Raw genomic sequence first — 72,089 nt, forward strand, 5'->3', positions numbered from 1 at the left:
CCAAATAATATGGTGTAACAAAGTCAGTCGTATAATTTAGTTTGGTTATGAGCAGCGAATATGTAATTTAGTTCTTAAATTGACCCATATATGAATGAAATGTTACTGATTTGATCACTATCTTATTCATAACTTGTATCCATTCATGTAGCACATTTTTAATTTGATCTCTTGGTAAAGACCAAATTAAAGATTGAGTTAATGTAAAAGGAGATAACGGTTGCAGAGATAACACGTTACAGAGAAACCAGTTTAATAAATTTCGTATAAATATTAAATTGAAATTATGTTTAACGGTAAAACAATTTCTAAGATCAATGATTAAACTGCAGTAACGACAATTAATTTAATATATTTTAAATAAGTCCATCCAGCAAAACTGCTCTCATCTTAAGGTGCCATTGTACAAAAAGATACTGAAGTCAGAAGTGCGATTGTATCTTACAAGTGTCTATTTACAAAGCATCACCCTGAGAATAAAACTAAGGCATTTGCTAAATGTATCACCATATTCCTAAAAGTTTAATGCAGAGAGCAAGCAGAACATTTCTTTCAAATGGTGCGTATATTTAGAGATTTCTTTCATGTGGTTCAAGCCACGGAAAGTCCAGGAAATGAAATACCTCTTTTTCAGTATTAAATTTCAAACTTGCACTACCTTTTGCACCCTGAAGTGGTACAAAAGTATATATGAGAATTCAAGCAAATCATGACGCAAATGTAAACGATTCTTTTATGTCATACCCGTTTGCTGCCAGAACCATGTGTGGCTGGAAACAACCCAGTATCGTCAAGCCGGAATCCTTTAGATTCTGCTAGCAACCTCAACCTGCCCTCAAACACCCACAATAAGAAAAATTATCATAAACTTGTTAACTACGCATGACCAAGAAATGACGACCCAAGATAAACAAGACACCGAACAAGGCCCATCAAATATATAATAAGCTAAGGTTATGAAAACATTGTGCGCAAGAAAACAATAAAAAGCTAGATAGCAATAAAATAATAGGTCATGTTTCAATGAGTTATTTTGCTATAACTATGAATTTTTATTAGCACAACTGACGTTTTTTTCTTATTTAAAAATTCTTAAGAGAAGTAAATATCTTTAAAAAAATAAATAAAGTCATCCGCCACCACCATATCCATCCAACCTCGTCACTGCCATCTGCTGCCATTGCCATTGCCATAGTCGGAGTTTTAGTTTCAACAAGTGACCACACAATTTTGCTCATCACGATCAAACGATCATTGTGCCAAAGTCCAAACACATTCTCACGCACCAGTCAAAGATTTGTCCAATAGATTTTTCAATGTTGTTGGTCCTCAACGTTAAAGCTCAATGGTTGATTATTTGAGTAAGTTTCATATTTCTTTTCATGAATTTAATGAGGTACTACCTCCTACCTCCTACCTCCACTCCTGTCTAAGAAATAGAGAAACACTCAAAGTTCTTCATGGTGCTAGAATTACATGGACTTGATGAATATTCCCATATCTGTTATTAGATTTTGGATTCCACTTGTACCCAATTTTACTCCTACTTGTTCCACCCTTTTGTATGTGCCAAGTAAACCCATCAATGACACACCTCCTTCTACCGACAATTCATCTGATTTGGCATCTCAATGTGATGATCATAATTGCTCTAACAAGCTAGGAAAAGGGCGTCACAAGTGTGACCTCACAAGCTAGGCCACAGGATTTCCAGGTGTTATGCATTACACAATTGTCCTCCTCGATCTGCCAATCTGTTGTTCTTGTTCAGACGGATCCTCCCTCACAATCATCACTTAATTGGGGGACTAGATTGGAAGAGGGAGCACCGAGGCAAGTTCAACTTCGAAGAGAACGATTGAACTAATGGCTGGACATATTGGCACAGGTGGTTGCCAGCGATGAAGGAAGAAAGAAGCACACTTGGTTCAAGACATGCATGAGTGTCTGTGGCTGCTCCACTCTAGAAATAGAAAGTTTAGTGCATAGAGAATGAACTGTACCTCCTATTGAGCACATCGTTTCCTGTCCATGCTATTAGTCCAAATGCATATATGTGTCTTGGGTACACCTACAAGCACATTAAAACCAATCATTTTAAAAGGTGGCTATGCAACAATATACAACCGTAAAGAAGATGGAATTACTTCTAAACTTTTATTGCAATATCCTATGGTTGGTTATGTGATAACTTGGTAAATAATTAATAGTCACAACCAAAGTTATCAGACAATAGTCTATGTAGACTTGACCCATAAACTCAACTTATAAACTCGTAAGAGTTTACTATATATGCAAAAAAATGTATATAGTACCATACCAATTCAAAATTTCATCACCACATTTAGTGAAAATAGTAAACAATAGTTCAATAATTCTAAAATAACTTAGTTCAACACACATGACTATTATATAAGTTCAAATTACACCAAATACATAAGATCATATAATCACAAAACATAAACATCTTCAACTTTCTAGAAAAAAACAAGACTAAAATAGAAACCTTGGTCACAAGACTATCAAATAGAAAAAAAACACAACAATAAAACTAAAATACACCATGCTAAATTTCAAAGGAAAGATAAAAGGAAAACCCAATATTTTGAAGTTATGATTGTCACCTTCAAATCAATACGACGACGCAACTCCTGCCTAGGATAGGTACAAAATCCAAAGTAAGTGTCTACACCAGAATCAGAACCCTGTCTAAAGAAATAAAAATTAACAAAGAAATTACCAATGAATTAAGAAATATTGCAAAAACATCTACCAGGTAGATTAGTACAACAAAATATTGAGTGGAGATTGACTCATCAAAAGGTATATCTAGATATATTGTATTCAAATTATAGAATGATAAAGATATATGAAGTAGCGATGGGATTGAGAACTGCTATTAAAGTTTGAGAGAAAACACACAAAGTGTTAGAAACCAGGAAATCCCAACACAGTATCACCTTCTCAATTACAAAACAATGTGACTGAAAGGAATAGTATTTCTTTACAACACAAAATATTTGTTTCAGTGATGAATGAATAGTAGACTTAGGTACAATGCATAATTGAACATCAATTTTTAACCAATGACAAAGCTCATTTTTAGCAATGGTGGCCACATTCTGACTAAGATGATCAACATAGCTTTGACTTTTATGCTAAAGCTTAATGCTTGATGCCCAAGTATCATAATTACATCCATCTACTTAAGATTGAAACTCTAAAATAATTCTAGAGGGCTTAATTGATCCCTCTCACAATCTTCTATTTATAAGAATAAATTGATACACAAGTACATGATAAATAGGATAACCCTAGACACAATATAATCATGATAAATAAGGTAATCCTAGACACAATATAATCATGATAAATAGGGTAACCCTTGACACACTATAATGATGATAAAATAGGATAAATATCCTAACACATCTAATTTGTCAATGGAGAGTTTCACATTGACATAATTGATATAGATGGATGGATCACAAGTAGTAGCAACAAAAGAGTCCATAATGTAGAGAGAGAGAAAATACATGAAAAAATAATCCCCCTCAAGTTAGTGTGAACAACCCTACTCAATTATCAAAACCATGCCCTAAGAGACTGTTCCAGGTCATATGTGTGCGACTGTGAATGTGTGTGAGGGTGCATTGATGCTCTCTCTAATCAATGCAATTGTTGCGGTGTGGTGGTCGCCTGAGAAAGACGATTCTATTGGTGGGGACACCAACTTGAATGGTGGTGGCAACAGCTCTAGTGGTAGCTCTGTTAATTATTACAGTTGTGACGGCGACAAAAAACTTGTATATGGATTACCTGGAAACCCTAGATCTAGATACCATGTTGAATATAGTGCAAATTATATATAAGAGTAGTTCCCCTTATGTAGAAAATACACATAAGGTAATATAAAGAAAATATGAATTGTAACTAACATAATATATTATAACTACCAATATCTTAAAAGCATCTAACAGCTACTAACATTTCCTTATACCTTTCTATTATCTCATCTACCCTGTATTTAACAATGAATACCCACCTACATCCAACAATATTTTTTCCTTTAGGTATACCCACCAACTCTGAAGTTTTGTTCTCTTCTAAAAAATCCCATTTCAACATTCAGAGCATTTTTCTAGTTATTACTATTCAATACCTCTCCCGTAGTTTTTGGAATACTGATAGTATTTAGATGACCAAGAAAGTTTTTGTGATTACTGGATAGTTTGTCATGAGACACAAATTGTGACAATGGGTAAAAGCTCTAACACCTTTCCTTTTGAGTACATGCTCTAACACATTTAATTACTACAGTTGGAAGATCCAGATCGTCAACGGCTAGCTTATTTTGCTCTTCATTAATGTCAAATATTTAAGGTATAGGTTCATATTGATGGACTTGTGGTGATTGAATAACAGACCTTCTCTTCATGAGTATACTTGTTATTTAAGGTATAGGTTCATATTATTCTCATCTTCAATACATCAGTTTTTCCCCTAAAGATAAGGTTGAAAATAATGTGATTTTTTCATCAGAGGTGACATCAACAGACACAAAGAATCATTTTGTTGGAGGCTGGTAACATTTGTATCCCTTGTGAATGGGTAACCAATAGCTAGAATCAATCTAAGTTCCAAAGAATAATAAATCATACAAATTAAAAACTTGTTGGCACCTTCCTTATTATCCTAATAGCTGATCATTTCAAAATTTGTGTAGTACTACAAGGTAGCTTATTCAATCCTTCTAATTATTAAAATGTAAAATTTCAACCTATGAACTGTATAGCACATATGTGCAAACAAAGGCAAAATGTCACGTGTTGAGCTTAAATGCAATTTACAAGTTACATCTCAACAAACTATTACCGCTTTTCATATTTATATGCAAGCAAGCAATCGAACCCTTATCTTTGATGAGATATCAACATACAAATGGAATAATGATCTCTGGAAATATTTTATCAATGTTTTCCAGGAAAGCTTAATCAATCAACCAAATAAACACATAATTTATAGGTAACAAGAAAATGCTAAAATTACCTCTTCACTGTGAATACTGAAAATTAAATCCTCTCTTAGGAAATTCATATCCTTTAAATGTTTTACAAACTTTGGCAAAAATCCTTTGTGACTGCAAGCAATGAACAGATCTGCTTAACCTCTAACATGAAAAAAGAAGTTTCCACAAAGCAAACAATGATAAATATGTGCAGAATGTTAGTCAACTGTGTTCTCTCCTTTTAACAAAAAGAGTAAATGTAATGTCTTAGCTGTTGAATGTTACATATTTTTCCAATAATGGAGATGAAAATAAGCACGGAAGAAATTAAGGAATCCACAAAGTTTAACATAAATTGCTTTAAGAATTTAGAACACGCTTAATCATTCAATCAATCCAAGTAAAAACAGTATTAGAAGTTAATCCATGCTTCTAAAAGACTTTTTTAAGAATTTTGTTTTACCAAGAGAATATTTTGATACATTACCATTCACTATTCTATTAAAATTTAATAAGTTAGGCATATGTGAGACCCTAGAAATTAGAGGTGATAGGATATTCTAAATAATGAGACTCGTTTATTTTAATATTAAAAGTTAAAGATATAAATAGAGTTTCGATTAATGAGTTTCATTACTTAAAACATATACCATCTCTCTAATAAAACACATTCTTTGAGAATCCTCTGCCATCTCTCTTAGTTTTCTAACCCTTGGGTTATCTGTTTGAATATCAGAGAGTGTCTAAGTGATCACTGTGGCAAGGGCTTCAATTATGTCAGATCAAATCTTGCATAAGACTAAGTTAAATGTTGCTCTCCTCTCTGGTTTTGTACCTTCCTCATGCATGTGGACGGTTAGTCAATGCATGTGTTCTCCGAGTTCTTTATTGTATTCTTTGCTAATTAGTGATTTTAATGGGCTGCTCAGATCATAATTCTATGATTGTAGGTGTAAATAGAGTTTTGTGTTTGGTGAGAACGGTCTAGGTTCTATAGGACTGTTTGAGCTTTTAAAAAGGTAAGGAAAACTAACTACCTTCTGTTTTAAGTTATAATTTAAATCTCTTTTGTTTGTGTTTATTTTGATGACTGACAAATTGATTTGGATGGTGTGTTTGAACTGGTGTAATCAATTTAAAATAAATCTGTTTTAGAGTTTTTGTTAGATATATTGCGTTTTATTTTAATTAGGGAAACATAGATGTTAGATATATTACGTTTTATGTTAATTAGAAAAACTTAGATTTTTGGCATTGGTAGATATTCTTGATATTGTTTTTAACAATATCTTCTATTTACCATATTTATGTTTAGTTGCCATATATACTTGTATAATTCTTCATTATAAATATATTACCCTATATGTGTTTTAGACATAAGAGAGAACAATCTTATACCTAGTTTTACTATATTCAACATGATATCTAAGCCTAAAGTTGTTTATAGTCAATATTTGAATTTTGAATTCATTGAGAGGATTCCATTGGTTCTTGTCATAGAACACTAGTTCTAATCAAAGATTGAGATTTTTGTGACGAATTTTCATTGACTCATCAATAGGCTAGATTGTGACATCTTCATCTCTACCTTATTTCCGTGTTCTTGTCTGATTTTCTTTGTTTATTATGCTTCTTGAGGAAAACAATGCATTAGCAAATTGTAGTTAAAACTGGGATTTTGGAACCTCTATCATGGTAAGAGCACCATGGTTAGCCAATGGCAGCAGTAATAACAGCTAATGAAAATCACTCCATTATTTGAATCTTTCTGCAGCCGAAGGCTTTTCCACTCTGCTATAGCATGCTTTTACTATGATTAAGAAAAAACTCAATATATTTAAACGCAATTTTTCTTCACAAATAAAGGTTATAAGAAATCAAGCCATACCTTTGTCCATCGGGATGTGTTATTATGATATCAATGTCTCCACAGGTAGCTTTCCCACGTCTATATGATCCCCCACAGATGATAACAACCTAAATGACATAACAGCACCATGAGCAAGTTTTCAACATGATTCTTCAATGCAAACTGTAGCAGAAACAAATTGAGAGTTCTGTTCTGATTATGTGAGTTGTTAAACTTTAGGAAAGATAAAAACATTGAGTTGAAACCGTTATTGAGACAACACAGATGTATTATTTCTATCGAGAAAAAGGGATTAAAATTAATACAATAAGTAGAGGAAATTTGATATCCTTTAATAACAAAGATATTCTATATGCTCAGACTACACACTTGCATGCAGCCAAAAACTTAGTTTTTCAGGAAACCTAAGGACGAACAACTAAAGGAAAACTTACCCGCTTCAGTTCCTAAAACTGTTCGGTTCAATTTGAAGCTCACGGTGCAGGGATCGTTCCTACGGTTCCGAATGTTGAACGGAGGAGAAATGGGTGAGTAACAGTAGAGAGAAGATGGAGGTTTTCTAGAGAGAAGGTGGAGAAAAATGAAAAGTCTGATTCTGAGGAAGAAGAAGAGTGCGTGCAGGGTAGTGGAAGGGTTTTTCAGAAATCAGTTTTTGTTCAACCCACGTCCAACGGACGAGCGTATCCCCTGCCGACACCTGCACCCCCACTATTGACTTCAGAAGCTTCTAGTGTGACAAGTGGCGCTCATGCATGGATTGCAGAGTGGGTTTTAATGGTTCTGTGCAAGTGATGTGGGGTGCATTAATTGTGATTTGACAGCTGATTTGCGGTGTTAATTTTCCAGGGTCTCACATTCCTCCTAACTACAAAAATTTTCGTCCTCGAAAATCAAGGCATACAAAAATAAATAAAACCATTCTTAATAATGCATATATAATCTAGATATTCTTGATTATATATAAGATAAGTTCCTTAGTTCTATAATTATAACACTCTCAATTGAATTGAAGAATATAAGTCAGGTGGGTCTAGCTTGCTACACTAGAATCTAAAAATCAAGTGGTCATGTCTCCAAACTCTAGTTGTTTTCTTATGAAATGATCATCTACTTCAATATGCTTGATCTTCTCATGAAAGAGAGCATTAGAGGCAATGCATAATGATATCTGGTTGTCACATACACGGTGCATTGGAGAATTTTCAAGGCTGATTTCTTCTAGTGGCTTTAGCCATATGAGCTCACAAGGGACAAATGTCACTACTGCAATTGATCTTGTCTACATTTTGTTTCTTACTTTTCCATGATATTAAATTACTTCCAACAAAAACACAATACCCTGAAGTTGAGCTGACCCTAGCCAGTCTGTTAGGTTTCTTTATTCAAGGAACTGAACAGCAGCTTCTATTCTCACTCACACTCAACAGTAGAAAAGAAACTATATGTATGTTTATTTTTATTTCCTCTGTAATGTGTAGAAAGAAAAATACAAGTATACATCTCCCCCAAGGAAGCCTCCCTTCCTCCACTGGCCAAGAGGTCCAGTCTAAACCCAAAATAATATCTGATACCCTCCTCAACAACTCACCTTTTATTTTATACTCTCTCTCTCCCCCTAACAAACTAACAACCTTTCCCGCCATTTACTTCTCTCCCCTTTTATTCTTTCTTACATAAACTTGCAACTTCCTAACATTACCCGCTTCCTCAACATCAACCTTGTCCTCAAGGTTGAATTCTGGAAACTGTTGTTTGATATACTGCACTTCTTCCCAAGTAGCACTCTCCAATCCACCTTCCTACCATTGTATTAACACTTGGGTAGCTCCTTTCCTTGGTGTTGTATGGTTCGTTTTTGGAGGACTTTCATTGGTCGATACACCTGTGGATCAGCCTGCAGTTCTACTGGTAGTGTGCCTTCAACCTAATGTGCACCAATAGCAATTTTCAACTGTGAAACATGGAATAGTGGGTGTATTCTCGCTGTTTCAGGTAGCTGCAGCTTAAAAGCCACTGGTCCTACTCGTTTTTCCACCAAAAATGGTCCATAATAACGTGCTGACAATTTGGGATGTAATTTTGTAGGCATAGTAACTTGCCTATGGGGTCTGATTTTAAGGAAGACCCAACCTCTGTCCTTTATCATGGCTGCCTTTCTTTTCTTATTAGCATAATAGGTCATCTGATCCTGGGCCCTTGCGAGATGATACCACAACTGTTTCAGTGCTTCGTCACGGTTTTGCAGATCCTGAGCAACTGCTTCCACTACTGTCTTGCTTGGTATGTATCTTGTGATGGTTGGTGCTGGTCTCCCATAAACGGACTCAAAAGGTGTGCATTTAGAGGCTCCTTGGTAACTAGTGTTGTACCAATATTTTGCCCATGGCAGGACACTACTGCAAATCTTGGGCTGTTTAGAGCTGAAACAGCGTAAATATGTCTCCAACACCCTGTTTAAGACCTTGGTTTGCCCATCCGTTTATGGATGGTAAGCGATGCTCATACGAAGTTGTGTTCCCTGCAACTTGAAGAGTTCTTTCCAGAATAGGCTCATGAAAGTAGGGTCTCTATCACTCACAATAGATAGCGGAATCCCGTGAAGTCTGATCACCTCCTTCACGAAAATTTCTACTATAGATTTGGCCGTGTAGGGGTGTTTGATGGGAATAAAATGGCCATATTTACTCAGCCTATCCACTACTACCAATATCGCGTCATATCCTTGGGATTTTGGGAGTTTCACCACAAAATCCATGCTAAATTCCTCCCCTATCGCCTTAGGAATAAGAAGTGGCTAAAGAAGTCCTTGTGGAGAAGATGCTAAATACTTATGTTGTTGACAAACTAAGCAAGCAGCCACATATTCTGTTACAATGTTCTTCATGCCCACCCAATGGAGCGACTGTGTCATCCTCCTGTACATTCTATAAACTCCCGAGTGCCCTTCCGTCAACATGTTGTGAAATTCTGCTAACAGTTTAGGTATCCACTTCGATTGGGCAGAGAGGACTAGCTTCCTTTTATAATGTAATCTCTCATTCTCCATTGTGTAAGCCGAATGAGAATTTGGATCAGCTTTTAATTCCTCCATAATTTTTTTCAAACTAGCATCCCTCTCCACCTCCTCCATTAAATCTTGAAACTCTAGCCAAATCGGTCTAGATATCATTTGCAACACTTTTTCTCCCTCCTCCAATTCCTCCCCTTTCCTCGAGAGCCCATCCACCACCTTATTGGATGCCCCCGTCCTATATACAATATCAAATTCATATCCCAGCAATTTAGCCAGCCAATTCTGCCTGTTTTGGGGACCTAGTCGTGTTAAGTCCACTTTAGGATTTCAGTATTTTGTTACCTTTATTGATGACTATTCCAGATGTACTTGGTTGTTTCTCATGAAGAATCATTCTGAGTTGTTTTCTATTTTCCAATCATTTTTCAATGAAATAAAAACTCAGTTTGGGGTTTCTATTCGCACTTTACGCAGTGATAATGGCCGTGAATACCTTTCTCAACCGTTTAAACATTTTATGGCTTCTCATGGCATTCTTCACCAAACCTCATGTGCTTATACCCCTCAACAAAATGGGGTGGCTGAGCGCAAGAATAGACACCTTATTGAAACAACTCGTACACTTCTAATTCATGGTCAAGTACCCTCACGTTTTTGGGCTGATGCAGTTCTCACGACATCTTATCTTATCAACCGCAAGCCATCTTCCGTCCTAGATAACAAAATCCCTCATTCTATCTTATTTCCTCAAGACCCTCTACATCCATTACCTCTTAGAGTTTTTGGGTCTACATGTTTTGTTCATGATTTTAGTCCTGGTCTTGATAAGTTATCTCCTAGGTCTCACAAATGTATCTTCTTAGGATTTCCACGGTCACAAAAGGGCTATAAGTGTTTTTCCCCTTCCCTCAATCGTCATTTTATCTCTGCTGATGTCACTTTTGATGAATCTTCTTTTTACTTTTCACATCTATCTTCTAGTTCTGTACCTCTACCTGCTACTGTTGATATTCCTATTATATGTGATCCTCCTGGTGATGCTCCACCCATTTTGACTCCTCCTTCTTTAGACTCTCATTCACCACAGGATCGTCCTTCACTACAACCCCTTCAAGTTTATAGTCGCCACAATTGTCTCCCTCATGACTCACTTCTAGTGCCGCCTCCTGTGTCTCCTCCGGCTCCAGCAAATGATTCTGACCTGCCTATTGCCCTCCGTAAAGGTATACGCTCTACCCGTAACCCTTCCCCCCATTATACTGTTCTTAGTTACCACAGATTATCTCCATCTTTTTACACTTGTCTCTCATCCATTTCTTCTGTGTCAATTCCCAAGTCTGTGAGTGATGCTTAACTCATCCTGGTTGGCGTCAAGCTATGCTGGATGAATTAAGTGCTTTACAGAAAAGTGGAACTTAGGAGCTTGTCCAATTACCATCTGAAAAGTCTGTTGTTGGTCGCAGGTGGGTGTATGCTATCAAGGTTGGCCCTGATGGCACAATTGATCGTCTGAATGCTCGACTGGTTGCCAAAGGCTACACACAGATTTTTGGTTTGGATTATGGTGATACTTTTTCTCCAGTGGCAAAAATGACCTCTGTTCGCCTATTCATTGCCATGGCCGCTCTTCGACAATGGCCTCTTTACCAACTTGATGTCAAAAATGTTTTCCTGAATGGTGATTTGCATGAAGAAATTTATATGGAGCAACCGCCTGGCTTTGTTGCTCAGGGGGAGTCATCTGGATTGGTATGTCGTCTTCGCAAATCCTTATATGGCCTAAAACAGTCTCCTCTGGCCTGGTTTGGTAAATTCAGCTGTGTTGTTCAACAATTTGGTATGTCTCGCAGTGAAGCGGATCATTCAGTGTTCTATCGCCACTCAAGTGCTGGATGTATCTACTTAATAGTGTATGTCGATGATATTGTCTCACAGGAAGCGACTATCTTGGCATCTCTCAGATGAAACAACACCTTTGTCATCATTTTCAAACCAAAGATCTTGGCAAACTCCGGTACTTTTTGGGTATTGAAGTAGCACAATCCAATGCTGGTATTGTCATATCTCAGAGGAAGTATGCATTAGACATCTTGGAGGAAACAGGGTAAATGAACTGTAAATCTGTTGAGACACCTATGGACCCTAACATCAAACTCCTACCAAATCAGGGGGAGCCTTTCTAAGATCCTGAACGGTACAAAAGATTAGTTGGTAAATTAAACTATCTTACTGTTACGCGTCCTGACATTTCCTTCGCAGTTAGTGTGGTGAGTCAATTTCTAAACTCCCCATGTGAAGACCATTGGGATGCAGTTGTTCGCATACTGAAGTATATTAAAGGATCACCTGGAAAAGGTTTGCTATATGGTCCTAACAACGATACAAAAATCGTTTGCTATTCAGATGCTGATTGGGCTGGTTCCCCTTCTGATAGGAGGTCTACTTCTGGATATTGTGTCTCTATTGGTGGCAACCTGATATCTTGGAAAAGTAAGAAGCAAAGTGTTGTGGCAAGGTCCAGCGCAGAAGCAGAATATAGAGCTATGGCATCTGCTACTTGCGAGCTTGTGTGGCTTAAACAATTACTTAGTGAATTGAAATTTGGAGATGTCACTCACATGACACTTATATGTGATAATCAAGCTGCTCTTCATATTAGCTCTAACCCTGTCTTTCCATGAGAGAACCAAGCACATTGAAGTTGATTGTCATTTTATTAGAGAAAAAATCATATCCGGAGATATCAAGACTGAGTTCGTTAACTCAAGCAACCAGTTGGCAGACATATTCACCAAGTCCTTACGAAGACCTAGAATTGACTATCTTTGTAACAAGCTTGGAACATATGATTTATATACTCCAACTTGAGGGGGAGTGTTAGATGTTAAGTTGTGTGTTTATGTTAATTGGGCTCAGCCCATTCTGTATTTAGGGTTTAACCCTTATCTTACATTATAAATAAACTACCCTATGTGTATGCTAAACACATAAGGGAGATTTCTCCTAATCTTCTCTACTATTTCATAAGAACAAATGTTGGGGGAAGGTCGTTTGAAAAAGGTACTCATGGGGACTATTGTTCATACTGTAAAAGATCTGGACATACCAAGGAAACATGATTCAAACTCCAAGGAAGAAAGAATGTTCTCGAGCGCATGAGAAACAATAAAGGGTCTACTCAAAGATGGGTAAATCATATTACGTCAAAACAGGAAGCCACCAATCAATCTAGTCCTTCACAATCTAGTCCTTCACCACCACTAGATCTTGATATGAAAGCTTATAAGGATGAACTTAAGCGTTTGAAAGTAATGGTTGAATCAATGAGTAAGCCCTTTGGATCATGTACTCTGTCCATAAAATGTAAGATTTGTCTCAATACTGTTGGTCATGTGTGTCAAGGTATTTGGATCCTTGATTCGGGAGCAACGGATCATATGACATCTTTTAGTGTGTGCTTCGACTCATGGTAAAAGAAATAAAGAACAACTTATTATAGTTGTGAACGGTCAGGGTATACCTATATGCGGCTCTGGGAATATAATTTTGGACTCATATGCTGTATTGAAGGATGTTTTATATGTTCCTCAATTAGCTAATAGTCTTATCTCTGTGAAAAAACTCAGGATTTAAATTGTTCAGTAACATTTTTTTCAACTTATTGTGTTCTTCAGGATCTTGCCACGGGGAAGACGATTTTAACTGCTAAGGAGCAGAGTGAGTTGTATCTTTTAGACTTTGATGACCAAAGCAACACAAAAATATGAGTCAACAAGCTACATCTGAGACGTGGGCAAATTCCCAAATATGGTTACATCATCAAAGGCTCATGTCTCCCTTCTACCCATATGTTTCTTTTCTCTCTACTCTTCATAGTTAGGTGTTTCAATGTGCTTGTTAAATTTATTGGCTATGCATCTAATAAAAAGGGATATTATTGTAACCATCCTCTGAGTTGAAAGTGTTTTACCTCTATAGATGTCACTTTTAATGAAACTAAAACTTTTTACATGTGTTCTCAGCATTAGGAGGAGAGTTCTTTCAAGGCTGAGTCTTTTGAATCTCTTGAGTCTTATGTCCCTATCATACAACAACCATCGCATACTTATACTACTTTTGGTACTCTTAGATACTTCTCTTGGAACATCTGGTATTGATATCTCTGAAGCCTATCCTAACTGGACATCTCTCAGTAATTATTACTGTAGGATTAGTGTTCCCTGTATATAGAGGATGATGTATTTTTTCAAATGAATAAATTAAATAAGAATCTTCTTTCTTTCAGAATAAACCTTTCAAGTTTTGGTATCAAAGAAATGAGGCAAGTATGTTCTTATTTGCAGTTTGTGCATAAAGAATATACTGAAGCCGACTTTCGTCTATAGGACAGCAAGTGCATTATTGTATTTTATGCGGTTTCTGTGTTCAGTATTTTATTTTCTTTGTTTATCATTTGGTGTGTTCCATCTACATCCCATTTTTATTTGAAAGAACATGGCAACAGGGAAAAAATCTATTTTAATTGAAAAAAATCAGATAATGAGAGAGAAATTTCAAGTGAAAGATTCTAATGAAACATCTGACAAGATAGAAACTCATTAATCTCATTCCAACAAATATTTGTACTGCTCACTCACCCCAGGTAAAACGTCCTCCCCAGCTTTTTGTAAAATGTGTTCCATCTCCTGAACCTATCAAATTAAAATGGTTATAAAGGTTTTAACAAAATAAATTTTGGGTGGGGGAAGGAGGGGTGAGGAGGAATGTTATCACTTTAATAATAATGTTGCAAACCTCATGGCGTGGAATCCGTTGTCTGATATCATCAAAGTATTTCAGCCCTAACTTTTGTGCATTTGTAAGTGAGCCATCATTCCTAAGATCATCTAATGAACGATGTCCCTTCTCATACAATTTCAATGCTGTGGATGGTCCTATGCCCCATACTTCACCAAATAATGATATTGTCCGTACCTATAGTTAAACAAGGGGGAAAGAGAAGGAAGTAAGATTGCAATATGTCAAAAAATGCTTTTAATATTATTCATAGAATATAAAGACTTCATAACTCAAAATTATAATTTATGATGGATATAATCTATCCCTACAATTTAGGATCAATGATCCTATACAATAAATATAAATATATTATTAACAACCTATTAATCGTTCTAACATAAATCTCCTAATCATGTAATAAAAAATTGAACAAGAAAATATTAAATGCAACATAAATTAATGAATTCTAACACTCCCCCCTTGAATTGGTGAGTGGATGTCATTCAATTCCAACTTGCCAACAATAGATTAAAATGTGGCACCACTTAGCCCTTTTGTCAATACATTTGCAATTTGATTTCCAAAGGATACAAATGGTACATGTCCCATTATCCAATGTCTCCTTTATTGAAGTGTTTATCTACTTCAACAGGCTTAGTTCTATCAAGTTACACTAAAATATGCACAATATTTAGTGATGACTTGTTATCACAATACAGTCTCATAGGCTTCTCCTAATAAATCTTTAGGTCTTCTAAAACTATCTTTAACAATAGTATTTCACAAATGGTCATGATTCTTAATTTTGCTTCTGCACTTGATCTTGCCACAATAGTAAAATTGTCAAACCATGCTCTAGGAGACTGCTTCAATCCATAAAGTTCCTTTATTAGTCTACACACCTTTCTCTCCTCGACTTTAAACCCAAGTGGACCTCCATGTAAATATCATCCTCAAGATTGCAATGCAGAAAGGCATTTGTGACATCAAATGGACATTCTACCATTTCTGTAATAAGGACATACTAGAGAGTGCACATTATATGAGCTAAAATACTTGTGACTGAAAGCTAGAACATTATAACACAGATGTTTCATTTTATACCAGTGTTAGCCATGGGGAAACCACTGAAAAATTGAGATAACTCATGAAACCCTTGTCCATGAGAAACCAGCTTGTGACTGCCCACGGCTTTGAACATAGGTTTGACCCATTCGTTCCCAAACCATCTGTTGTTGCAGAGGCTGCAGTTGCAGTAATTTTGGAACCTTCTATTGTTGTGTAGTTGTAGAATTTTTTGTTGAAGTAGAGGTAGCTGCTATGTTGCTGGTTGCTGGATTTGTGGAAGCTATTGTTGCAACTGAGAAAGCTGCTGCTGTTAGACCTGAGGAAGCTGTTGGTGCTGTTCTAGCAGAGGAAATTGCTGCTGCTGTTGTTGCAGCCACGGAAGTTGTTGCTGCTGCATATGAGGAAGTTGCAGTTGTTGTTGCAACTGTGGAAGATGCTGTTGTTGTGATTGCAAGTGCTGGTGTTGTTTCTGCATTTGTTGCTGCTGCTGATTGGACAATTGAGACTTAAATACAACCAGATCCCCAAGTTGAATCATCCAATCAAGTGGAAGGCTGTCAGAAACAGATAGTTGCAATGTCTATGGTGGTAATTGCATAACTGCACACACTGCAGCTGACCAAGAAAGCCATGTGGGTTTGTTGTCAGAAAAACTAAGAAATCTGCCTTTCCTACATGTTTGTTATTCATGTGGTCCTCAGATATATGCCGAACTATTTCCATTACTGACAGCCAGTTTGCTGCAAGTGTTTCAGAGGCATAAGAATCCCTGTAACCTTCTAGTTTGGAGATAAAGACTGACAGTCCTTGTCTTTCCCCAAACAAACTTTCCTGCCAGACCTTTACATTTGGATTGAGCAGATTGCAAACCACCTGATGTCTGCTGTGACCATAGCGCATATTAGCTGCACCACTGTTTACAAGGGGCTGCATGCCTGATTGTGCTAGTTGAGACATCCCTGGAGTGGGAATCATTGTGCTATTTCCAAAAGAGACTTTTGATGGACCAAGACCACTCATTGCATTTTGGTTCATGGGAACCCCCACCTTGCACCATTTAGGGCCCTGAAAGGTTTCCTTGGCTAATACTAGACCCCTGTGGTCCCATACAAACAGCCCCTTGAAGATTACCCAATGGTAGTGAAATCCCAATGTTTGATCTTTAAGATAAATTAGAAGTGTTGGAAGATAATGAACCGAGCTCGGGATTCTGTCCAACCTGTGTAGGAACAGAAAAGAGACCCAGGGTTAGTGATGTTATTCCTGACTGTCTAGATGAAAATACACTGAACCGTGGGTTCAGAAAATAGCATCCCACTAGATATTATGTTTAACATGTGCATGGCAAAAAGAGTCTGACCCATTGACAGAAGTCCCATAGAGGTTCCACCATTTAAGCCAGCAGAGTTCATCACCTGCCAGGCTTGAGAGAGATTGCTCAAAATGTTTAAATTTGCTTGAGAGGGATTCACTGGACGAAAGGTTGCAGCATTAACAATCTAGGACCATCCACAAATATATTTGAGACATCTAGTCCTTGGTGTGAGGGAACATGTTTGAGATCCTCTGCGACTAGAGATATAGTCGAACTACAATATATAGATGGGTACAAACCTAATTTAGCAAACTTATAGGATTGAATTAGTCTTAAATCCACTTTCTAAGAGCTATCAAGCACTACGATAAATGATTACTAGACATATAATTTAACATTATGGAAAAGAAATAAAAAATTGTAGTTGTACAAGGATCATGGGTAAAGATATAATATGAACCATTAAAGCTATAAAAATGCATTATTAATACAATTTATTTTAGATCTCTGACTACCGAGGTTTATGGTTATAGTACCTTCTCATCTGCTTCAAAGTGTTCTAATTTGGATAACTTCCCACTAGTTATGATCTCCTGAATCTGCATATAGTAAACTGTTAGGAAGAAAAATAACGAGAGTGGAATGTGTGTTATATAAGGAAATTTAAAAAAAAAAAAGTAATTATGATGTTAGTAGTTTCAGGGGAGAGACTTTGTGAAAATAGTTCACTTTGGGGTTGTTAGGGGTCTTTTGTACAAAGAGTCTTTGGTTGGGTATACTAGATATATTATCTTTATCTTTTATCTTTATTAGTTAGTCTGTTATTATTTCTTATTTGTATTTTGGGCTTAACCCATATTTGTTCTATTATAAATAAAGGACCTTATGTGTATATTGAACACAAGGGAGTTTTCACTATATTCAACTGAGTTGTTAGAAAACTAAGACATTTTATTCATACATAAAAGAGAGACTTGAAACAAGGTTATGGTATTCTATATATATATATATATACATATAGAATACCATGACAGAATACAATGAAACAATACAACCCACTTCTTAAGTTGGGTACACACTCATAAAACAACAACATAAACTTAATACATTTCAACACTCCCCCTCAAGCTGGAGCATATAAATCATATGCACCAAGCTTGGAACATATAAATTGAATCCTAGGCCCTCTTAAAGACTTAGTAAAAATATCTGCAAATTGTTCATTAGAATTGACAAATTCTGTAATGAGATCCTTGGACAACAACTTCTCTCTTATGAAATGGCAATCAATTTCTATATGTTTTGTTCTCTCATGGAACACTGGATTGGAGGCAATGTGAAGAGCTGCTTGGTTATCACAATACAACTTCGTAGGCTTATTTTCACATAATTTTAGTTCTTGAAGGAGTTGTTTGATCCATATAAGTTCACATGTAGCTATGGCCATAGATCGGTATTCAGCTTCTGCACTAGATCGAGCAACAACACTTTGTTTCTTGCTTTTCCATGATACAAGGTTCCCTCCAAGGAGTACACAATATCCTGTGGTAGATCTTCGATCATTCGGACAACCAGCCCAATCTGCATCACAATATCCTTCTAACTCAGTACTTCCCTTGTTTTCATACAACAGTCCATGACCTGGATTCCCTTTTACATATCTAAGGATGCGTACCACGACATTCCAATGATCAATATGAGGATTTTGCACAAATTGGCTCACAACTCCCACTGGATAAGAAAGATCAGGTCTTGTTATGGTGAGATAGATTAGTTTTCCAACCAACCTTTTGTATCTTTCTGGATCTGAGAAAGGTTCACCATGGTCTCTCATTAACTTTTTATTTGAGTCCATAGGACTATCAATGGGCTTGCAATCTGTCAGACCTGTTTCCTCCAAAATATCTAGGGCATATTTTCTTTGTGAAATGATGACTCCTTCTTTTGATTGTGCCACTTCAATACCAAGGAAGTATTTCAAACGACCTAAGTCTTTGGTTTGAAAGTGGTTGAACAAATGATCCTTTAATTGAGCAATTCTCGCAACATCATTTCCTGTAATCACAATATCATCAACATAAACCATAAGATAAACACATTTATCAGGAGTAGAATGCCCATAAAACACTGAATGATCTGCTTCACATCGTTTTAATCCAAATTGTTGCACAACTTTTACCAAACCAAGCTCGAGGTGATTGTTTCAAGCCGTAGAGTGAACGACGTAATTTACAAACTAACTTAGACTCCCCCTGAGCAACACAACTAAATCCAGGAGGTTGCTCCATGTATATCTCCTCTTCCAGATCACCATGAAGAAAGGCATTTTTAATGTCCAATTGGTGAAGTGGCCACTGTCTAATGGCAGCCATGGCAAGAAATAGACGAACACTACTGATTTTGGCCACAGGAGAAAAAGTATCACAATAGTCGAGACCATAAACCTGAGTATATCCCTTTGCGACTAGGCGAGCTTTAAGACGATCAATGGCACCAGTAGGACCAACTTTAATAGCATATACCCATCTGCATCCCACGGGTTTCTTATCAGGAGGAAGAGGTACAAGTTCCCAAGTGCCACTATTGTCGAGTGCCTGCATTTCATCAATCATGGCTTGTCGCCATCCAGGGTGATCAAGTGCCTCACGAACATTATTAGGAACTTTGATGTTAGAAAGGGAGGAAACAAAGGAGAAATATGTAGGAGACAGACGATGGAGGATGAAGGATTTCGAGTAGATCGAATACCTTTTCAAAGAGCAATAGGCCAAGCCTGATTTGAATCAAGAGAGGACGAGGAGGATGAAGGATCCATGGTTTGGGAATCTGATGGAGAAGGAGCTGAGTCTCGAGGATCTTCAGGCAAGGAGGAAGGTGGTTCAACAATATCTTGTGCATTCTGAGTTTGAGCTGAAGATGGAGAAGCGGGAATGACCAAGGGATCACATGATGGTATAGGAAGCATCTCTTCAACAGATGAACGATCCTCCTTGGAAGACAAGAAGAAGGGTGTATCCTCAAAAAAAGTGACATCAGAAGACATATAATACCTTCTTGTGGAGGGAGAATAACATCTATATCCTTTTTGAATGCGAGAATATCCCAAAAAGACACATTTAATAGACTTGGGAGAAAGTTTATCAAGACCTGGAGAAACATTATGGACAAAACATGTACACCCAAATACACGTGGGGGGATAGGATATAGGGCGTCTGTTAGACCATTAAAAGTGTATATGAGGAGGAATAAAAGAAGAGAGAGTTAGTGGCGGGTAGAGGGGAAATCAGTTAGAGGAGAGAAGGTGATGTTTGTTAGAAGAGAGAGAGTATAAATAACAAATAGTTTGAGAGAGGTAGGGGATTAGAAATTTGGAATTAAGACTGGACCTCTTGGCCAGTGGAGGAAGGGAGGCTTCCTTGGGGGAGATTGAGATACCGATATTCATCTTTTCTTGTCATTACAGAGGAAATATCAATACATATACATACATATTTCTTATACTGTTGAGTGTGTGAGTATTATTTGCTGCTGTTCGGTTCCTTGCATAAAGGAACCTAACAGATTTGGTCCGACCTGCCGGATCATTTCAGAGGGAAGAAGAGTGCGCGTGATCGGAGAAGAATGGAGGGGCGAATGGTGGCTGTGGAGTCGACGATGGAGGAGTTGAAGGCAGAAATGCGAGCTATGACTCTCGAGTTTCGACGAGCCCTCGGAAGACGTTCTGGAACCCACGATAGGAGTTCTGAGGGGAGTCGAAATTCCGTCCATGGTGATCGAGAACATAGGTCGACAGAGAGCTCTGATGAAGAATCGGAGGAGGACCGGAACGACGTACAATGCAGTTGGATGAAGCGAGTTGAGCTTCCAACTTTTGAAGGTACTGATCCAACGGGATGGATAGCGTAGGCTGAGAAATTTTTTGACATCCAAGGAGTGACGGAGAAAGAGAAGATGAAGTTAGTGTATATCTGCATGGACGGAAGCGCTAACTACTGGTTCCGCTTCTGGCGGAAGAAAACCCGACATCCAACATGGAAGGCGTTCACGGAGGCGTTGACGAGGAGGTTCGGCAGATTAATTAGGGGAACTGTCTTTGAGAAGTTGGCCGCGGTGCGACAGAGAGGGGGCGTCGATGAGTATATCCAGGAGTTCGAGGTACTCGTGGCGCAGGCGACCGGAGTAACCGAAGACCAATTGCTGGGATATTTTTTCGCGGGTTTGCAGGAGGCATTACGAAACGCTGTGAGATCGCATGACCCACGCGATTTGTTGACGGCGATGGAGAGAGCTAGGGACATCGATCAAGTTGGATGGACGTCGCGAGGAAGTAGTGGAGTGGGAGGAAGAGGCGGAACGACGTGGGGAAGATATTCTGCGAGTTCAAGAACGGTGGCGAGGACAAAAACTTTTCGCGGACCGTCAGAGGGATCGGTGAATGGCGGCGGAGGGCAAGGAATGAAGAAGGACGTTAGTGCGAATACTATGGCTTCGAAGGCTGGTAACAGTGGAGGAGGAACCACGGGACGAGGCATTCGGACCCTGCCTTATCAAGAATACATGAAGCGGCGAGAAGAAGGACGTTGTTTCCACTGCGGCGGACCTTACAGTCCAGGTCATCGTTGCGCTGAACGGAGCATGCGGGTGATGATATTGGCGGAGGAGGATGAAGATGAAGAAGCGGAGGCAAGTGTCGATGTAGAACAGCAGGCTATGGAGTTGTCGGGATTATCCGCGGGTGGCCTCTCGCAATCGAACACGATGAAGCTGAAAGGTTGGGTGCAGGGGAAGAGAGTTCTGGTGCTACCCATAGTTTTATATCCACCCGATTGGTGGAAGAGCTGGGTCTGGAGTGCACCGACACACGCCCTTATAAAGTGTGTTTAGGGGATGGACAAAGGAAAGAAACCAGCGGGTATTGCACAGGAGTCTCGGTGTTATTAGAAAACTTAGAAGTTAAAGATAAGTTATATCTCTTTGAATTAGGCGGTGTGGACATAATATTGGGAATGACCTGGTTATCCTCCCTAGGAGAGATCAAAGTAGATTGGGGACAGCTCATCATGAAGGTGGCGCATGGAGGAAGAGAAGTGGAGGTAAAGGGGGATCCATCATTGACACGTAGGGTAGTGACTCCTGAAGCTCTTATAAAAGAAAAAGGGATTGAAATGTTGTCTTTAGTATGGAGCTTAAGCCAAACAGAATTGGTGGATGAGAAGACGGAAGAGAGTGGCTTAATGCAAGAGGAGGAGGTAGAGCTGGAACAAATTCTGAGTGCTTTTGAAGGGGTATTCCGAGACCCCCAAGGCCTCCCACCCGAGAGGAGAGTGGATCACAGAATCCCTTTAAAAGAGGGTAGTGAGGCCGTCAATGTGAGGCCATACAGGTACCCTTATGGAATGAAAGCTGAGATAGAGCGTCAGGTGGAAGAGATGTTGAATTTGGGCATTATCAGGCCCAGTAACAGTCCCTACTCTAGTCCTGTAATATTGGTGAAAAAGAAGGATGGAAGTTGGAGGTTTTGTGTGGATTATAGGGCATTGAACAGAGTAACAGTGGCTGATAAATATCCCATTCCAGTCATTGAGGAGCTGCTGGATGAACTTCAAGGTGCATCATATTTTTCTAAAATTGATTTAAAGGCTGGGTATCATCAGATAAGAATGAAGAGGGAAGACATTCCAAAAACTGCTTTTCGGACACATCAAGGGCATTATGAATTCCTTATGATGCCCTTCGGATTAACAAACGCACCAGTCACATTCCAGGACATGATGAATTCAATTTTAAGGCCGCTATTGAGGAGGTTCGTGTTAGTATTTTTTGACGATATACTTATCTATAGCAAGACTTGGGAGGAGCATTCTCAACACCTCACTCAAGTCTTAAAAGTCTTGGCTGAACATGAACTTTTTGCAAACAAAAAAAAGTGTGAATTTGGGAGAAGACAAGTGAGATATTTGGGGCACAAGATATCGGCAGCAGGGGTGGAGATGGACAGGGAGAAGGTGGCAGCTGTCTTGGAATGGCCAGAACCCAGAAACATCAAGGAGTTAAGAGGGTTCCTTGGGTTAACTGGGTATTATCGCAGGTTCATTAGAGATTATGGGAAAATGGCTAAACCCCTCACTGATTTGTTGAAAAAAGGAATGTTTAAATGGTCTAAAGAGGGGGCCATGGCACTGCAGAAGCTTAAAGAGGCAGTGACTACAGCTCCAGTGTTGATTCTCCCTGATTTTGAGCAACCCTTTGTTGTAGAATGTGATGCTTCGGGTACAGGCGTTGAGGCTGTTTTGTCCCAGAAAAACAGACCCATAGCCTTCTTTAGTAAGGCGTTATCTGAGTCTTCCTTAACCAAGTCCATTTATGAGAAGGAATTAATGGCACTAGTGCTTGCTATACAACATTGGAGGCCGTATCTAGTGGGTCAGAAGTTTGTTGTCTTTACTGACTAGAAGAGTTTGCGTTATTTACTAGAACAACGCATTACAACTCAAAGTCAACAAAATTGGCTAGCTAAACTTTTGGGGTACGAATTTGAAATCAAATATAGGACAGGTGCTTCCAATCATGTGGCGGATGGGTTATCCAAAAAAGGCATGGAGGAGGAGGAAACAGATAAGATGCTACGGATGATATAACGACCATATTGGCTTGAATTTCAAGAGATCATGGAGGAGGTGGAAAAAGATGAGAGTTTGCAGAAAGTGTTGGAGGAATTAAGGGTAGACCCTAACTCTCATCCAGCTTATACGTTGGAGCATGGAAGATTACATTACAAGGGGAGACTTGTTTTATCAGCAGAATCTGTTTGGATCCCTCGCTTGTTGGCTGAATTCCATAGTAGTGTCACGGGAGGGCATTCTGGGGTTTAGAGAACCTATAGACGGGTGGCCCAATCTTTGCATTGGATAGGAATGAAGAAAACTGTTACAGATTTTGTGGCTGCATGTCTAGTATGCCAACAACATAAATACTTGACAGCTTCTCCCCAAGGATTGTTGCAGCCTTTGCCAATACCCAAAGCCATTTGGGAGGAGATTAGTATGGATTTTATTGTAAAATTACCCAAATCTCATGGGTTTGATACTATATTGGTGGTGGTGGACAGACTTAGTAAATATGGCCATTTCATCCCAGTCAAACACCCTTATACAACCAGATCCATCGCTGCATTGTTGGTGAAGGAAGTGATTCGGCTTCACGGGATACCCATGACCATTGTAAGTAATCGCGACTCAACATTCATGAGTGTTTTTTGGCAGGAGATTTTCCGCCTGCAGGGAACTCAATTGAACATGAGTACTGCTTATCATCCAGAGTCAGATGGCCAAACGGAGGTGCTGAATAGGGTGCTGGGAACGTATTTGCGTTGTTTTAGTTCTGAACAACCAAAAAATTGGAGTACAGTCTTGCCTTGGGCGGAATATTGGTACAATACTAGTTACCAAGGAGCTTCAAAATGCACACCTTTTGAAACTGTGTATGGAAGACCTCCTCCAACTCTCACACGTTTCATTCCTGGAGAAACAGTGGTGGAAGCCGTTGCACAAGACTTACAAACAAGAGATGAGGCTTTGGCACAACTTAAATATCATCTGGCCAGAGCTCAAGATGAGATGACCCACTATGCCAACAGGAAGAGAATGGACACCAAGATCAAGGAGGGAGATTGGGTATTCTTGAAAATCCGGCCTCATAGACAAACTTCTATGCCCACACGCTTACACCCAAAACTTTCTGCACGGTATTATGGACCATTTTTGGTGGAGAAACAATTAGGACCAGTTGTTTTTCGCTTGCAGTTACCTACAACATCAAGAATCCACCCTGTTTTTCATGTTTCCCAATTGAAGCTAGCTATAGGGGATCATTCGGTGGAAGGGCATCTTCCCACTAAACTGCAGGTTGACAACCCTATGTACACACCTCTAAAGGTATTAGAGCGCAGGAACCAGCTGCAACAAGGAGAGGAAATTCCCCAAGTTCTAATACAATGGCAAGACAGTGGGTTGGATGGAGCTACTTGGGAGGAGGAACAATACATTCGACAGCAGTTCCCTGATTTCAACCTTGAGGACAAGGTTGATCTTGGGGAGGAGGGTAATGTTAGACCATTAAAAGTGTATATGAGGAGGAATAAAAGAAGAGAGAGTTAGTGGCGGGTAGAGGGGAAATCAGTTAGAGGAGAGAGGGTGATGTTTGTTAGAAGAGAGAGAGAGTATAAATAACAAATAGTTTGAGAGAGGTAGGGGATTAGAAATTTGGAATTAAGACTGGACCTCTTGGCCAGTGGAGGAAGGGAGTCTTCCTTGGGGGAGATTGAGATACCGATATTCATCTTTTCTTGTCATTACAGAGGAAATATCAATACATATACATACATATTTCTTATACTGTTGAGTGTGTGAGTATTATTTGTTGCTGTTCGGTTCCTTGCATAAAGGAACCTAACAGCATCATTTGGAAAAATGACAGAATAAGGAACTTTATTCTCAAGAGAGGAAGACGGCATCCTATTGATTTGAAAACAGGCAATGAGGATTGCATCCCCCAATGATGAACAGGAACATTAGTATTTAACATCAGGGAACGTGCTCTTTCAATGAGATGTCTATTCTTTCTCTCAGCTATGCCATTTTGTTGTGGAGTGTGAGGACATGTTGACTGATGTAAAATTCCTTTGGAAGATAAAAATGAAGAAAATGCAGCAAAAAAATATTCCTTAGCATTATCACTTCTGAGAATTTTAATTGTCTTTCCAAATTGATTCTGAATTTCATTAACAAAGGACATAAAAATGACTAAAAGTTCATATCTCTCTTTCATAAGATAAACCCACGTACATCGAGAAAATTCATCAATGAAGGTTACAAAATAGTTAAAACCAAAGGAAGTAACTCGACTCAGTCCCCAAATATCAGAGTGAATGGTAGAAAAAATAGACTTACGTCGTGTCTCAGATTTCTTTGGATAAGAAAATCTAACATGTTTTCCTAACTGACAAGACTCACAATCTAAGACAGGAATGTGTTTAAGACTTGGAACCATCAACTTCAGCTTAGACAAATTTGGGTGACCCAAACGATCATGTAAAATTTTAGGAGATGAAGTTGAAATGCAAGAAACAAAAGAAGTAGGTTTTAGGAAATACAATCCTCCTGACTCATATCCTTCTCCAATTCGACGACCCGTACCATGTTCCTGTATGACAAAGGAAGTAGCAGTAAAGGTTATAGAACAATTTAATGAACGTGTCAATTGACTCAAGGACATTAAATTATAAGGACAATGAGGAATATACAAAACAGAATTTAAGTTTAGTGAAGGAGATAAAGACACTTTGCCAATTCCTTGAGATGTCAATTTGGATCCATTGGCAATAGTAACTAACTAATGAACTTTTTGAGAGGTAATGGAGGAAAACAAACGAGTGTTACCAGACAAATGATTTGAGGCACCTGAATCAAGAATCCATGAACCTTGACATTCCACAGATTGTGAGATACGTGCACTTGACACACTTGGCACTGAAGGAAACTGACAATGGCCAGTGGATTTGTCAGACTTATATCTCAAAAATTCTTGATACTCTTCATTTGAGCATTGCACATACTCACTTCGACTACCACGGCATCCTCCATTAGCTCCTCTCCTTGAAGTGGCAGATAAGGAGAAATTAGTTTTAGTAAAGGATGTCATTCTAAATTTGTGAGTAGGATCCAAAACAGAGACAAGGTCTTATGATTATGGGAAATTAGAATCCCTGTCCAACCATACTAAGAAATGAAGCTCATCAACAGTAGAGTGTGAAATTTAAGGGAGAAAACCCTAGGTGCAAACAACAGCTACCAAAACAGCGAAGCAAGGGCCAAAACACGCTCAGGAAGCTACGGCGAAACTGTATACAGTGGCGTGGTGTCGATCTAACACAGAGAAGGCTGCGCGTGAGGAACACGCACCGGAGACTTGCTGGAGACAGGCGGCGCGTGTTCCTCATGCGCCGAAAAGTTGCTGGAGACAGGTGGCGCGTGGAGGCGCGTGAAGAGGAGTCTGCTCTTGACTCCGACGAGGTTGGCCGTCACTCGAGAAGACGGTCCAGATCCACTGGTCACCGGTCGAAACCGTGACGGTGGCCGGACGGTGGCCAGCGTAGATCGGAGAGAAGCGGCGCGTGGAGGAGCGTGTGGAGGTTTCTGAGGAAGCGGCCACCAGGGTTGGGTCGCACTTCTCGGGGCGAACCGAACCCTCAACTTTGCCTGACAAACGGCGGCGGCGGACGGCGGCGATGGCGACGGTGATAGCATCGACGACGACGGAAAGTGGCGGCGACAGCAGTGGCACACTGGGTCTGGCTCTTGATACCATGTTAGAAAACTAAGACATTTTATTCATACATAAAAGAGAGACTTGAAACAAGGTTATGGTATTCTATATATATATATATAGAATACAATGACAGAATACAATGACACAATACAACCCACTTCTTAAGTTGGGTACACACTCATAAAACAACATAAAACAACAACATAAACTTAATACATTTCAACATGAGTAAACTGGGAATACCCTATGTAATAGGATATAATGTGTATAATAGGAGGAAACAGATTAAAAAATTAGTTGTTAGTTGGATTGTTAGGATAGTGGGGAGCCTTTGTAGGCAGGGGGATGTTTTTGGATGTTTTAGAGAATTGTTGACAGGATCATTATCATCCTGTGTGAAGGGAACTTTGTCCCCTGGAGGCATTCTGGCTATTCTGGGTGCCTAGAATCAATAATACCAGATCTTTTCAGTGAGCTTTCGTGTTTTACAGTAGCTTTCTTGGGTTCCTCTACCTAGGAACCTAACACTATGTGAAAGGAAGTGTCTTCCTTTGTATGTGGATGTTGGAGTATAATACTGCTGAAAGAGTACTACACAAAGATATTTTGTCTATGTATCTAGTTTTGGGTTCTTTCTTTCCTAACTAAGCACATAACAAGATTGGTTTGATCTGTCAAATCTGAAAACAAAGGGTAAGAGTGGATAATCAACTAAGCACGTAGGAAAGATGGGCTAATGAATAAGTAAAGGTGGTTGCGTAGCTGAAAGCTTATATGGCTATTATGAAAGGATGTTTGCTAGAAATGAAAGAAATCAAAGAACTGTTACATAGAAATCAAGAAAAGTGAGAAATTGCATAAAGGAGAGTATTTTGTTAATGTTCAAGAGAAGAAGGAAGAAAGATTTGTACATGGTAGCAAATCAAATGAGGATAAGAAGTCTAGTGTTCAAGAAATTCTGGAAAACCACTTTCAGATTGTTAGGATATTTATCAAGTTTTGTTCATGACATGTCTCCAGGTCTAGACAAACTCTTCGCTCGGGCTCTCAAATGTGTCTTCTTAGGCTATTCTCGACTTCAAAAAGGATATCGGTGTTACTCTCCTAAAACTAAGAAGTATTACATGTCTGCCAATGTCACATTCTTTGAACAGACTCCTTATTTCTCTCCATCTGTTCAGGATGTTTCTATCCTCCAACAGGTCCTTCCTATTCCAATGGTTGAGTGAAATAGCTTCACTGTCTCTGTCATTCTAAGTCTTGATCACAATCCTCCTACACCCATTTCTCTACATACTGAGATCATCCCACACAGGGCCCCGATGGATAGTCCACCTCTCCAAGACAATGGTGAATCTCCTACTTCAGATTCTTCTCCCTTGTCACCTCCTCCCACGCCTCCTGGTGAAAATGATTCAGCATGGCCTATTGCCCTCAGAAAAGGTACTCATTCTACTCGAAACCCTCATCCCATTTATAATTTTCCTAGCTATCATTGATTGTCGCCCTCCTATTTTTCTCTTTTATCCTCAGTTCCTCTGTTGTTATACCCAAGAATGTGAAAGAAGCACTTGATCATCCTGGATGGCGCCAAGCTATGATTACAGAAATGCAGGCTCTTGACCACAGTAATACTTGGGAGCCAGTGCCCCTTCCCCTGGGCAAAAAGGCGATTGGTTGCTAATGGGGTGTATCCAGTTAAAGTCGGCCCTCATGGTGAAATTGATCGGCTCAAAGCTTGGCTTGTTGCAAAAGGTTACACTCAGGTTTATGGTCTTGATTATTGTGACACTTTCTCTCCTATAGCTAGGATGACTACTATTCGCCTCTTCTTTGCCATGGCAGCCATTTGTCACTGGCCACTTCATCAATTGGATATCAAGAATGCCTTCCTACATGGTGATCTTGAGGAAGAAGTTTATATGGTATGCAAACTACATCGATCTCTATATGGCCTTAAGCAAACCCCACGTGCTTGGTTTGGAAAGTTTAGCTCCATTGTTCAAAAATTTGGACTAAAACGCAATGAAGCAGACCATTCGCTTTTTTACTGTCATTCTTCTCTTGGGAAATGTGTTTACTTAATAGTATATGTTGATGATATTGTCATTACAGGAAATGATGTTGTTGGAATATCTCAACTAAAAGAGTACTTGTGTGGACATTTTCAAACCAAGGATCTTGGAAGTCTCAAATACTTCTTAGGCATTGAAGTAGCGCAATCAAAAGATGGAGTTGTAATCTCCCAAAGGAAGTATGCTCTTGATATATTACAAGAAACAGACATGATTGATTGCAGACCGGTAGATAGTCCCATGGACCCAAACCAGAAATTAAGGACAGAAGAAGGTGAATTATTCTCCGATCCAGAGAGGTATAGGAGGCTGGTTGGAAAACTGATTTATCTCACTATTACAAGGCCAAATCTATCCTTTGCAGTTGGAGCGGTTAGTCAGTTCATGCAGGCTCCATGTGTTGACCATTGGAATGCTCTCATTCGCATTCTAAGGTATGTAAAGAAAACTCTCAGGCAAGGATTGTTATATGAAGATAAAGGAAGCATTCAGGTCTCTAGGTATTGTGATGAAGATTGGGCAGGTTCACCTATTGATAAACGGTCTACTATAGGATATTGTGTTTTTCTGGGAGGAAACATTATTTCACGGAAATGTAAGAAACAAAATGTAGTAGCTCGATCAACAACTGAAGCCGAGTATAGGGCAATGACGTCACTAACATGTGAACTTATATGGGTGAAACAATTCCTTCAAGAGCTTAAATTTTGTGACATCCATACTATGAAGATGTATTGCGACAATCAAGTTGCTCCCTACATTGCATCAAATCCAATGTTTCACGAGAGGACTAAACATATAGAAATTGATTGTCATTTTGTTTGTGAAAAGTTGTTGACTAAAGAAATATGTACTGAGTTTATTGGGTCAAACGATCAACTCGCAGATGTATTGACCAAGTCATTAAGGGGTCCTTGGATTGAGTTTATTTGTTCCAAACTTGGTACATACAATTTGTATGCTCCAGCTTGAGGGAGAGTGTTAGGATATTTATCCTATTTATCATCATTATATTGTGTCAAGGGTCACCCTATTTATCATGATTATATTGTGTCTAGGGTTACCCTATTTATCATGATTATATTGTGTCTAGGGTTACTCTAATTATCATGATTATATTGTGTCTAAGATTACCCTAATTATCATGTACTCTTGTATCAATTTATTTTTATAAATAGAAGATTATGAGAGGGATCAATAAAGCCCTCTAAAATTATTTTACAGTTTAATTCTCAAGTCAGATTAAACTATACATAAAAAATATTATGAACAGATATTGTTGAGATATTTTAGGAAGTTTAGATTTCATTCCTATTGGTTTTAATTCTATATATTTGTTGTATCATGGTTTTATTACTAGCATATCAATCCCCCAATCTCAAGGATTTGTTTCCTAGGATAGGTAGTTCCATTACCATGAGGAGTGGTAGAGAGCTGACCAGGGAAACTGCACCAGCATAGCAGCATCAGACTTCAGCACCTGCACAACAGCAGCAGCAGATTCCAGTTCCTACTGCAGACCACCAGCAGCAGTATCCACCACCACCTTCTTTTGATGCCCGTGCACCACAGACTTCACTTCCTTTCCCTTCCAGGACCATTTAGTCGAAGAAATTAGAATTGGATAGTGAGCTACTGGAGACTTTTAATAAAGTGGAGATAAACATTCCTCTCCTTGATGCAATTAAGCAGATTCCAAATTATGCTAAGTTCCTTAAGAAATGTGTACTTAGAAGAGGAGTTTGAAAGGAAAACAAATTCAGAATGAGGGGAGAAATGTGTCTGCACTAATACAGAGTAGAGATGTTGTGATGATCCTAGCACTTTCTGATAGGCAAAAAAATAAGGAGAGGAAATGGAATGTATATTATAGAAGCAAATTTACTGAGAAAAGGTAGTTAGGCAGGTAGTTGTGTTGGTCGAGGAGACTTTCCAAGAAAGTCTTTATATAGTTACATTGGGGGTTGTGACGGAGATGTTTTTGGTAGAGCTAACAGGGAATTACCCTGTGACAAAGGAAACACCACCCTTCGTATGTGAAGACCTTTAGTTTCCTTTATACTTTCTTTGGAAATAATATCATGACAAATATTCAATGTACATAGTGTTTGGTTTTGTTATTCCTTTATAACAAAGAACATAACATTTTGATCTGACCTGCCGGATCAGAAGAGGAGGGAAATTATTGGAAATGGTGAGTTCTTTGGGAAAATGAGCCAGTGAACATGGAAAGTGATTGCGGAGATGTTGATGGATTAGGCTATTGTGAAAGATAGTTTGCAAGATATGAAGGAGATCAAAAAAATGTTGCGAGATCTCAAGAAAAACAAGAAATTATCTGAAGGAGATGAAAACCCGATTAACGACGAAGGAAAGAAAGAAGAAAGATTTGTTCAAGATAGCAAATCTGGTGAGGAAGGAGACAACATGCAGAGGCCTTGGATAAAAAGGGTGGAATTACACATTTGGGGAATGATCCACAAGGGTGGATATTAAGAATTGGGAAAATTTGGGGTTCAAAATGTCACTCCAAGGGAAAAGTTATGTTTGGCTTTCATCAACATGGAATGCAAGTCATTAATTCAATTTTGGAGACAAAGTCCAAGAATCCATCTTGGGAAGAATTGACAACCGCATTGAGTGGTAGATTTGGTGCCAGGGACAAAAAGTACAATGTTTGAAAGCTTAGCAGTGCTAATGATAAGTGGAAGATTATATCCAAGAACTTGAATTGTTGGTATAACAAATTCTGCAAATTTTTTAAAAGCAGTTGCTAGGATATTTCTTTGTTGGGTTATAGAATAAAATACAGAATCAAATTAGGCCACATGATCCTAAAGATTTGATTAGGGCCATGGAAATTGCATGCTGTATGGAGGATTCTATGAAAGATGCTAGATCAGGCAAAGGAATTTCGTACCAAAAAACAATTCCAATTACAATCTACATTTATTGTTTTTGAATCGCCCAATCTTATTTTTAAGAGGAAAATATTAAAGATGGAATACAATTTAATGTGTCCTCGAGGAACCAACTTAGGTTGTGCTCTGTATTACAAAATTCAGAAAACCCTAGTATCTTGTTTATTTCACTAACCATGGTTATCGATAGTCCATTCTCTGGCTGCTGTTAGGGGTGTTTGGTACGGAGAGTCTTTGGTTGTGTAAACAGGAAATTCCCTGTATGAAAGGAAGTGCCTTCCTTTGTATGTGAATGTTGGTGTACGTACTAAACAAATGTAAAAGTAAGCTCTAAATCATTACTAAAGAAGAATTATAAATGTCTTTCTGAGGACCAAATTAATATCACTCAGCTATTATTGTAGACTCACTACAAATGAATAAAACGAAATTTCATAAGACAAAGGAGAAGGCAGCTGCAAAACTAAATACTTGAACCAAACAAATGTTATAATAAAAATAACCATAATTCAATGACCAAATAATAACAAACTTTCTTAAAGAATCATATCTCATAGATGTTAACATGCTGAATGGATTTCCAGTACAACTAGATAACGCCATGCACATTTATTCCTAGTAATAAAAAATAAGTAAGAATACCATAGAAGACAACAGAAATTTCAGAAGAGAAAATAGGGTAAAAGAGCAATACATCTATTAGGAACTATGATTCAGAAATTAAAGATATATATTGTCTTTCAAAGTGACAAACTACAAGACAGAGTGTCCAGTGACATAGTTCACTTACATGATCTTTCAATGATTTTCCAATAGATGGCAGGTTGTTTATCTGGTCAGCACTTTCAATTTTAAATGGCAACTTCTCAATAACAGCAATAGCCTTGTAATAGCTAAAGGACCTTCGATCATCTCCCAATGCTTTCAAACAGCGAGACCACGATAAATAAGAGCACTGGAGTAGCAAACAATATAAAAAGATTGCAATATGTAGGAGACTAGGTGTTACAGAAGCCTTACCTCTATATATGGTTACAAGTTTCCCAAATATCTCTGTTATGTTTTTGTTTTGATCAGGTGGACAGTACGATGAAGATGACTGCAAAGCGCACCCATGTTAGTGGAGCTTTGAGTATGTGCGCATGGTACAAATTGATAGGCTTCTTTTATCAAGAAGCCGATCAGCAGTCCTCAACTCGCACACACACACAAAAAAGAACAGAATAGAATGTGTATTATTGATGTAAGTATGAACAAATGAACAATATCACCCTCCTAGGGAGCACTCTCCCTCCACTAGAACAGATATCCAGTCTATACCAAAAGAATACAAAATGAATAGCCAATCCTGTACAGAACACACACACCCTATTTATAAAGTCTCCCTTCCCCTTCCCACTAACTAACTAACTGTCAAACAACTCTTCCCTCCTAACCGCCCTCTCATTTCCTCTTCCTTCTATCCTAAACCCATTATATCCTATCACCTTATATCCTATCATTACACCCTGTTGTAGAATAACCTTGTCCTCAAGGTTGGAACCGTGAAGCTTGATCTCATGGCTCCTCTTCATCATCGTGTTATCATATGAAGGGAACCCATTGGCTACTGCCCTCCAATTCAGGTCTGGAGGCTTAGGTGGTGGCAAATCCTCCTTCAATGACTTCCACTCTTCCTGGATTCTTTTAGCCCACTTTTGTGAAATCCTCAAAATCTCATCTCTGACTTCATCGACTCTTGTAGCAACAACACTTTCGGCAGCTGCTCCATCTACTTGCAAACTCTCATGTAAAATTTCCACACTCCCCATCTGTGTTGCTGCTGCCCGACTCTCACATAGCATGCTTCTCTTGTTCCCTTCAACAATCTTTAGTAGAGTTGTTGCCAGATTTTTCCAAGAAAGGTTCTTGGATTTTTTATGCCAGGTCTTGAACCCCTGGACTACATTTTCTTCGCTGTTTGGGTGTACTTTTGTTGATCCTTTGGTGTTCTAAACTTCAAAAACATTTGTTGCCCCTATTGTTTGACCTTGGATGTCAGTCCCTTCATAAGTGGTCAACTCTTCTCTTTTCACCCACGAAAAAACTGGTTTTTCCTCACCCTTCCTAGCTCCATTATTGTCAATGGTATCCTCTTCTCCTTTTTGCTCCCAATTGATTGAATTTTCTCCTCCACTTGAGTGTTTCTTTGCTTTCGTGATGTCTTGCAGAAGTTCCTCTCTTCTTTCCTCTCTTGCTCTATAAACAGACTCAACTGGGTTGCTCTCTGACACCACTATTTTAACCCTAGGCCTCAACAATTCTTTCCCTTTTTCACTGTTTTGACATACACACCACAACCTACCACTCTATCTCCACTAAAAACAGCATTTTTTGCAACTTTACTTGGAGAAGCAAGAGTCACAACCTTCCCATCACGGTCTTCACCTGATGTATTTTCCCTACCAACATTTGTCACGTTATCCACCCTTACAGCAGCAACTTCTGCAACTTTCTCAGCAGTTGCCACACCCATGTCTCCATCACAGTTTTCGTCATTGCCTTCCTCTTCACATATATTTTCTTCTCTCCTATCTTGCCCTCTAATTCCTACAAAACCATCAACACTCAAAACAGCAGCTTCTGACACTCTACTCCTTGATGTAATGGTAACAACATTCCCCTCTTCACTGATATTCGTTTCTCTTTTCTTCTCCCCATTGGTTGAATTTTCTCCTCCATATGTGGGTTTATTGGCTGTCTTGATGTCTAGCAAACTACCTTTCACAACATCCCTCCCCATTTTTCCCTCTTTCTTTCCTTTCATGACAGATTTCTCACTTCTTCATACGCCCTTTATCTAAATCTTGATATTCTGCAGCATTTCTTTTATTTCTTGGATAGTTCTTCTCCATTTTGCACTACTCTGTGGATATCTTTCTTCTGTCTTCTCTTCATCATTAGCCAAGTACTCTCCTTCTTCAGAGAATTTCTTAGCTTTCTTGATTTTTTGCAGATTGTCTTTCACAGCATCCCTACCCTTCTTTACTTCTTTCTTTCCTTTCTTGTTGTCTTGAAGAAATTCCTCTTTCGCTCCCTTCTTGCTCTGTCAAGAGATTTCTCCCTTCCTTTTGAGTCCCTTTCTTGATTTTGGTCTTCCAATATCATTTCTTTCAATTCTTGGCAATTTCTTCTAAATTCTGCCATCCTCATTTCCCTTTTGTTGGCTCACTTCTCCCAGGTATTGTCTCTTCCTCTCATGCTTCCACCTCTTCCTCTATCCGACAGCGCTCCCTTGATGATTCGGCAGATCAGACCAAACTTGATAGGCTTCTTTTATCAAGAAGCCGATCAACACTCCTCAACTCGCACACACACACAAAAGAGAACAGAATAGAATGTGTATTATTGATGTAAGTATGAACAAATGAACAATATCACCCTCCTCGGGAGCACTCTCCCTCCACTGGAACATATATCTAGTCTATACCAAAAGAATACAAAATGAATAACCAATCCTGTACAGAACACACACCCTATTTATAAAGTCTCCCTTCCCCTTCCCACTAACTAACTATCAAACAACTCTTCCCTCCTAACCGCCCTCTCATTGCCTCTTCCTTCTATCTTAAACCCATTATATCCTATCACCTTATATCCTATCACAAACACTAGACACAGTTATATGAACCAAAAGATAGAAAAAATATTAATTATATTAGTCAGAATCTTATTCTTAACAGATCCTGAGAAAAATGCTTGTTTTGGAGTAAAATATTGTCACCAAATAATGTTAAGCTGTTGGTGGATAGATCTTAGCACTTACATCGTCACTTTCAGAATCAAGGTGTTGAGGTCCTGTATTTCCATAACTTAAACTATCCCCTTCCTCATGGCTGCTTGTTGATAAAAGTGAAACATTTTTTCCTCCCTGATCGTTACTTTCATTATTTATAATTTCCGTGTATTTGGTCTTTTTATTATTATGCAAATGTTGAGGATCGCTCTGACATGGTTGAGGGTCCCAAGACTTTTCAGGTTTGCCTTGAGAATTCAAGTTCAGCACATACATATCTTCAGATACTATCTCCCCTGATTTCAAGCAGTCCTCCAGCCATTGATAAATGAGAACTCTCTGCACAAATCACCGTTACATCATTAACCGGAAAACAATTAAATAACAAACTAAACAAAAGACATGTAAAGGCACATTCCAAACACAAACGGAAATTCACATTATACATTTAAGAGGCAATACTACAACACACAAATTCTTAAAACAAAAAAAGAGATCAAAACAAGATCAAGACCATTCAAACACTATTATTAGATATCCACTTTGATCCTTGAAAGAAAAACTCAAACCGAGACCACATTTACCCTATATCATCAATAAATACATCTATTAGCCCTCCAAAAGTACACAAGCTTCTTAATAAACCGCTAGGGAAATACCAATCAATATTTCTGATGAATTGAACGCCAAAAATGGGTTCTTTTATGGATTGTATCGTTGTCCTTACATATCCAAGGAGACATAATCAGACTATGTACATGTAAAGGCACATTCCAAACACAAACGGAAATTCACATTATACATTTAAGAGGCAATACTACAACACACAAATTCTTAAAACAAAAAAAGAGATCAAAACAAGATCAAGACCATTCAAACACTATTATTAGATATCCACTTTGATCCTTGAAAGAAAAACTCAAACCGAGACCACATTTACCCTATATCATCAATAAATACATCTATTAGCCCTCCAAAAGTACACAAGCTTCTTAATAAACCGCTAGGGAAATACCAATCAATATTTCTGATGAATTGAACGCCAAAAATGGGTTCTTTTATGGATTGTATCGTTGTCCTTACATATCCAAGGAGACATAATCAGACTATGTACTCATAGATCACATAATGAAGAAAAAACCAACCCCTTTAAAACGTGTCAAAAGTTCCCTATCCAGTTGTTGAAGAAGCGCATCTGAGTTCATAGCAAAAACATGAGTGACCCGTTTGCAGAGGCGCTCCTCTATCACAGCCCCCATTTGCACCAACCTCTCCTTCCAAATCTGAGACACGGGAAAAAAGTGAAGAAACATAGAAAAGATGCAAACTTTGAAACTTCAAATGGAATAAAAAAGGTGGGTTTTGAAAATGAAAAATGTACAATGATATCCATTTTTAGCCAGTGAAACTTGAAACTTGTATGGTACCTGGAGTCGACGGACTTGGACTCCTTTGGTAACCAAAAACACCACCATGCCTGAGAACATTCCACTGGGATCGGACTCTGGCTTCTTCTTTGGCGCCATTTTGCGACGTTTACTTTCCTTGTTGATGCCTTCTACCAGAAACCACGGTGATGCGAGTGGCGTATGCTTCAGTGCGTTCATCCAAAGGTAACCTCTTGGAACCAGGCTGAAGTGTCGCAGCATATGTTTGACACGTGAGTAATTAATTATGATGCAGAAACAAATAAACTTAAGGTGTTTTTGAGACTTGATGAGAAAACAAAATTAGAAAAAATTTTAAAACTTAAATTTAAATGAGTAGAAATTTTTTAATTTTGTTTTTAAGTTATTTTTCAAATTAAATAAAATATAATATGATCTGAGTTTTCTTTCTTATTATTTTTACTAAAAATCATTATTGTGTATTTAGTTTTTTGTGATATGTTATGTTTATCTTAGTTCATTGATCAAATATTAATTTCATTATTAATATTAGTTAAAATACATATTTATCCACTTTTTTAAGTAAAAATCTATTAAACTATAAAATAATTTTTATTAAAAATAATTATAAAAATAAATAATTTGAATAATTAGTTTATTATATAAATAAATTTTTATTGTAAATAATTATTTAAATTTAAAAATATAAAATTGAAAAATATTTTGTTATTATGAATAATTATTTGAATTTATAAAATAATTATTAAAGAATAAAATTAGAAAAGAAAATGTGGACAGAGTTAAGTTCTCTATATTATAACAAAAGTTAATTATTGAAATTTTGCATTAAAAAAAATTAACTATAATATTTTTTACTTATATATTGTGATATATTTAACCTATAACACTTTCCAAAAATGATTACAGATTTCACATCTCTATCAGACATAATTTTCCTTGATAAAAGACTCTAGTAGTATAAAACTCTAGCAATGATCCAGCTTTTCCCTTAATGAAGAATAGGAACAATCTAGTTATCAATCCAAAGAATCGTCTAATTTTGTAACTAAAATATGCCCAATTATCACCTTAAAGATGAAACAAATGGGGAAAGAAAAGAATATAAAATCTATTCTAAAAGAGTGTAGTGGAATGAAAATGATTAAAATTGCTTAAAATAGAACTGCCCTAATAATGGCATTGTCTTGACAGATTTTTAAGAAAGAATTACTCAAATCTCCTTGCAATGATGATGGAATGCTCTAATATGGTGAATTAACCTGTAGAATTATCAAGAAAAATGAATGGGAGATCTTCCAGACCTTGATTCTACCTAAAATGGCTCTTAAATGCAAAACACAGAAGTATATGATGAAATGCCTCAATGAAACCCAGTTTTCATCAAGCTTTTGGTGAAATGCTTGAATGAACTAACCTAAAATTTATGCACTACAAATGGCCTAAACATGTGTTATTGGAAATTCTAACCTAAAAATTATGCACTACAAATGGCTTAAACATGTGTTATTGGAAATTCTAGACCTTGTAGAACAAGTTAACCTCTTTTTAATAATGGTACCAGAGTCAAGCAATGAACCCAATATTTCAAATTCAAATCTTAGGAAATTCTAAACCTTGTATGAACAGGTTAACTTTTTCGTAACATGTTTCTATATGTATAACTAAGCTAAACGAATGGTTAAGCTGAACCAAAAGCTCCAAATACTCAAAATCACTAGTCAAACAAAATTTGATAGCAAAAGCAAACTAGACTAGTTTTGACTTCAAAATGTATTTATGCAGATTTTGATCCAGGTGCAATGCTATGCATGTTCTCATATTCAGACATAATTATTATGATTATTACTCACTATTGAAGCACATAAATGCATAAGATATACAGTAAATCATAAAATGAACATTTGCACCTAAAGAGTTGATATATTCATGCACACGTTAATTCAGTTGCAACCATTTTTCTGTTTTTATTTTACCTCCTTATTTCATAACCTATTAATTCAAATTTATATTTTTTGTTTAAAAATGATTTCAAAAACATTTAATAAAAATATTAATTTTAATAAAAATATAAATATAACATTTGTATAAAAATTAACTGTTTTACTAACATACACTATTCACAAGTAAAACAGGAGTTAAAAACAGAAAAAAGAAAATTTACCTATTTTTCCGTACAGAGCAGAATTGTCAAGCTATCTCATCCATCCCACACTTGAGAAACATTTATCCTCAATGTGTGAGGAGGAAAAGCAAACAATCAACATAATAAAGCTTAGATTTAGATTCTTTTTAGTTTTATTAAAAACACCGTATTTTCTATCTTATTATTTTTATAATGTTGAATAAAAATAACAACAGATCGGGTCGGATATGGATAGTGTCTACTCATTACCCGATCCGCAAAAACAAAATTCACCCGCTATCCGTATATATATCCTTTAAAAAATATCTACGGATATTTTAAAACTTGCAAATACTGGCGGGTATTCACAAATACTTAAAAAAATATATTCTTATAAAATTTTAAAATAAAATTAAAAAAAATATATAATATAATATAAATTAAATTAAATTTAATCTGATAAAATATAAATTAATTTTAATTAAATTTAACTTAATAAAATATAAATTAAATTTTTATTTTTATTTTTTGCGAGTAACGAATACTCCCGGGTACTAATAGTATAAAATACCCGCAACTCACGAGTACTAACTATCCATCACGAATTTTATCCATGGGTACCAACGAATGTTGGTTTTTTTGTCATTCCTAGTGTTGAGGATTACATTAACTACTAACAAAAACCTAGTATTGTTATTAAAGAGAAAAAAAAAACATAAAGGACTTATTAATTTGCATCCCCTATGCTCATCTAAGACATGCTATGTATCCATGTCTTCATCAAGTTAGCTTTTACCAAAAACCTAGTTGGAGCTGTTATAGAGGTTTAGCATGCAATCAAAAGTAATAGTAATTTCAAATAATCTAATTGGAAGATCAAGTTCGGAGTAAAGCTAGATTGGTTCATCCAAAATCACCTCACTAGTAACAACAAAATCAAAATCAATAGTTGAGTCAACACATTGCAAAGCTATTATAAAAAATGATGTCAAGATTAGTGCATGAATCTAAAACAGCAGTAGATACATCAATATGATCAATAGAAAATGTTGAATCAAGAATATGAAAATGCACATGCATGATAGTAACAATATCCATGGCAGGTTCTATAGGTTCAATTTTAAATAGATCAAAAACATTAAAATGTGCAGACAACTCAAACAAAGTAGTTGAAATATCAAGTTTAGAGAAAACATGTGTTATTCCATCATTAGCCACCTCATCAAGATCATTACTATACATTGAATTAAGGTGAATCCAAAAATCAGCACTTGAATTAGAGTTAGTAGCTGGGAACCTAGCATGGGTTGCAACAGGGTAAAATTTTGAAGGATTCTCTAAATCAGCACTACCACTCATTCTAGATATCACAATTCTGGCTTAAGAAATTGTCTTATCCATAATGGACCCACCATTAGTTATATCCAACATTATTATGTTCATCATGCTCAATCTATCATAGAAATATAGGGTTAGAAGGTGCTCAGTAATGTTATGATTTGGGCATGAGGAACACAGTGTTTTGAATCTATCTTAATACTCCCTTAAGGTCTCAACCATCAATTCCATAAGATATTTCATATAAACACAAATATAAATCAAAGACACGGATTTAAAATAATCCAAAATAGAAATTCAACTAAAATAAGATTTAGAATCTAGAAAGAAAGAAATATCTTATTATTAAAGGGTTAGAGGTCTACCTGCAGGGTCAAATACTCATCTACAAACATAAAATAATTTTAAAGTAAAGATGTTATGCTCAAATAAAAGCAAAAGAAATTTATGCAAATAAAAAACCAAACTATAGGTATGACTTTGACTACTCATAGGTTTGTTGGGGATGGACAAACAAACAAACTCATGTGCATATATTTCCAATCTTGTAACCTTGCCCATAGGTTTGTTGGAAATTAACAGACAAATTAACTCATTTGCATATATTTCCAAGTTTGTGTCCTCCTTCTCGGTCATATTTTCTTCTTTCCATTGTTAATGTCATTCCTCCTAAGGAATAAGTCTTTCCTTGGTGTATCATTTCTTCTTCTTCCTATTGTCATTGTCATTGCTTCTTGATGAACAAGTCTTCCCTAAACCATAAAACATAAAGAGTTCAGTTAGTATATTTTTCTAATGAGAAGTCAAAATGCACTATAATGATCAAGGTTTTTACAATAAGGCTTTTATAGCGACCACACGTCAAAAATATAAAACACCTCTCTAACCCTCTAATCAAAATATAGGCAGTACACAACAAGACCAGCGGCAAGAATCCCCTCTCCTGTTGTCTAAACCCTTTGAGACACTCTTAAAGTCAAGAACACCACACACTCTTCTTCCTGTAATCACAACAGGGAACCTCAAACCAATCTTCAAAAGAATGCAGAATCTGATCTCTCAATGACACCCAAATGTGCAAGTTGATCAGCCTTTGAAAAACACAACAGTCTTGCTCTTCAAGAAATCACAAGTAGTTGATCACCACGGTCACTCTTGTTTCTTGGAGCTTTTCTTTTCTTTCTATAAAATCACAGCTTTCTGCAAAAGATATGAAAATGTTAGAATCACAAAAGTTCTCACAGAAATCAAATTCGCGTCAATTTATAGAATAACACATCTCAGACGCAATTTAATAGACTAAGCTACTAAAGCAATCGAATATAACAATTATGTTATAACAGTTAGCAGCAATCACGACAATTAATTGAATTCGCAATTAATGCAATCGACTATCATTTAATGCTTGGTCAACACAATTAAAAATATGACCGTTAGACATTTATGTCAAGCATTAAAAGAATTTCAAAACAATAACAGACTTAATCGAATACAACACGCATGAAATCGACTAAGTAACAATGTTAAGCATAGTTTTGAAAAACTTTTTCTTTGAAAAAATCTCACAGCACACTTGAAAATAGTTTGTGCAAAGACACCAGTTTTAATCGATTCATCCCATAATGAAATCGACTTAAAACTGTTATTTTGCCACACATTTAAAGTTCAACATAAGTGCTTGTGGTTTTCCCTTTTCAACATCATATGTCATGAATTCACATATAAAAACACATATGTAACACAGTGATATGCAATGAACAACACAATCATGCTCTCATATATGCTTAAACAGATTTAACACATTGATCAAAAGCATATAACATGTAAATATAGAACATGTAACACCAATTACTCATGTATTATTAATTATGTGTTGTCATCATCAAAAACACAGATATCACTGAGATTGTGAGTTAAGCTGAACCTTTGCTCCCCCTATCAACAATCTCAACACTACACATGATAATCCATGGTAATCGATTATTTCCGTAATAAGTTATACTAAAAAAACTAGTTACAATGCTCTTAATGGTTTACAAGTGAAAGTAAAAGTCTAATACAAAGTTTTCTACGAAAATTCTTTAACAATGTATGTAACTAATTCTTCAAGCCTTCAAGTGCATCATCATCGAAATCTCTTCTAAGCAACAATGCTTCTCATTGGTAACACTTTTTCTCTCTTTTCTTCCTCATCTTTTGTTCTCTTTCCTTTTCTCTCTTTTCTTTCTCCTCTTTCTCTTTTATTCTTCATCTCTTTCTTTCTTTCTTTTTTATTCTTTCTTTCTCTTTTCTTTCTCTTTTTTCTCTCTCTTTTCTTTCTCTTCTATCTCGTTTTTCTACTAGCTCGTTTTCTCTCTTTTATTTCTCTTATTTCTCTTTATTTTTTTCCTCTCTTTTTCTCTATTTTTTGTTTCTTCTTTTTCAATTAGTGCTTTCTTCTCTTGTGCTCTCTTTAGCTTTCGTCCTAGCCTTGCTTTTTTCAAGAGTTCTATTTTTTGCCATGTTCTTTCTTCCTTTAACTTCAAGTATAAAATGTAGTTCTTAATGTCTTCATTATTTATAGGACTTGCATTCTAATTAGAAAATTCATGAGTTTCACGGCCATAGTATACCAACCTCCTTAGCTAGGTTGGGTCAAAGCTTAAAAGAAATGTTATGGGGATGGTCTCTTAAGTGGGTATTATCGCAGGTTCATTAGAGATTATGGGAAAATGGCTAAACCCCTCACTGATTTGTTGAAAAAAGGAATGTTTAAATGGTCTAAAGAGGGGGCCATGGCACTGCAGAAGCTTAAAGAGGCAGTGACTACAGCTCCAGTGTTGATTCTCCCTGATTTTGAGCAACCCTTTGTTGTAGAATGTGATGCTTCGGGTACAGGCGTTGAGGCTGTTTTGTCCCAGAAAAACAGACCCATAGCCTTCTTTAGTAAGGCGTTATCTGAGTCTTCCTTAACCAAGTCCATTTATGAGAAGGAATTAATGGCACTAGTGCTTGCTATACAACATTGGAGGCCGTATCTAGTGGGTCAGAAGTTTGTTGTCTTTACTGACTAGAAGAGTTTGCGTTATTTACTAGAACAACGCATTACAACTCAAAGTCAACAAAATTGGCTAGCTAAACTTTTGGGGTACGAATTTGAAATCAAATATAGGACAGGTGCTTCCAATCATGTGGCGGATGGGTTATCCAAAAAAGGCATGGAGGAGGAGGAAACAGATAAGATGCTACGGATGATATAACGACCATATTGGCTTGAATTTCAAGAGATCATGGAGGAGGTGGAAAAAGATGAGAGTTTGCAGAAAGTGTTGGAGGAATTAAGGGTAGACCCTAACTCTCATCCAGCTTATACGTTGGAGCATGGAAGATTACATTACAAGGGGAGACTTGTTTTATCAGCAGAATCTGTTTGGATCCCTCGCTTGTTGGCTGAATTCCATAGTAGTGTCACGGGAGGGCATTCTGGGGTTTAGAGAACCTATAGACGGGTGGCCCAATCTTTGCATTGGATAGGAATGAAGAAAACTGTTACAGATTTTGTGGCTGCATGTCTAGTATGCCAACAACATAAATACTTGACAGCTTCTCCCCAAGGATTGTTGCAGCCTTTGCCAATACCCAAAGCCATTTGGGAGGAGATTAGTATGGATTTTATTGTAAAATTACCCAAATCTCATGGGTTTGATACTATATTGGTGGTGGTGGACAGACTTAGTAAATATGGCCATTTCATCCCAGTCAAACACCCTTATACAACCAGATCCATCGCTGCATTGTTGGTGAAGGAAGTGATTCGGCTTCACGGGATACCCATGACCATTGTAAGTAATCGCGACTCAACATTCATGAGTGTTTTTTGGCAGGAGATTTTCCGCCTGCAGGGAACTCAATTGAACATGAGTACTGCTTATCATCCAGAGTCAGATGGCCAAACGGAGGTGCTGAATAGGGTGCTGGGAACGTATTTGCGTTGTTTTAGTTCTGAACAACCAAAAAATTGGAGTACAGTCTTGCCTTGGGCGGAATATTGGTACAATACTAGTTACCAAGGAGCTTCAAAATGCACACCTTTTGAAACTGTGTATGGAAGACCTCCTCCAACTCTCACACGTTTCATTCCTGGAGAAACAGTGGTGGAAGCCGTTGCACAAGACTTACAAACAAGAGATGAGGCTTTGGCACAACTTAAATATCATCTGGCCAGAGCTCAAGATGAGATGACCCACTATGCCAACAGGAAGAGAATGGACACCAAGATCAAGGAGGGAGATTGGGTATTCTTGAAAATCCGGCCTCATAGACAAACTTCTATGCCCACACGCTTACACCCAAAACTTTCTGCACGGTATTATGGACCATTTTTGGTGGAGAAACAATTAGGACCAGTTGTTTTTCGCTTGCAGTTACCTACAACATCAAGAATCCACCCTGTTTTTCATGTTTCCCAATTGAAGCTAGCTATAGGGGATCATTCGGTGGAAGGGCATCTTCCCACTAAACTGCAGGTTGACAACCCTATGTACACACCTCTAAAGGTATTAGAGCGCAGGAACCAGCTGCAACAAGGAGAGGAAATTCCCCAAGTTCTAATACAATGGCAAGACAGTGGGTTGGATGGAGCTACTTGGGAGGAGGAACAATACATTCGACAGCAGTTCCCTGATTTCAACCTTGAGGACAAGGTTGATCTTGGGGAGGAGGGTAATGTTAGACCATTAAAAGTGTATATGAGGAGGAATAAAAGAAGAGAGAGTTAGTGGCGGGTAGAGGGGAAATCAGTTAGAGGAGAGAGGGTGATGTTTGTTAGAAGAGAGAGAGAGTATAAATAACAAATAGTTTGAGAGAGGTAGGGGATTAGAAATTTGGAATTAAGACTGGACCTCTTGGCCAGTGGAGGAAGGGAGTCTTCCTTGGGGGAGATTGAGATACCGATATTCATCTTTTCTTGTCATTACAGAGGAAATATCAATACATATACATACATATTTCTTATACTGTTGAGTGTGTGAGTATTATTTGTTGCTGTTCGGTTCCTTGCATAAAGGAACCTAACAGCATCATTTGGAAAAATGACAGAATAAGGAACTTTATTCTCAAGAGAGGAAGACGGCATCCTATTGATTTGAAAACAGGCAATGAGGATTGCATCCCCCAATGATGAACAGGAACATTAGTATTTAACATCAGGGAACGTGCTCTTTCAATGAGATGTCTATTCTTTCTCTCAGCTATGCCATTTTGTTGTGGAGTGTGAGGACATGTTGACTGATGTAAAATTCCTTTGGAAGATAAAAATGAAGAAAATGCAGCAAAAAAATATTCCTTAGCATTATCACTTCTGAGAATTTTAATTGTCTTTCCAAATTGATTCTGAATTTCATTAACAAAGGACATAAAAATGACTAAAAGTTCATATCTCTCTTTCATAAGATAAACCCACGTACATCGAGAAAATTCATCAATGAAGGTTACAAAATAGTTAAAACCAAAGGAAGTAACTCGACTCAGTCCCCAAATATCAGAGTGAATGGTAGAAAAAATAGACTTACGTCGTGTCTCAGATTTCTTTGGATAAGAAAATCTAACATGTTTTCCTAACTGACAAGACTCACAATCTAAGACAGGAATGTGTTTAAGACTTGGAACCATCAACTTCAGCTTAGACAAATTTGGGTGACCCAAACGATCATGTAAAATTTTAGGAGATGAAGTTGAAATGCAAGAAACAAAAGAAGTAGGTTTTAGGAAATACAATCCTCCTGACTCATATCCTTCTCCAATTCGACGACCCGTACCATGTTCCTGTATGACAAAGGAAGTAGCAGTAAAGGTTATAGAACAATTTAATGAACGTGTCAATTGACTCAAGGACATTAAATTATAAGGACAATGAGGAATATACAAAACAGAATTTAAGTTTAGTGAAGGAGATAAAGACACTTTGCCAATTCCTTGAGATGTCAATTTGGATCCATTGGCAATAGTAACTAACTAATGAACTTTTTGAGAGGTAATGGAGGAAAACAAACGAGTGTTACCAGACAAATGATTTGAGGCACCTGAATCAAGAATCCATGAACCTTGACATTCCACAGATTGTGAGATACGTGCACTTGACACACTTGGCACTGAAGGAAACTGACAATGGCCAGTGGATTTGTCAGACTTATATCTCAAAAATTCTTGATACTCTTCATTTGAGCATTGCACATACTCACTTCGACTACCACGGCATCCTCCATTAGCTCCTCTCCTTGAAGTGGCAGATAAGGAGAAATTAGTTTTAGTAAAGGATGTCATTCTAAATTTGTGAGTAGGATCCAAAACAGAGACAAGGTCTTATGATTATGGGAAATTAGAATCCCTGTCCAACCATACTAAGAAATGAAGCTCATCAACAGTAGAGTGTGAAATTTAAGGGAGAAAACCCTAGGTGCAAACAACAGCTACCAAAACAGCGAAGCAAGGGCCAAAACACGCTCAGGAAGCTACGGCGAAACTGTATACAGTGGCGTGGTGTCGATCTAACACAGAGAAGGCTGCGCGTGAGGAACACGCACCGGAGACTTGCTGGAGATAGGCGGCGCGTGTTCCTCATGCGCCGAAAAGTTGCTGGAGACAGGTGGCGCGTGGAGGCGCGTGAAGAGGAGTCTGCTCTTGACTCCGACGAGGTTGGCCGTCACTCGAGAAGACGGTCCAGATCCACTGGTCACCGGTCGAAACCGTGACGGTGGCCGGACGGTGGCCAGCGTAGATCGGAGAGAAGCGGCGCGTGGAGGAGCGTGTGGAGGTTTCTGAGGAAGCGGCCACCAGGGTTGGGTCGCACTTCTCGGGGCGAACCGAACCCTCAACTTTGCCTGACAAACGGCGGCGGCGGACGGCGGCGATGGCGACGGTGATAGCATCGACGACGACGGAAAGTGGCGGCGACAGCAGTGGCACACTGGGTCTGGCTCTTGATACCATGTTAGAAAACTAAGACATTTTATTCATACATAAAAGAGAGACTTGAAACAAGGTTATGGTATTCTATATATATATATATAGAATACAATGACAGAATACAATGACACAATACAACCCACTTCTTAAGTTGGGTACACACTCATAAAACAACATAAAACAACAACATAAACTTAATACATTTCAACATGAGTAAACTGGGAATACCCTATGTAATAGGATATAATGTGTATAATAGGAGGAAACAGATTAAAAAATTAGTTGTTAGTTGGATTGTTAGGATAGTGGGGAGCCTTTGTAGGCAGGGGGATGTTTTTGGATGTTTTAGAGAATTGTTGACAGGATCATTATCATCCTGTGTGAAGGGAACTTTGTCCCCTGGAGGCATTCTGGCTATTCTGGGTGCCTAGAATCAATAATACCAGATCTTTTCAGTGAGCTTTCGTGTTTTACAGTAGCTTTCTTGGGTTCCTCTACCTAGGAACCTAACACTATGTGAAAGGAAGTGTCTTCCTTTGTATGTGGATGTTGGAGTATAATACTGCTGAAAGAGTACTACACAAAGATATTTTGTCTATGTATCTAGTTTTGGGTTCTTTCTTTCCTAACTAAGCACATAACAAGATTGGTTTGATCTGTCAAATCTGAAAACAAAGGGTAAGAGTGGATAATCAACTAAGCACGTAGGAAAGATGGGCTAATGAATAAGTAAAGGTGGTTGCGTAGCTGAAAGCTTATATGGCTATTATGAAAGGATGTTTGCTAGAAATGAAAGAAATCAAAGAACTGTTACATAGAAATCAAGAAAAGTGAGAAATTGCATAAAGGAGAGTATTTTGTTAATGTTCAAGAGAAGAAGGAAGAAAGATTTGTACATGGTAGCAAATCAAATGAGGATAAGAAGTCTAGTGTTCAAGAAATTCTGGAAAACCACTTTCAGATTGTTAGGATATTTATCAAGTTTTGTTCATGACATGTCTCCAGGTCTAGACAAACTCTTCGCTCGGGCTCTCAAATGTGTCTTCTTAGGCTATTCTCGACTTCAAAAAGGATATCGGTGTTACTCTCCTAAAACTAAGAAGTATTACATGTCTGCCAATGTCACATTCTTTGAACAGACTCCTTATTTCTCTCCATCTGTTCAGGATGTTTCTATCCTCCAACAGGTCCTTCCTATTCCAATGGTTGAGTGAAATAGCTTCACTGTCTCTGTCATTCTAAGTCTTGATCACAATCCTCCTACACCCATTTCTCTACATACTGAGATCATCCCACACAGGGCCCCGATGGATAGTCCACCTCTCCAAGACAATGGTGAATCTCCTACTTCAGATTCTTCTCCCTTGTCACCTCCTCCCACGCCTCCTGGTGAAAATGATTCAGCATGGCCTATTGCCCTCAGAAAAGGTACTCATTCTACTCGAAACCCTCATCCCATTTATAATTTTCCTAGCTATCATTGATTGTCGCCCTCCTATTTTTCTCTTTTATCCTCAGTTCCTCTGTTGTTATACCCAAGAATGTGAAAGAAGCACTTGATCATCCTGGATGGCGCCAAGCTATGATTACAAAAATGCAGGCTCTTGACCACAGTAATACTTGGGAGCCAGTGCCCCTTCCCCTGGGCAAAAAGGCGATTGGTTGCTAATGGGGTGTATCCAGTTAAAGTCGGCCCTCATGGTGAAATTGATCGGCTCAAAGCTTGGCTTGTTGCAAAAGGTTACACTCAGGTTTATGGTCTTGATTATTGTGACACTTTCTCTCCTATAGCTAGGATGACTACTATTCGCCTCTTCTTTGCCATGGCAGCCATTTGTCACTGGCCACTTCATCAATTGGATATCAAGAATGTCTTCCTACATGGTGATCTTGAGGAAGAAGTTTATATGGTATGCAAACTACATCGATCTCTATATGGCCTTAAGCAATCCCCACGTGCTTGGTTTGGAAAGTTTAGCTCCATTGTTCAAAAATTTGGACTAAAACGCAATGAAGCAGACCATTCGCTTTTTTACTGTCATTCTTCTCTTGGGAAATGTGTTTACTTAATAGTATATGTTGATGATATTGTCATTACAGGAAATGATGTTGTTGGAATATCTCAACTAAAAGAGTACTTGTGTGGACATTTTCAAACCAAGGATCTTGGAAGTCTCAAATACTTCTTAGGCATTGAAGTAGCGCAATCAAAAGATGGAGTTGTAATCTCCCAAAGGAAGTATGCTCTTGATATATTACAAGAAACAGACATGATTGATTGCAGACCGGTAGATAGTCCCATGGACCCAAACCAGAAATTAAGGACAGAAGAAGGTGAATTATTCTCCGATCCAGAGAGGTATAAGAGGCTGGTTGGAAAACTGATTTATCTCACTATTACAAGGCCAAATCTATCCTTTGCAGTTGGAGCGGTTAGTCAGTTCATGCAGGCTCCATGTGTTGACCATTGGAATGCTCTCATTCGCATTCTAAGGTATGTAAAGAAAACTCTCAGGCAAGGATTGTTATATGAAGATAAAGGAAGCATTCAGGTCTCTAGGTATTGTGATGAAGATTGGGCAGGTTCACCTATTGATAAACGGTCTACTATAGGATATTGTGTTTTTCTGGGAGGAAACATTATTTCACGGAAATGTAAGAAACAAAATGTAGTAGCTCGATCAACAGCTGAAGCCGAGTATAGGGCAATGACGTCACTAACATGTGAACTTATATGGGTGAAACAATTCCTTCAAGAGCTTAAATTTTGTGACATCCATACTATGAAGATGTATTGCGACAATCAAGTTGCTCCCTACATTGCATCAAATCCAATGTTTCACGAGAGGACTAAACATATAGAAATTGATTGTCATTTTGTTTGTGAAAAGTTGTTGACTAAAGAAATATGTACTGAGTTTATTGGGTCAAACGATCAACTCGCAGATGTATTGACCAAGTCATTAAGGGGTCCTTGGATTGAGTTTATTTGTTCCAAACTTGGTACATACAATTTGTATGCTCCAGCTTGAGGGAGAGTGTTAGGATATTTATCCTATTTATCATCATTATATTGTGTCAAGGGTCACCCTATTTATCATGATTATATTGTGTCTAGGGTTACCCTATTTATCATGATTATATTGTGTCTAGGGTTACTCTAATTATCATGATTATATTGTGTCTAAGATTACCCTAATTATCATGTACTCTTGTATCAATTTATTTTTATAAATAGAAGATTATGAGAGGGATCAATAAAGCCCTCTAAAATTATTTTACAGTTTAATTCTCAAGTCAGATTAAACTATACATAAAAAATATTATGAACAGATATTGTTGAGATATTTTAGGAAGTTTAGATTTCATTCCTATTGGTTTTAATTCTATATATTTGTTGTATCATGGTTTTATTACTAGCATATCAATCCCCCAATCTCAAGGATTTGTTTCCTAGGATAGGTAGTTCCATTACCATGAGGAGTGGTAGAGAGCTGACCAGGGAAACTGCACCAGCATAGCAGCATCAGACTTCAGCACCTGCACAACAGCAGCAGCAGATTCCAGTTCCTACTGCAGACCACCAGCAGCAGTATCCACCACCACCTTCTTTTGATGCCCGTGCACCACAGACTTCACTTCCTTTCCCTTCCAGGACCATTTAGTCGAAGAAATTAGAATTGGATAGTGAGCTACTGGAGACTTTTAATAAAGTGGAGATAAACATTCCTCTCCTTGATGCAATTAAGCAGATTCCAAATTATGCTAAGTTCCTTAAGAAATGTGTACTTAGAAGAGGAGTTTGAAAGGAAAACAAATTCAGAATGAGGGGAGAAATGTGTCTGCACTAATACAGAGTAGAGATGTTGTGATGATCCTAGCACTTTCTGATAGGCAAAAAAATAAGGAGAGGAAATGGAATGTATATTATAGAAGCAAATTTACTGAGAAAAGGTAGTTAGGCAGGTAGTTGTGTTGGTCGAGGAGACTTTCCAAGAAAGTCTTTATATAGTTACATTGGGGGTTGTGACGGAGATGTTTTTGGTAGAGCTAACAGGGAATTACCCTGTGACAAAGGAAACACCACCCTTCGTATGTGAAGACCTTTAGTTTCCTTTATACTTTCTTTGGAAATAATATCATGACAAATATTCAATGTACATAGTGTTTGGTTTTGTTATTCCTTTATAACAAAGAACATAACATTTTGATCTGACCTGCCGGATCAGAAGAGGAGGGAAATTATTGGAAATGGTGAGTTCTTTGGGAAAATGAGCCAGTGAACATGGAAAGTGATTGCGGAGATGTTGATGGATTAGGCTATTGTGAAAGATAGTTTGCAAGATATGAAGGAGATCAAAAAAATGTTGCGAGATCTCAAGAAAAACAAGAAATTATCTGAAGGAGATGAAAACCCGATTAACGACGAAGGAAAGAAAGAAGAAAGATTTGTTCAAGATAGCAAATCTGGTGAGGAAGGAGACAACATGCAGAGGCCTTGGATAAAAAGGGTGGAATTACACATTTGGGGAATGATCCACAAGGGTGGATATTAAGAATTGGGAAAATTTGGGGTTCAAAATGTCACTCCAAGGGAAAAGTTATGTTTGGCTTTCATCAACATGGAATGCAAGTCATTAATTCAATTTTGGAGACAAAGTCCAAGAATCCATCTTGGGAAGAATTGACAACCGCATTGAGTGGTAGATTTGGTGCCAGGGACAAAAAGTACAATGTTTGAAAGCTTAGCAGTGCTAATGATAAGTGGAAGATTATATCCAAGAACTTGAATTGTTGGTATAACAAATTCTGCAAATTTTTTAAAAGCAGTTGCTAGGATATTTCTTTGTTGGGTTATAGAATAAAATACAGAATCAAATTAGGCCACATGATCCTAAAGATTTGATTAGGGCCATGGAAATTGCATGCTGTATGGAGGATTCTATGAAAGATGCTAGATCAGGCAAAGGAATTTCGTACCAAAAAACAATTCCAATTACAATCTACATTTATTGTTTTTGAATCGCCCAATCTTATTTTTAAGAGGAAAATATTAAAGATGGAATACAATTTAATGTGTCCTCGAGGAACCAACTTAGGTTGTGCTCTGTATTACAAAATTCAGAAAACCCTAGTATCTTGTTTATTTCACTAACCATGGTTATCGATAGTCCATTCTCTGGCTGCTGTTAGGGGTGTTTGGTACGGAGAGTCTTTGGTTGTGTAAACAGGAAATTCCCTGTATGAAAGGAAGTGCCTTCCTTTGTATGTGAATGTTGGTGTACGTACTAAACAAATGTAAAAGTAAGCTCTAAATCATTACTAAAGAAGAATTATAAATGTCTTTCTGAGGACCAAATTAATATCACTCAGCTATTATTGTAGACTCACTACAAATGAATAAAACGAAATTTCATAAGACAAAGGAGAAGGCAGCTGCAAAACTAAATACTTGAACCAAACAAATGTTATAATAAAAATAACCATAATTCAATGACCAAATAATAACAAACTTTCTTAAAGAATCATATCTCATAGATGTTAACATGCTGAATGGATTTCCAGTACAACTAGATAACGCCATGCACATTTATTCCTAGTAATAAAAAATAAGTAAGAATACCATAGAAGACAACAGAAATTTCAGAAGAGAAAATAGGGTAAAAGAGCAATACATCTATTAGGAACTATGATTCAGAAATTAAAGATATATATTGTCTTTCAAAGTGACAAACTACAAGACAGAGTGTCCAGTGACATAGTTCACTTACATGATCTTTCAATGATTTTCCAATAGATGGCAGGTTGTTTATCTGGTCAGCACTTTCAATTTTAAATGGCAACTTCTCAATAACAGCAATAGCCTTGTAATAGCTAAAGGACCTTCGATCATCTCCCAATGCTTTCAAACAGCGAGACCACGATAAATAAGAGCACTGGAGTAGCAAACAATATAAAAAGATTGCAATATGTAGGAGACTAGGTGTTACAGAAGCCTTACCTCTATATATGGTTACAAGTTTCCCAAATATCTCTGTTATGTTTTTGTTTTGATCAGGTGGACAGTACGATGAAGATGACTGCAAAGCGCACCCATGTTAGTGGAGCTTTGAGTATGTGCGCATGGTACAAATTGATAGGCTTCTTTTATCAAGAAGCCGATCAGCAGTCCTCAACTCGCACACACACACAAAAAAGAACAGAATAGAATGTGTATTATTGATGTAAGTATGAACAAATGAACAATATCACCCTCCTAGGGAGCACTCTCCCTCCACTAGAACAGATATCCAGTCTATACCAAAAGAATACAAAATGAATAGCCAATCCTGTACAGAACACACACACCCTATTTATAAAGTCTCCCTTCCCCTTCCCACTAACTAACTAACTGTCAAACAACTCTTCCCTCCTAACCGCCCTCTCATTTCCTCTTCCTTCTATCCTAAACCCATTATATCCTATCACCTTATATCCTATCATTACACCCTGTTGTAGAATAACCTTGTCCTCAAGGTTGGAACCGTGAAGCTTGATCTCATGGCTCCTCTTCATCATCGTGTTATCATATGAAGGGAACCCATTGGCTACTGCCCTCCAATTCAGGTCTGGAGGCTTAGGTGGTGGCAAATCCTCCTTCAATGACTTCCACTCTTCCTGGATTCTTTTAGCCCACTTTTGTGAAATCCTCAAAATCTCATCTCTGACTTCATCGACTCTTGTAGCAACAACACTTTCGGCAGCTGCTCCATCTACTTGCAAACTCTCATGTAAAATTTCCACACTCCCCATCTGTGTTGCTGCTGCCCGACTCTCACATAGCATGCTTCTCTTGTTCCCTTCAACAATCTTTAGTAGAGTTGTTGCCAGATTTTTCCAAGAAAGGTTCTTGGATTTTTTATGCCAGGTCTTGAACCCCTGGACTACATTTTCTTCGCTGTTTGGGTGTACTTTTGTTGATCCTTTGGTGTTCTAAACTTCAAAAACATTTGTTGCCCCTATTGTTTGACCTTGGATGTCAGTCCCTTCATAAGTGGTCAACTCTTCTCTTTTCACCCACGAAAAAACTGGTTTTTCCTCACCCTTCCTAGCTCCATTATTGTCAATGGTATCCTCTTCTCCTTTTTGCTCCCAATTGATTGAATTTTCTCCTCCACTTGAGTGTTTCTTTGCTTTCGTGATGTCTTGCAGAAGTTCCTCTCTTCTTTCCTCTCTTGCTCTATAAACAGACTCAACTGGGTTGCTCTCTGACACCACTATTTTAACCCTAGGCCTCAACAATTCTTTCCCTTTTTCACTGTTTTGACATACACACCACAACCTACCACTCTATCTCCACTAAAAACAGCATTTTTTGCAACTTTACTTGGAGAAGCAAGAGTCACAACCTTCCCATCACGGTCTTCACCTGATGTATTTTCCCTACCAACATTTGTCACGTTATCCACCCTTACAGCAGCAACTTCTGCAACTTTCTCAGCAGTTGCCACACCCATGTCTCCATCACAGTTTTCGTCATTGCCTTCCTCTTCACATATATTTTCTTCTCTCCTATCTTGCCCTCTAATTCCTACAAAACCATCAACACTCAAAACAGCAGCTTCTGACACTCTACTCCTTGATGTAATGGTAACAACATTCCCCTCTTCACTGATATTCGTTTCTCTTTTCTTCTCCCCATTGGTTGAATTTTCTCCTCCATATGTGGGTTTATTGGCTGTCTTGATGTCTAGCAAACTACCTTTCACAACATCCCTCCCCATTTTTCCCTCTTTCTTTCCTTTCATGACAGATTTCTCACTTCTTCATACGCCCTTTATCTAAATCTTGATATTCTGCAGCATTTCTTTTATTTCTTGGATAGTTCTTCTCCATTTTGCACTACTCTGTGGATATCTTTCTTCTGTCTTCTCTTCATCATTAGCCAAGTACTCTCCTTCTTCAGAGAATTTCTTAGCTTTCTTGATTTTTTGCAGATTGTCTTTCACAGCATCCCTACCCTTCTTTACTTCTTTCTTTCCTTTCTTGTTGTCTTGAAGAAATTCCTCTTTCGCTCCCTTCTTGCTCTGTCAAGAGATTTCTCCCTTCCTTTTGAGTCCCTTTCTTGATTTTGGTCTTCCAATATCATTTCTTTCAATTCTTGGCAATTTCTTCTAAATTCTGCCATCCTCATTTCCCTTTTGTTGGCTCACTTCTCCCAGGTATTGTCTCTTCCTCTCATGCTTCCACCTCTTCCTCTATCCGACAGCGCTCCCTTGATGATTCGGCAGATCAGACCAAACTTGATAGGCTTCTTTTATCAAGAAGCCGATCAACACTCCTCAACTCGCACACACACACAAAAGAGAACAGAATAGAATGTGTATTATTGATGTAAGTATGAACAAATGAACAATATCACCCTCCTCGGGAGCACTCTCCCTCCACTGGAACATATATCTAGTCTATACCAAAAGAATACAAAATGAATAACCAATCCTGTACAGAACACACACCCTATTTATAAAGTCTCCCTTCCCCTTCCCACTAACTAACTATCAAACAACTCTTCCCTCCTAACCGCCCTCTCATTGCCTCTTCCTTCTATCTTAAACCCATTATATCCTATCACCTTATATCCTATCACAAACACTAGACACAGTTATATGAACCAAAAGATAGAAAAAATATTAATTATATTAGTCAGAATCTTATTCTTAACAGATCCTGAGAAAAATGCTTGTTTTGGAGTAAAATATTGTCACCAAATAATGTTAAGCTGTTGGTGGATAGATCTTAGCACTTACATCGTCACTTTCAGAATCAAGGTGTTGAGGTCCTGTATTTCCATAACTTAAACTATCCCCTTCCTCATGGCTGCTTGTTGATAAAAGTGAAACATTTTTTCCTCCCTGATCGTTACTTTCATTATTTATAATTTCCGTGTATTTGGTCTTTTTATTATTATGCAAATGTTGAGGATCGCTCTGACATGGTTGAGGGTCCCAAGACTTTTCAGGTTTGCCTTGAGAATTCAAGTTCAGCACATACATATCTTCAGATACTATCTCCCCTGATTTCAAGCAGTCCTCCAGCCATTGATAAATGAGAACTCTCTGCACAAATCACCGTTACATCATTAACCGGAAAACAATTAAATAACAAACTAAACAAAAGACATGTAAAGGCACATTCCAAACACAAACGGAAATTCACATTATACATTTAAGAGGCAATACTACAACACACAAATTCTTAAAACAAAAAAAGAGATCAAAACAAGATCAAGACCATTCAAACACTATTATTAGATATCCACTTTGATCCTTGAAAGAAAAACTCAAACCGAGACCACATTTACCCTATATCATCAATAAATACATCTATTAGCCCTCCAAAAGTACACAAGCTTCTTAATAAACCGCTAGGGAAATACCAATCAATATTTCTGATGAATTGAACGCCAAAAATGGGTTCTTTTATGGATTGTATCGTTGTCCTTACATATCCAAGGAGACATAATCAGACTATGTACATGTAAAGGCACATTCCAAACACAAACGGAAATTCACATTATACATTTAAGAGGCAATACTACAACACACAAATTCTTAAAACAAAAAAAGAGATCAAAACAAGATCAAGACCATTCAAACACTATTATTAGATATCCACTTTGATCCTTGAAAGAAAAACTCAAACCGAGACCACATTTACCCTATATCATCAATAAATACATCTATTAGCCCTCCAAAAGTACACAAGCTTCTTAATAAACCGCTAGGGAAATACCAATCAATATTTCTGATGAATTGAACGCCAAAAATGGGTTCTTTTATGGATTGTATCGTTGTCCTTACATATCCAAGGAGACATAATCAGACTATGTACATGTAAAGGCACATTCCAAACACAAACGGAAATTCACATTATACATTTAAGAGGCAATACTACAACACACAAATTCTTAAAACAAAAAAAGAGATCAAAACAAGATCAAGACCATTCAAACACTATTATTAGATATCCACTTTGATCCTTGAAAGAAAAACTCAAACCGAGACCACATTTACCCTATATCATCAATAAATACATCTATTAGCCCTCCAAAAGTACACAAGCTTCTTAATAAACCGCTAGGGAAATACCAATCAATATTTCTGATGAATTGAACGCCAAAAATGGGTTCTTTTATGGATTGTATCGTTGTCCTTACATATCCAAGGAGACATAATCAGACTATGTACTCATAGATCACATAATGAAGAAAAAACCAACCCCTTTAAAACGTGTCAAAAGTTCCCTATCCAGTTGTTGAAGAAGCGCATCTGAGTTCATAGCAAAAACATGAGTGACCCGTTTGCAGAGGCGCTCCTCTATCACAGCCCCCATTTGCACCAACCTCTCCTTCCAAATCTGAGACACGGGAAAAAAGTGAAGAAACATAGAAAAGATGCAAACTTTGAAACTTCAAATGGAATAAAAAAGGTGGGTTTTGAAAATGAAAAATGTACAATGATATCCATTTTTAGCCAGTGAAACTTGAAACTTGTATGGTACCTGGAGTCGACGGACTTGGACTCCTTTGGTAACCAAAAACACCACCATGCCTGAGAACATTCCACTGGGATCGGACTCTGGCTTCTTCTTTGGCGCCATTTTGCGACGTTTACTTTCCTTGTTGATGCCTTCTACCAGAAACCACGGTGATGCGAGTGGCGTATGCTTCAGTGCGTTCATCCAAAGGTAACCTCTTGGAACCAGGCTGAAGTGTCGCAGCATATGTTTGACACGTGAGTAATTAATTATGATGCAGAAACAAATAAACTTAAGGTGTTTTTGAGACTTGATGAGAAAACAAAATTAGAAAAAATTTTAAAACTTAAATTTAAATGAGTAGAAATTTTTTAATTTTGTTTTTAAGTTATTTTTCAAATTAAATAAAATATAATATGATCTGAGTTTTCTTTCTTATTATTTTTACTAAAAATCATTATTGTGTATTTAGTTTTTTGTGATATGTTATGTTTATCTTAGTTCATTGATCAAATATTAATTTCATTATTAATATTAGTTAAAATACATATTTATCCACTTTTTTAAGTAAAAATCTATTAAACTATAAAATAATTTTTATTAAAAATAATTATAAAAATAAATAATTTGAATAATTAGTTTATTATATAAATAAATTTTTATTGTAAATAATTATTTAAATTTAAAAATATAAAATTGAAAAATATTTTGTTATTATGAATAATTATTTGAATTTATAAAATAATTATTAAAGAATAAAATTAGAAAAGAAAATGTGGACAGAGTTAAGTTCTCTATATTATAACAAAAGTTAATTATTGAAATTTTGCATTAAAAAAAATTAACTATAATATTTTTTACTTATATATTGTGATATATTTAACCTATAACACTTTCCAAAAATGATTACAGATTTCACATCTCTATCAGACATAATTTTCCTTGATAAAAGACTCTAGTAGTATAAAACTCTAGCAATGATCCAGCTTTTCCCTTAATGAAGAATAGGAACAATCTAGTTATCAATCCAAAGAATCGTCTAATTTTGTAACTAAAATATGCCCAATTATCACCTTAAAGATGAAACAAATGGGGAAAGAAAAGAATATAAAATCTATTCTAAAAGAGTGTAGTGGAATGAAAATGATTAAAATTGCTTAAAATAGAACTGCCCTAATAATGGCATTGTCTTGACAGATTTTTAAGAAAGAATTACTCAAATCTCCTTGCAATGATGATGGAATGCTCTAATATGGTGAATTAACCTGTAGAATTATCAAGAAAAATGAATGGGAGATCTTCCAGACCTTGATTCTACCTAAAATGGCTCTTAAATGCAAAACACAGAAGTATATGATGAAATGCCTCAATGAAACCCAGTTTTCATCAAGCTTTTGGTGAAATGCTTGAATGAACTAACCTAAAATTTATGCACTACAAATGGCCTAAACATGTGTTATTGGAAATTCTAACCTAAAAATTATGCACTACAAATGGCTTAAACATGTGTTATTGGAAATTCTAGACCTTGTAGAACAAGTTAACCTCTTTTTAATAATGGTACCAGAGTCAAGCAATGAACCCAATATTTCAAATTCAAATCTTAGGAAATTCTAAACCTTGTATGAACAGGTTAACTTTTTCGTAACATGTTTCTATATGTATAACTAAGCTAAACGAATGGTTAAGCTGAACCAAAAGCTCCAAATACTCAAAATCACTAGTCAAACAAAATTTGATAGCAAAAGCAAACTAGACTAGTTTTGACTTCAAAATGTATTTATGCAGATTTTGATCCAGGTGCAATGCTATGCATGTTCTCATATTCAGACATAATTATTATGATTATTACTCACTATTGAAGCACATAAATGCATAAGATATACAGTAAATCATAAAATGAACATTTGCACCTAAAGAGTTGATATATTCATGCACACGTTAATTCAGTTGCAACCATTTTTCTGTTTTTATTTTACCTCCTTATTTCATAACCTATTAATTCAAATTTATATTTTTTGTTTAAAAATGATTTCAAAAACATTTAATAAAAATATTAATTTTAATAAAAATATAAATATAACATTTGTATAAAAATTAACTGTTTTACTAACATACACTATTCACAAGTAAAACAGGAGTTAAAAACAGAAAAAAGAAAATTTACCTATTTTTCCGTACAGAGCAGAATTGTCAAGCTATCTCATCCATCCCACACTTGAGAAACATTTATCCTCAATGTGTGAGGAGGAAAAGCAAACAATCAACATAATAAAGCTTAGATTTAGATTCTTTTTAGTTTTATTAAAAACACCGTATTTTCTATCTTATTATTTTTATAATGTTGAATAAAAATAACAACAGATCGGGTCGGATATGGATAGTGTCTACTCATTACCCGATCCGCAAAAACAAAATTCACCCGCTATCCGTATATATATCCTTTAAAAAATATCTACGGATATTTTAAAACTTGCAAATACTGGCGGGTATTCACAAATACTTAAAAAAATATATTCTTATAAAATTTTAAAATAAAATTAAAAAAAATATATAATATAATATAAATTAAATTAAATTTAATCTGATAAAATATAAATTAATTTTAATTAAATTTAACTTAATAAAATATAAATTAAATTTTTATTTTTATTTTTTGCGAGTAACGAATACTCCCGGGTACTAATAGTATAAAATACCCGCAACTCACGAGTACTAACTATCCATCACGAATTTTATCCATGGGTACCAACGAATGTTGGTTTTTTTGTCATTCCTAGTGTTGAGGATTACATTAACTACTAACAAAAACCTAGTATTGTTATTAAAGAGAAAAAAAAAACATAAAGGACTTATTAATTTGCATCCCCTATGCTCATCTAAGACATGCTATGTATCCATGTCTTCATCAAGTTAGCTTTTACCAAAAACCTAGTTGGAGCTGTTATAGAGGTTTAGCATGCAATCAAAAGTAATAGTAATTTCAAATAATCTAATTGGAAGATCAAGTTCGGAGTAAAGCTAGATTGGTTCATCCAAAATCACCTCACTAGTAACAACAAAATCAAAATCAATAGTTGAGTCAACACATTGCAAAGCTATTATAAAAAATGATGTCAAGATTAGTGCATGAATCTAAAACAGCAGTAGATACATCAATATGATCAATAGAAAATGTTGAATCAAGAATATGAAAATGCACATGCATGATAGTAACAATATCCATGGCAGGTTCTATAGGTTCAATTTTAAATAGATCAAAAACATTAAAATGTGCAGACAACTCAAACAAAGTAGTTGAAATATCAAGTTTAGAGAAAACATGTGTTATTCCATCATTAGCCACCTCATCAAGATCATTACTATACATTGAATTAAGGTGAATCCAAAAATCAGCACTTGAATTAGAGTTAGTAGCTGGGAACCTAGCATGGGTTGCAACAGGGTAAAATTTTGAAGGATTCTCTAAATCAGCACTACCACTCATTCTAGATATCACAATTCTGGCTTAAGAAATTGTCTTATCCATAATGGACCCACCATTAGTTATATCCAACATTATTATGTTCATCATGCTCAATCTATCATAGAAATATAGGGTTAGAAGGTGCTCAGTAATGTTATGATTTGGGCATGAGGAACACAGTGTTTTGAATCTATCTTAATACTCCCTTAAGGTCTCAACCATCAATTCCATAAGATATTTCATATAAACACAAATATAAATCAAAGACACGGATTTAAAATAATCCAAAATAGAAATTCAACTAAAATAAGATTTAGAATCTAGAAAGAAAGAAATATCTTATTATTAAAGGGTTAGAGGTCTACCTGCAGGGTCAAATACTCATCTACAAACATAAAATAATTTTAAAGTAAAGATGTTATGCTCAAATAAAAGCAAAAGAAATTTATGCAAATAAAAAACCAAACTATAGGTATGACTTTGACTACTCATAGGTTTGTTGGGGATGGACAAACAAACAAACTCATGTGCATATATTTCCAATCTTGTAACCTTGCCCATAGGTTTGTTGGAAATTAACAGACAAATTAACTCATTTGCATATATTTCCAAGTTTGTGTCCTCCTTCTCGGTCATATTTTCTTCTTTCCATTGTTAATGTCATTCCTCCTAAGGAATAAGTCTTTCCTTGGTGTATCATTTCTTCTTCTTCCTATTGTCATTGTCATTGCTTCTTGATGAACAAGTCTTCCCTAAACCATAAAACATAAAGAGTTCAGTTAGTATATTTTTCTAATGAGAAGTCAAAATGCACTATAATGATCAAGGTTTTTACAATAAGGCTTTTATAGCGACCACACGTCAAAAATATAAAACACCTCTCTAACCCTCTAATCAAAATATAGGCAGTACACAACAAGACCAGCGGCAAGAATCCCCTCTCCTGTTGTCTAAACCCTTTGAGACACTCTTAAAGTCAAGAACACCACACACTCTTCTTCCTGTAATCACAACAGGGAACCTCAAACCAATCTTCAAAAGAATGCAGAATCTGATCTCTCAATGACACCCAAATGTGCAAGTTGATCAGCCTTTGAAAAACACAACAGTCTTGCTCTTCAAGAAATCACAAGTAGTTGATCACCACGGTCACTCTTGTTTCTTGGAGCTTTTCTTTTCTTTCTATAAAATCACAGCTTTCTGCAAAAGATATGAAAATGTTAGAATCACAAAAGTTCTCACAGAAATCAAATTCGCGTCAATTTATAGAATAACACATCTCAGACGCAATTTAATAGACTAAGCTACTAAAGCAATCGAATATAACAATTATGTTATAACAGTTAGCAGCAATCACGACAATTAATTGAATTCGCAATTAATGCAATCGACTATCATTTAATGCTTGGTCAACACAATTAAAAATATGACCGTTAGACATTTATGTCAAGCATTAAAAGAATTTCAAAACAATAACAGACTTAATCGAATACAACACGCATGAAATCGACTAAGTAACAATGTTAAGCATAGTTTTGAAAAACTTTTTCTTTGAAAAAATCTCACAGCACACTTGAAAATAGTTTGTGCAAAGACACCAGTTTTAATCGATTCATCCCATAATGAAATCGACTTAAAACTGTTATTTTGCCACACATTTAAAGTTCAACATAAGTGCTTGTGGTTTTCCCTTTTCAACATCATATGTCATGAATTCACATATAAAAACACATATGTAACACAGTGATATGCAATGAACAACACAATCATGCTCTCATATATGCTTAAACAGATTTAACACATTGATCAAAAGCATATAACATGTAAATATAGAACATGTAACACCAATTACTCATGTATTATTAATTATGTGTTGTCATCATCAAAAACACAGATATCACTGAGATTGTGAGTTAAGCTGAACCTTTGCTCCCCCTATCAACAATCTCAACACTACACATGATAATCCATGGTAATCGATTATTTCCGTAATAAGTTATACTAAAAAAACTAGTTACAATGCTCTTAATGGTTTACAAGTGAAAGTAAAAGTCTAATACAAAGTTTTCTACGAAAATTCTTTAACAATGTATGTAACTAATTCTTCAAGCCTTCAAGTGCATCATCATCGAAATCTCTTCTAAGCAACAATGCTTCTCATTGGTAACACTTTTTCTCTCTTTTCTTCCTCATCTTTTGTTCTCTTTCCTTTTCTCTCTTTTCTTTCTCCTCTTTCTCTTTTATTCTTCATCTCTTTCTTTCTTTCTTTTTTATTCTTTCTTTCTCTTTTCTTTCTCTTTTTTCTCTCTCTTTTCTTTCTCTTCTATCTCGTTTTTCTACTAGCTCGTTTTCTCTCTTTTATTTCTCTTATTTCTCTTTATTTTTTTCCTCTCTTTTTCTCTATTTTTTGTTTCTTCTTTTTCAATTAGTGCTTTCTTCTCTTGTGCTCTCTTTAGCTTTCGTCCTAGCCTTGCTTTTTTCAAGAGTTCTATTTTTTGCCATGTTCTTTCTTCCTTTAACTTCAAGTATAAAATGTAGTTCTTAATGTCTTCATTATTTATAGGACTTGCATTCTAATTAGAAAATTCATGAGTTTCACGGCCATAGTATAACAACCTCCTTAGCTAGGTTGGGTCAAAGCTTAAAAGAAATGTTATGGGGATGGTCTCTTAAGTGAGGTTGGTGTGGAAATGGTGGGCAAAAGACCAAAGATGCAGAAGCTATGGTTGGAAATGGAAGAAAGGCTCACGACATTAAGTGGTGGTATGGTGGCGGTGTGGTGTTTGGTGGCTCATGGAGAGGTTAGGCCAACTCTAAAGGATGGTGACTAGAGGGACCTATGGGATGCTCAAGTCTTGTGACCTAAGTTTGAGTATTGTGGCTCAAAATGGGCAGCATAACATTACTCAACAACAATGATGATTACATGGGAGGAGACACCTCTATTTATATGCTAAGGATGCCACCTAAAAACCCTAAACACCAAATCTTTACATGCCTCTACTAAGGTGGTCGAGAAAGTAGCCATCTAAGGAATGGACATGTCTCCACAAATCCTTTCCAATGAGGGAAGGACATGTGACCACTAACTGAGGAGAATCTTCTCCAATGAAAGTATGACACATGGCACACATACTCCACATGGTTTGGATGACCAAACTAAGGAAAAACCTACACTACTTAGGCCTTAATACAAGCCCAAAGATACCTACACTACTTTGCCGAAATACATGACCTAAATTATTCTTCAACCTCCATGATGGCCCAAGTGAAGAAGAACTTGGCTTTGCCTTCTAATGATGGCTCTTCTTGGAAAAGCTTGGTCATGCTTTTTGTGATTGGACCCTTGGCTAGGAGTTTGAAAAGGATTTGACCTCAAATCAAGAGGTTCTTCATCTTCAAAATGCTTCAAATCTCCTACAAAAGGGGTTAGGTCACATACATTGAATGTAACACTCACATCATATTCACATGTCAACTCTAACCTAGATGTATTGTTGTTAATTCTTTAAAGCACTCTAAAAGGTCCATCACCATAAGAATTGAGTTTGGATCTCCTTTGTTTTGGAAATCTTTCTTTGCTCAAATGTAGTCAAACCCAATCTCCTTCTTCAAAAACCAACTTTCTTTTCCCATTGTTGTTGTTTTTGTCATTCTAGGTTTGGTGTTGAATTTGTGACTTCATTTTTTCATGTATCTTCTTCAAAAATTCGGACCTAGATACCCCTTCCTTATGAATGAAATCAAAAGGATTTTGGAGAGGTATGAGGTCTAAAAGAGTGAGAGGATTGAAGCCATACACAACCTCAAAGGGTGACATCTTGGTGGTCTTGTTGATTGACTTCTTCAAAGCTGGATTTGCTTGCTTCCAAGAGTTTAGGAGCTCGTTAGAGGTATTTGGATGATATTAGCAATGGTGGAATGAAATTGATGAAGGTTTAGAAAAAGTAACAGACCTATGCTCTTGTGCAATGAGATGGATGATGATTTTCAGTGCAAGGAAGCTCCTAGCAAGTTTCCACTAGGGAAGGTGGCTAAAGGAGGTGGTGAATCACTCTCTTAACCGTGACTTTTAAAGAAGAAGAGTTTTTGGAGTTTTCTCAACATAGTTTCTCTACTATAACATTAAAGGTAAGAAATACATTGGAGGAGGTGTTGAATTTATAGATCATTCAAAACCTTGGCATGGTGATGCATAGCCAGTTTATGATCAACCGTAAATTAAGGATCAAGTGCCACGTACACACACGTTTTACATTAGCTAAACTATTCTAGAAGCAAGGAACATGGGCTGACTCCTTGCTACTGTCGGGCGCAAGCCCTCTACCATTGAGCGTCAGGCAATCATCAAGCATGGATGACCTTGTCTAGGTTTCATGCTTCATGATCTTGAAGTGGGATTCTCCTTCAGCTTCTAGCTTCCAATCAATCTTGACATATAAGACCTTGGAGTCCTTGGAGGCTTCTTCTTGAAGTTCTTCTTGCATCATCTTTATCATACCTCTTGTGATAGGTCCTCTAGTTGGCTTTCTTCCATCACTTGTGAACCACCCTATTATATGCAAACTCAATGCGGGGAAGATACTCATCCCAAGATTTATGGTTGCCCTTTAAAAGACCCCTCAACATGGTTCTCAAGGTTCTATTCACAGCCTTAGTTTGCCCATCTTCTTGGGGGGTGTCTAGAGGTGAAAAAGAAAAGCTTGGTTCCAAACCTTGACCAAAGAGTTTTCCAAAAATGGTTAATAAATTTAGTGTCTCTATCAGACACAATGGTCTTAGGCAAGCCATGGAGTTTAACCACATCCCGAAAGAAGAGTTTTGTTATGTAACTTGCATCATCTACCTTGTGGCATGGCATGAAATGAGGCATCTTGCTAAATCTATCCACAACCACAAAGATAAAATCAAATCTCCTTTGAGTTTTGGGAAGACCAAGAGTAAAATCCATGCTAATGTCTTCCCATGGAAAGGAGGCAATGGGGAGGGGAGTGTATAAGTGATCGAGGCCGTATCCGAATCAAATTAATATGCAATTAAAGTACAATATATACTAGGAAGTGACTCATAAGTCGTTTATCAAGGACCACCATTTGGTTCAGTCATTAGATCGAACACGTAGTTGGGGAGGGGGGATTTGGACAATTTTGTGAAATAAAATTAACCAACTAAAACACGAATTCAAACACTAATTGAAAACAATTGGCCACTATATCAATTGTTATGCTTCCAATCACAGATTAACAACAATTACCCACTACTCTCACTGCTAATCCAACATGAATTAACCAACTAAGCGAAGACTAATTTTGTTTTCATAAAAGCGAATTAAGCAAACGCAATGCACATATTCAATCAATTCTGCACCATTCAATTTAATCGACTAAGTGAGGACTAAACACCAATTAGGCAACTAAGCGTATACTTAATCGCAAACACAGGACAAATTCAATATTATGCAAAGTTAGAGCAGCAGAATGACAATCACAATGCAGAAATCTCATGGAAACGATGAAATGTTGATAATGACCAACCAAGTACACTTAAGCTACCATTAAAAAAAAATTAAAACAACAAAACCAAATTGAAGTCATCAAACCACAATAACAGCAAAACCAAAAACACAATTCTAGAACGAAATGCAAAGCTGCAAACGAAATGGTAATGCGAAAATCTAGACAAAATTGAAATGCAAATGCGAAAATGCAAATAGAATCAATTGGAAACGAGATTGGGAAAAACAGAATTGGGAAAACGAAAGAGCAGAGAAATGAAATTGGAAAACAAGAATGAAACAAGAACACAAAAAGAAAATGAAATTGTAATTGGAAAGTAAAAACGAAATTGATTCATTACATAAAGAGGAAAATGAGAGAAAAACCTAAAACCCCCCAAAAGGGCAAGCTGCAAAAATGTCCAAAGCTCAATGAAAATGAAGAGAAGAAGAAGAGTCTCCAAATCTGATTCAAGGGTTTTAAAAACCTTTTTTACAATTTTTCCCTTCATATAGGCTTCTACAAAATGTGCCCAAAAATGGGCCAAAAGCTATTAAAAACAAAATAAGAATAAAATGTTGACGTGATAATGATAAATGACATGGCAACATCCTTATTGTCCCAAAATATGATTCCAAAATTGTCCTGCAAATAATAATTGGAATAATTAAGCCCAAATAATTCAAATTAATTAAAATAAGAATTACTAGTCAAATTAAGGCCAAATAACGAATATGAGACAATAATGGAGAATTAAACACAATTTGGTGCGGAAAGTTAAGTGAATAGTACAAAATAATGATTCATCAATAAGCCATGAGACATAGTTTTGGCCTTGGCTTGCAAACATGCTATGCATTTGTGACAATGGTTTTGTATTTCTTTTTCTCATATGTGGCCAATAAAATCTTTCTTGAAGAATGTTTAGAGTTTTATCAACTTCAAAATGGCTCATGTGATCCCCCTCATGTGACTCCTTGATGTGGACTTTCTTATGAAAACCTTGAGGCACACACAACTTACCCTCTATAAATAAGTATTGATGGAGTAGGACCAACCAATGGACCTCTTACTAGAGGAATAGTCAGAAGAATGCAAGAAGAACTAGAAGAGGAGGCACCAAATGCTAAAGAGTCATTGCAAATCAAGTTACATTGGTAAGAAGAGAATTGCTCAACGCAACTTGAAGTCGCTCAATGCAAGCCACATGGTGCTTCACAACTTCCTTTGCGAACCAGACTTGTGCCTAACGCTAGTGGAGCTTCTAGAGCAGTCATGTTTTTCTTGTTTTCTATACGTGTACACACACTCTAAAAATGTGTTTCCACGTGGTATATGATCCTTTAGAGGTGGCTGATGATCAACAAAGGTTGATGCTCATGCAAGGAGGGTTGAACCCACTATAAATTTAACATCATTTTCTTTTGTACTTTTCACTTTCGATGCTTAGTAAAGATATGTTGTTGAGATCACTCTAGCTCCTTTCTTGCTTGAGAGTCACCTTACCTAACTCCTTCTTAATCCCCTCTAGCCTCCTTCTGTAGTTAGGTTGGTTAGCTAGGCTCGTTAACACCAAACACTACACCTTTAATTCCACTTTTACTTCAACCATGAACTCATTTTCCACTGCATCCTTCAACTCATTTTCATCATTTCAGTACAATCTAGACTATGATTGTTCGAGCACCTTGGAGTTGGCTATCATATGGTATTCAAAGCTCTAGTTCTGAGCTTCTTGCAGTGAGATAAGTCTTTCATTCTATTTTTCCTTGTTACATTACAATCTTGATTTGTCTTATTTTGGTACTATTTCATTGGTTTAATCCGTTGAAATAGGTTATCTTTGTGTGATTGAGTTGTTTTGTGCCTTGAGTTAGTGTTTTGCTCATTTTAATTGGTAAAATCTTTTTATTAGAGTCTTTTTGAGTTGGAAATCAAATTCTATTTTATATCAGTCATGTACTTTGTTTTTACTATCATATAATTTCCAGTTTCACTTTTTAATTCTTTTTCCTTGCTTCTCAACTGAGTCTGGTTCTTTGTTTCACAATTACACGCTATATGAGCCATGAAAAGTATGACTAAGAGCTCAGGTGCAAGTTTAATTGGCAATAGTGTAAATCTAAATTTTCTACTACATTAAGCTTTAATTAGTTTCATTTTTCTACGTTATTTGCAAATTATGGTTTGGTTCTGAATTTGATATACTAGCTAGTAGTGAGTACACACCATATAAGAAATGAAATGCATGGCATAACTTAGTTGTACTTTGTGAAAGCACATTAAATATTGTTGTTCAATTACACCGAGATTGAATCATTTTTTAGTGTTTTGGTGTGTAAGGGTATTTTATACTTAGCATTATACCATTCCTAAGTTTCTAATGTCAATATATCTTTGAGTCATTATTGGTTCTGTCCATCAAATTCAATTTTGCATATTTGGTTTTTAAACCGATTAATGCACTTTATAGACTCTGAATCTAATTTATTAAGTCTGAACTGGTTCGTTTAAAAGGCAAATGCTGAAATGTAACAACAACCACTATCAAAATGAGTAAAAACCACATAAATGGAAGTTTCAGACTTAATAGAGCAATAACTTATGTAATTGGATGTGTTTATACTTAATTCATGTGTTAAAAGGTGAATAAGATTGGAAATCAAAATTTGGCTATTGCACTAAATCTGCCAAAAATAACTTTACTGAAATAACAATTATGTTTCCTCAATTCTGCAGCTTATTTTTTGATCATTTTATTGATTTGTTCATAGAACCATTCCTAAGTTCCATTTGAGTGCCTAATTTCGTTAATTCCTTATGTTCATTACTTGTTCATTTTGGCAATCTTAAGTTGTCAAATTCACGTGCAAATTGGATCCTATTTAGCCTTATTCTTGATTTTGTTTTATTGCATCGAAATTCTAGAATTATGCTGTTGTGAAGTCCTTTTCTGGTGCAGACTTGCCTTGGAGACCTATCCTAAATAAGGTAGCATTGTAGGAGGTGTTTATACTGAATTCATGTGTTAAAAGGTGAATATGATTGGAAATAAAAATTTGGCTATTGCACTAAATTTGCCAAAAATACTTTTACTAAAATAACAATTTTGTTTTCTCAATTCTACACCCTCATTTTTGATCATTTTAGTGATTTGTTCATCCATTCTAGAACCATTCCTAAGTTCCATTTGAGTGTCTAATTTCGTTAATTCCTTTTGTTCATTACTTGTCTCATTTTGGCTATCTTAAGTTGTCAAATTCACATGCAAATTGGATCCTATTTAGTCTTATTCTTGATTTTGTTTTATTGCATCGAAATTCTAGAATTATGGTGTTGTGAAGTCCTTTTCTAGTGCAGACTTGCCTTGGAGACCTATCCTAAATAAGGTAGCATTGTTGGAGGTGTTTATACTGAATTCATGTGTTAAAAGGTGAATAAGATTTGAAATCAAAATTTGGCTATTGCACTAAATTTGCCAAAAATACTTTTACTAAAATAACAATTTTGTTATCTCAATTCTGCAACTTATTTTTTGATCATTTTAGTGATTTGTTCATCCATTCTAGAACCATTCCTAAGTTCCATTTGAGTGTCTAATTTTCGTTAATTCCTTTTGTTCATTACTTGTCTCATTTTGGCTATCTTAAGTTGTCAAATTCACGTGCAAATTGGATCATATTTAGCCTTATTCTTGATTTTGTTTTATTGCATCGAAATTCTAGAATTATGGTGTTATGAAGTCCTTTTCTGGTGCGCACTTGCCTTAGAGACCTATCCTAAATAAGGTAGCATTATAGGAGGTGGAGATTGGGCAAGATTGTTTGGCCTAAGGAGCTGTCACACCAAGTTGAAATCGAAATTGACTGTTTTCTTTGTCATTGTTTTTATCATTTTTAACTTTTTATAAATTTATTTCTTCCTATCTTTTGTTATTTAATCTTTTATTTATTTTATTTATCTTTATCTTCTTTATTATTTTTATGTTACTAACCCTTTTGTATAGTTTTAATAAGAACTAACTTGTTAAGAATCAATTTCGTGTTTGATGGGAGACGACTTAGGATTAAGTTTACCCTTTCTATTTTATTGGCTACTATCTTAGCAATACTGAAGTTGCTATAATTTAGTAGCATTAATTTCATCGTGTCAACGACAAGCTTATCAATAACTCATTGTTTGGTGAACAGACTGAGTTTGTTCCTTTTGACTTCGTTGGAGCCTCGTAGGTTATCACCAACATGTCCCACATTTCCTTGATGCCTTTGTAAGTGTGTACTGTTTTATACTATTCTTTAAAAAGAACGTACATTAAAGAGTTTCTAGCTTTTTTGTGAAGAATGTAACTTTGTTTCTGGTCTTCTGACCATAGGCTTCTTACTAGGACCTCCCTGATTGAGGACCATCTAGAGCTCATATAGGATCTCTAACTAGAGCCATGGCAAGAAGAATTCAAGAGGAAGAAGGATTGCAAAGAACATGGCTTCTATGGAAAATTAATTACTAGTCATTCCTCCTCTTCTCTTAAATATTGTACATTTTTGTTTTGTAGGATCCAATAAGCTAGAACACATCCTTAGGCCATAGACAATCCAACCAAGGCTTCTTTGGACAAAGAATCACGTTGGCAAAGACTTGGAGAGGCTTCCAG

The 72,089-nt window shown here is 36.8% G+C and overlaps 3 protein-coding genes and 1 long non-coding RNA gene across 13 annotated transcripts; all 4 read right to left on the reverse strand.

Moving 5' to 3' along the window:
• Nucleotides 1-321: 321 nt before the first annotated feature.
• Nucleotides 322-37,811, reverse strand: LOC108344363 (DNA polymerase lambda). 6 transcript variants are annotated; one of them, XM_052866735.1, is made up of 14 exons: nt 37,579-37,809; nt 37,297-37,434; nt 36,182-36,490; nt 33,397-33,475; nt 33,167-33,297; nt 17,590-17,652; nt 14,686-14,865; nt 14,529-14,582; nt 6,897-6,985; nt 5,050-5,140; nt 2,625-2,705; nt 2,004-2,071; nt 745-829; nt 322-668 (listed from the first exon to the last, which is right to left on the reverse strand). In XM_052866735.1, the coding sequence occupies exons 1-14, from the start codon at nt 37,798-37,800 to the stop codon at nt 570-572; spliced, it is 1,689 nt and encodes a 562-aa protein (XP_052722695.1). In that variant the 5' UTR covers nt 37,801-37,809; the 3' UTR covers nt 322-569. The 6 variants fall into 6 exon arrangements, 5 of the variants coding, with proteins under 5 accessions (XP_052722695.1, XP_052722696.1, XP_052722697.1 ...); XM_052866736.1 differs by lacking the exon at nt 14,529-14,582 and having other exon boundaries at nt 37,579-37,810; XM_052866737.1 differs by lacking the exon at nt 5,050-5,140 and having other exon boundaries at nt 2,625-2,709; nt 37,579-37,810.
• Nucleotides 18,176-19,175, reverse strand: LOC128193455 (uncharacterized mitochondrial protein AtMg00810-like). Its single transcript, XM_052866742.1, has one exon. It carries the CDS (start codon nt 19,137-19,139, stop codon nt 18,177-18,179), a length of 963 nt encoding a protein of 320 aa, XP_052722702.1. The 5' UTR covers nt 19,140-19,175; the 3' UTR covers nt 18,176.
• Nucleotides 37,812-41,341: 3,530 nt separating the features above from the next.
• Nucleotides 41,342-58,735, reverse strand: LOC108345395 (DNA polymerase lambda-like). Of its 5 annotated transcripts, none has more exons than XR_008244677.1 (7): nt 58,502-58,735; nt 58,220-58,357; nt 56,749-57,057; nt 53,964-54,042; nt 53,734-53,864; nt 41,899-42,220; nt 41,640-41,772 (listed from the first exon to the last, which is right to left on the reverse strand). XR_008244677.1 is itself a non-coding variant. In XM_052866740.1 (6 exons), the coding sequence occupies exons 1-6, from the start codon at nt 58,721-58,723 to the stop codon at nt 41,653-41,655; spliced, it is 999 nt and encodes a 332-aa protein (XP_052722700.1). In that variant the 5' UTR covers nt 58,724-58,735; the 3' UTR covers nt 41,342-41,652. The 5 variants fall into 5 exon arrangements, 2 of the variants coding, with proteins under 2 accessions (XP_052722700.1, XP_052722701.1); XR_008244675.1 differs by having other exon boundaries at nt 41,856-42,220; XR_008244676.1 differs by having other exon boundaries at nt 41,657-41,772; nt 41,908-42,220.
• Nucleotides 58,736-62,264: 3,529 nt separating this feature from the next.
• LOC128193380 (uncharacterized) lies at nt 62,265-63,346 on the reverse strand. Its single transcript, XR_001833658.2, has 2 exons — nt 62,779-63,346; nt 62,265-62,695 (listed from the first exon to the last, which is right to left on the reverse strand). It is a non-coding gene; the product is annotated as an uncharacterized LOC128193380 (long non-coding RNA).
• Nucleotides 63,347-72,089: the final 8,743 nt, after the last annotated feature.

Source organism: Vigna angularis, chromosome 8 (assembly GCF_016808095.1).
Source record: "Vigna angularis cultivar LongXiaoDou No.4 chromosome 8, ASM1680809v1, whole genome shotgun sequence".
NCBI classification, from domain to species: Eukaryota; Viridiplantae; Streptophyta; class Magnoliopsida; order Fabales; family Fabaceae; genus Vigna; species Vigna angularis.

Bases quoted from the DNA above. Each gene is read 5' to 3' on its own strand.
- LOC128193455 (XM_052866742.1), bottom strand. From the start codon at position 19,139: ATGGTTTATGTTGATGATATTGTGATTACAGGAAATGATGTTGCGAGA.
- LOC108344363 (XM_052866735.1), bottom strand. From the start codon at position 37,800: ATGCTGCGACACTTCAGCCTGGTTCCAAGAGGTTACCTTTGGATGAAC. The intron at 37,435-37,578 runs GTACCATACAAG...CCCGTGTCTCAG, and splicing joins TCCAAGTCCGTCGACTCCAG to ATTTGGAAGGAGAGGTTGGT. The intron at 669-744 runs GTATGACATAAA...GTACCACTTCAG, and splicing joins ATGGTTCTGGCAGCAAACGG to GGTGCAAAAGGTAGTGCAAG.
- LOC108345395 (XM_052866740.1), bottom strand. From the start codon at position 58,723: ATGCTGCGACACTTCAGCCTGGTTCCAAGAGGTTACCTTTGGATGAAC. The intron at 58,358-58,501 runs GTACCATACAAG...CCCGTGTCTCAG, and splicing joins TCCAAGTCCGTCGACTCCAG to ATTTGGAAGGAGAGGTTGGT. The intron at 57,058-58,219 runs GTTGGTTTTTTC...TGATTTGTGCAG, and splicing joins TTTTGACACGTTTTAAAGGG to AGAGTTCTCATTTATCAATG.